Source organism: Chelon labrosus (genome assembly GCF_963514085.1).
Source record: "Chelon labrosus genome assembly, chromosome: 2".
Taxonomy (NCBI): Eukaryota; Metazoa; Chordata; class Actinopteri; order Mugiliformes; family Mugilidae; genus Chelon; species Chelon labrosus.
The window spans coordinates 5,193,077-5,265,165 of NC_140338.1; the positions used below are offsets into that span (position 1 = coordinate 5,193,077).

Sequence of the window (72,089 nt, forward strand, 5' to 3'; positions counted from 1 at the left end):
ATCTGCTTCCTCTCTTTCACTGCTGCCACGTCTTTCACTTTACATTCGCTTCCTCAATATGATACCCCGTCAAAGCAAGTGAAAATATTTGTTTGGCTGAACACTGAAAAGGTGAGGGATGCGATGTGTTTGAGTTATTGACTGCATTCCTGCACAAAATCCCTTTCAAGCTACTTTTGTGGAGGCATGAACTTTTAACCATAAGAAAGAGCTTTAGTTATCTAGAACTTACCGTTATGTAAACCTTGGTTTCCCCCTCACTCTATAGTGTTTTTATTTATTTATTTATTCAGGAAGATCCCATTGAGATTAAGAGCCTCTTTTTTAAGGGAGTCCTGGCCAAGATAGGCAGCAGCAAATTCGAAACACAGTCACAAAATGACACAGTTAAAACGCAGACAAAAGACAAATATAGGGAAAAAAGACAAGTATTCACAAGCAGGGGGAAGTTTGGTGATGTGAAGGACATCACGGAGGAAGATGTGGGTCATTGTGGTTCTCAGTCTGCTTTTCCCTAATGTAAACTAAGTCTTCGTCAACTTCCTGATAGATCGTTAACAGCTGTGTGGTGTCTGTGGAATCTCTCATCACATCCAGTCGACAAGTCCTCAGTTCACTGCGCACCTGTGTTTCTAGACATGCTAATGTTGTTGAATGCCTTTTTTTTCTTTTTCCCCAGTGTCAGGCAATGACTTGAGGACCATAGAAGTGGCAATTGTGGTATTTTCCTGTGTTTTGTCAGCATGGAAAAAAAATTGACTGTTGTAGAGCAGCAGACTGCTCTCGTTGGGCTCCAGTGTAGGTCTGATGTTAGGTTTCATATTGTCATCGTGTATTGCACTCAACTACACACAAACTTCCCTTCATTTTCTGTGAACAAATATTAATTTTTCCACCATGTCTGAAATTTTCTACACTTACCTGCTATCTTGCGTTTCTTAGGTTCTCCAATTTTTGGTCTTCTGATACATCTTGTTTTGTGGAGAAGCTGCTGCGGTAAAGATGCTAGCGCCACCTACTGTTAAAATGGTACACTACAGTCAAGTGCAAGCTCCATGCGTGGGCGTAAAAATGGGCTGTGGGCCGTAGTTTGGACACCACCGCTTTGGGCATCCTGGCTAAGGACAACTCCATTAAAACTATTTCAAGAAAAGTGTTGGTCCTTTGGTGCCAGGGTCAGGAGTTGGGTTGGTAGCCATCTCAGAGCCAACGTTTTATGTATTATTTATTTTTTGGCTGCACTGAGTGCATTGAGCAACAGTGGATTGAGTTGGACCCAAACTCCACTTATGTGCCTTACATTGAGCCACGTCTGTGCATTTCGTGCACATGTGCATAAATGACCCCAGGACACACAATGAACACGCTGAAATGATTTCCATAGCAGTCGGACTACTGCATCATTTTGATAAGTATTTTTCTTTTTTTTTTATTATTATTTTAAGTGTTGAACCACAGTCAGTGGCTGCTTACATTAGTGTCTATGGCAGAGGTTGCGCTAGACTTTTTCGCTGTCGGTCATTTTGACTGACAGGGACATAAAAATCCCGTCATAATCTATTTTTACCCGTCATTTTAATTTTTTAAAATGATAATAAAGACATATTCAATAGCATTTAATTTTCATTAAAGTTTCATTAACTTTAAGTACTTTTTTCAGAACATATTGACTTTAAATGGTAACAAAAAACAACAAAAAGGTTTCGGCTGCTGACACGTCTTGTCCGTACTCGGAACGGGACTGCTAGCGTAAACAGCTCTTAGACGGTGGTATGCAAATTCCATTTTGGTAGCCGTTAGCCAATATAGATGTATATATGTCTATGGTTAGCTGAGCTCTGACGTGTGCATCAGTGTAATCGGTGTACCAGGAAATCGTGACCGACAAAAGTTCCGCGATGTTTGGAACGCAAACTTCAATGAGAGACAAGAGCCAATTAATAAGGTCACTCGCCACCAAGTGGTCAGGGGTGTGAATTGCAATCTGTCAAAATGACGGATGGCCTTCAGATTTTTCCGTCACATTTTTAAAAAAACGGTCAATGACGGAAAATATTCGGTTAACGCGACCCCTGGTCTATGGTTTAAACCACAGGGCAATATACACTTTAAATTCACTACACCAGTAGGTCCCGATCATTTGTTCTAAATTGTGCAGATGTTTGCTCGTCTTGTTCCCCTTCCACCTGGAACCCAAATTTCAAAGTGAGTTTTAGTTATTTGCACAATAGCTCTGGGTTACGTAAACTCATCGCGCCCAAGTTATTCAATGGCCCTTAGTTGAAGATGCATTTATTAAGGGTTTAACTGGTAGCTCAAGGTGTGCAGCAAGGAGAATGGCTTTCCTGAAGCGTTTAACTTGTTTCTTTTCTTTCTTTCCTTCCTATATAATAATAATCCATCTGCATTTACAAGCCATCAGCGTCAAGAGGCAGTGGTAGAGTGTCCCTACACTCACACACAGATACATGATACATGATCTGTCTCTAATGTTCTTAATGCGAGTTTTGGAGATTAGATGACGGAAAATGCCAGAAACACACACACACACACACGTGACCCCTACCCCCCTCATAGCAACATCTGTGTGTGTGTGTGTGTGTGTGTGTGTGTGTGTGTGTGTGTGTGTGTGTGTGTGTGTGGGTGTGTGTGTGTGTGTGTGTGTGAGTGAGCGTGTGTGTGTGTGTGTGTGCACGCTCTTGACGTTGATGGTTTACAAATGCAGACGAATGATCGGCGAATGACAATTCCCGTAATCGTTAGCCCTCAACCCCCCACCCCCACCTTCTGGCAATACATCAGTGAGAGTTTGTGTGTGTGCGCGAGTCTGCGTGTTATCCATCAAGGGAGAGTGGAAAGAGGGAGGGGGCGGGGGGGGGGAGTCCCGAGTGTCACATTTGTCTAGGACGGGGGGAGAGAGAGAGAGATTGAGCTCGCTCACGCTGAATCTTCCTCTCCTCTTCCTCCTCGTGCAGCAGATATCTTTGTGCGTCAGCTTTGTGGTTTCTCTATCGGCTTTGGCATCATGATACGCGTTCCAGTTGCATTTGTTGTTGAGACAAACCCGGCACAATGAAGCCTGCATCGCTACGCCAGATCCACGAAGGATACACAAACCTCCCGCAGTGTTCAGAGAGCAGAAATGGACTGGGGTTTATGGCGTTGCTTGGATTTGTTTTAAATAAAGTGTTTTCCGTCTCTTTCATCCGTCACGTTGTTTTACAACCTTTTTCTACCAGTGATGGAAGAAGTGTCCAGATATTGTGCACAAGTGGAGCAGCAGTGGTCTGCAGTGTGAAAATACTTCCTTTTTTATTTTTTTTTATGGTTCCGATGTTCCCCAATTATTTCCTGGAAAACTGGTGAATTTGAGGAAAAAATATAGTGCAGTGTGGTACCAAAGTTTGGTATATCTAGCCTTGAATGTGGAAAAAAAAAAAAGACGACAACAAAAAAAAACTTGCAGGAAAGCATTTGATTTACACGTGAATATTTATTTGATTTCAAATGGACCACTGGCAGTTCTTCAACTCTTTCTTTTCCCTCTGCAGCTCAACTATTTACCTCCACTTAAATTTTCCGATTGTTGCGTATGATCTCAGAGGAATGAGATGAGACTTGTTTTGTGTAGTTCATTCAAGGAAACGTCAGGAAAAAATAAACTGTTGCGTCAGAAACTAATTAGCCCATACATAAGTCAGTAGTGCGTAATTGGAGTTGAATGTCTTATTTCATTGTCAAGTTAAATATTAATCCGTGAAGTTATTCCCTTGTGTTGCTGTTAAATATATTCAGAGGAGTGTAAACAAAGCCAAAATATAAAAGTTCCCAATTAACTACTTGAACCTCAGATTTAACATTTCAGCTAATACATTGTTCACTTCTTTTCAGCATTCATGGGCTGTAAACTACAGTTACAGAAAATGATGTGATAAAGTAACAACGGAAGAAGAGTCAAATGTGGCCCAAGGAAGGTTTAGTGCAGAACTGAATTGGTATATGTGGTACAACACATGACGTGAGCCTTATTCTATGATATGAGGACATTGGTTTGAGAGAGAACTACAATTTCTTTTTCTCCTCTATGCACCTTGGCAGGAGAAGTCTTACCAGAAATACAACTTTTTCTACAGGTCTTCCAACCAAACATCATCATCAAGTCTTCCTCGCGCTGACTCTTTTAACGAGGTCCAGGATTCCAAATGATCTACTTCTAGCAATGAGTAAGTTATTCCAATAGACCCAACAATTGCCACATCCGGCCCATGGGACAGTTGTATCTGGCCCGCAAGATAATATTTTATATCCATCAGAATTGGCCTGCAGGTATTTTGTGGGTGCAGCCATTGATACTACAAGTCATAGACCGCGTTGCAATACCTGAACTTTTGGCATCAGGCAGGTACGTCAATCAGCTCTCCCTCCCAACTTTATCGACAAACTTATCGGTCTCATGGTTGCCTCGGCAACCGTTCAGCGTATCGGTAGAGTATGGCAGCACGGCGCTCAGAAGCTACATCAGTCCATTCAATTGACCCAGAAAAGCTCAAGCCACAAGCATTAAATACTACATGCACTAAATGCTAAAATATGTTAATGGGATTCTTACACAAAGACGTAACGCTGTACCGGCTAGCAGACAACGGGCTAAATCGGTTAGCCTACTGTTCCATGCTAGCACACGCGGCGAACGGAAAACTTACTAAAATTAAAAAATGACAACACCACTGCAACTAAACACCAGTTGGTTAACATGCATACTAACATACAGACGCACAGAAAGTGTCCATTAGCCAACAGGAGCATGTTCAACACGATATTAGCACGGCCGCTAGTCTTGTTTCATTGTGCCATCAATTCAAAGTGTCAGTAACAGCAAATTCATACAACATGCAGACAAGCTTAGGAAACCACACCGTGGACTATTAATCTCACAATATCTTAAAAGGGGTAAAAAAAAAAAATAGCGCTGTGTTGGTCCCAGTTGGTGAAACAATCGGGGGAAAGTGTTCTAAATTCTTTAGTATGGCTTGAAAAAAGTTAAATTCGTGTATCTGTATGAAGGATTTCTGATAATACATCTGAAAAGACAAATTAGATGTCATTTTATATAAATATCATGCCTCCCTCTCTGAGTTTGACACCACTGCAGCAGACCTTTTGGAGCGCGGATTAAGTTTAAAAGGAATCAAAGGAGTTGTGAAGGAAATTAAGTGGTGTAGGCTGATGCATATATATTTTATCTCATCATATTCATCCCTATAAAACAGTTTCATCTTTTGTTTTAATGAATTTTTTAAGTAATTAGTCGTATATTTTTCTTCAATTTTGAGCATTTAACACATTTATTCGATTTATTGATATTTTCCACTTGTGTTGACTTCATTGACTTCCCGTCCAGTTTGGGCCCGTTTGTGAAAATGCCGGCGGGCAATTATTTGGAGTTGCGCGGCCATCTGACATGCAGCACCGTAGTACAGCGTGTTGCTGAGCATGGATTGTACGTCTCTCTTTGTCTTTCCGCTCTTTATGTTCACATTTTTCCTTATCGCTCTGTCTCTCTCTCTCTCTCTCTCTTTCTCTCTTTCTCTCACGGACCCAGAGGAAGCAATAACAATCAAATTCCTCCCTCCCCAGTTGTCCCTGACCCCTCCCCGCCCCCTTCCCTTCTCTGCCCTCCCTGCACCACCACCACCTTTTACCCATCCCTCCTCTCTCATCTCTGTCCATCTAATTTTATGAGTGTCTGGGGAGTTTGTCTGTGTTTGTGTGTGTGTGTGTGTTTTGGTGTGTATCGCTGTGTGCGTCTGAGTGAGGATGCTGTGTGTGTGTGCGCGTGTGTGCGTGTGTGTGACTCTAACGGAAAATGGCTGCCTGTCACATTAGTGGTCGGATGGGCTAAAAAATCGCTTGTGTAATCACATTTAGACGCCAGGCCCGGTCATGTTAACCTCTTTATTTAGAGGTATGGATGGATTTTAGGATGGCTGCAGAGATGGAAGGATGGAAAGAGGCGGAGCGGCAGACACCAGCTCCTCTTCCTGTTACATGCATGACTCTCTTCACCTTCTTAACTATTTGTTTCTTTCTCTACAAGTGTGGGCCGCTGTCCGAACTGTAACTCAAAAGAGCATTACTGTCATGGATCTTTGAATGGAGTCTATTTAAGTGTGTAGGACCTGCTGTCTCCACCCCTTGAGAAAATGAACCCTGAATAACGTTAGATGAAAGATTAGGGACAATAGTACAATATGCTACAGTCATAACATGTACAACAGCCATAGCTTGGTCCCGATTATTGGATTAATTTTGCACTTTTTGCCATTTGCACACCTGGTGAGGTGCCAAAATTTATCTGCATTTTGTATGTACCCATACCATATGACTTAGACCGACTTTATTTATCCACAAGGGAAATTGCTTGGTCACAGTAGTTGAGAAAAATTTTAAAAAATAAATAAAAATTAAGTAAAAAGCTAGTAAAATAAAATGGTATTCTTTCATACCCTGCTCTATCCAGCTGTACAGCAACTCACCTTTCTGCAACACTACATGTTATTAATGTTAATGCACATTATTACACCTTATTAATACTTCCTATGTAAATAATATATATTTACTGCTGTCTCTATTTCTTATACATTTATTCATATGCAAATTTTGAAAATTTTTTGCTTATACTATTTTATTTTACTAGATTTGTACTTTTTTATTTTATCTATCTTTTTACTTGTGGTTCTCAAAGGTGGTTTATGTGCAACTAAGCTACTGTCACCAATAAAGTCTAAGTCAAAATTTGCATATGAACAAATGTTCAAGAAATAGACATAAGTAAATCTATAGTGTATATACGTAGGAAGGATTGAAAAGCTGAAAATGTGCATTAACCTTAATAACCCTCAGTTATTCCTGTTCTATTACAGAAAGGTGAGTTGTTGTACAGCTGCACTGAGAATGGTGTGAACCAGACTTTATTTTACATTAACCAAGAACTGTCTGTGTACACCGTTACCAAACCGGCTCAAGTTGGAAAAGGCAACCGCACACAAAGAATGTAATTCTTGGAGATTTATTTATTTCTAATCAGTCAGGAAAGATGGTGAGGAACGGTGGAGCAGCGTGTTGGTGGTGTTATTTTGTTTTTTTGTTTGTTCTTTAAACCCCGCCCACCTATCGGGTACAGCCACACCTGATGGCCCGCCCTCTTTTCAATTAGTTTCAAAGGACCTGAATAAACGGCAGTGCCGCAACGACGTCCATATCCTCAAAAGGTTTAATAACGCAGATATTTCACTTCCTCTTCCATAAACTTGTTCATTCGTAGCGGTTTCTGTATTCAAGGGTAACTCTCACAGTCACTATATCCCATTGGTAAACAAAAAACAACAATGAATTGATTTACTACTAAGTTTGAATCCAAAGATTTCTCTTAAAATGGAGCTTGTTGTCCAAAAAGTGGGGGGGGGTTTTGCATCCAAAAGGAAAAACAACGAGAACCCAATCAAACTAATGAAACAGAAACATACTTGTGCATTTACTGGAACAAGTAATCATTTGTACATGTCGGCGAGTTGCAAAAGTACCTGAACCCTTGCAAATTACCTACCCTATTTCTCGTAACACAGAGGTCCTGTGATAAACACTGTGAATCGGCGTTTCTGAATCACATGTAGAGCTAATCCCGTGCAAATAGGGCTAAAGATGGACTTCGTTTGTATCCAGGGACTTTGCCAAGGATACACGGAGCAAACGAAGTTCCAGACTGATGACTTCATCGGAATATGTTCTAGTATATTTGCTCACAGTTGATAATTGGCTAATGCTTTTCGATACATGCCAGCATTTGAATTTAGGGAATACCAGCTACAAATGTTTTCCATTTCAAAAAATATGCTGACATCTTCCAAAAACCACAGATCAGAAACTTTAAGAAACTTTTTTTTTTTTTTAATGATTTACTGAAATGTCCATGATACATGCAGAGATGATGAATGTTGTTTCTGTTTTTACTTTGTGGGATCACCGCTGTGAAAGTTGACCAGTGTTCCGTTCCATAATTCTATAGCTGGCGTTTTGAATGGAGACTTGAGGAGATTGTCAGGAGCTCTTGGTTGAGCGCGGAGGCAACATCTTGAAAGAGATTTCTGCTATTGTGTTGAGTCAGGTTGCTCCCCACTGTAATAAATCTTACCCGGAGGCCAAAGAGCACATGAAAAGTGTGCGTTGACTGTTTCAGCAAAGCACTTATGGGCACCTGTGTCTCCTCCTGGAGCCTTTGCAACAGGATGCTTATCTGATGGTTGGGGGGGGGGGGGGGGGCAGTTTCCTGTCCATGCTTGGACATGAGACATGATGTGGGGTCTGAGCCACTTCCCCTGCACAGCTTACCTACGTTCCAGACTGTAGTTTAGGGGCCACCTCCTGGATACTGCGAACTGCTTCTAAATATTTCCAGACAAAAACCATAGCATATGCTGCCCTGGCATTTAAAATATACTATTGCCTGCCTGTTGTCTGTTCTTGCTACACTACATCTTTGTCAGCAGTGAAGAGAGGTTTCAACACCAAGTCTTGACGTCCACGTGTTCATGTTGAACCGAGCTCTGAAAGCGACTGTGGAGCATCTGCTGACATAGTTGCCAAACAGTGCATTGGTGTCTGTACAGCCTGAGAAAATAAAGTTGTGCAGTGTCACCTAATGATAGATATCCCGACCTAAGAGTCTCCTCAGGAGTTTTCTGCTGGCGTCGCGATGCCTTTTAGATCTGCCAGCATTTTGATGATGTCTGGCAGGTCCCGCAGCAGCACCTTAGTGATGCACATAGTTAGCAGATAGCTCTTTATAGTGGTGGAGAGCCTTGGGTTGCTGGGCTGCTAGCCACGGATGCAGACCTCCCTTGTCATTAAGTGCTAGTGGTCCCAATGGAGAGGAGAGAGACGGAGGCTCATGTCTGACATTGGTGCCCTCCTCTTAGATGTCGCGCACAGAACAGGCAAGCCTTGCAGCAGGGATGAACAAATGACGGGAGGATGTAGTCGGTCCTGGAGCCGATGCACAGACAGTGCATCTTTTATTATTATTCTTCAATTGTAGACTGTTTGGTTGTTGAAGAAATGCACAAAGTGACCAGGTATTGGTTGAACTTGAATGCATCATGGTCCGTGGGCGTATCGAACATTAATTGGATACCAGTGCTGGCATTTAGAAGAATGACAGACAAGCACAGATTATTCAGTCTTGCATAACAAAAATGCAATAGTTGAATCTCAGTTTGATAATGTGATATTTAATTTAGATTTTAGCTACTTATAACTCATCTGAAAACCACTAATGCTAGCAGAGAAACGGTCCAAATCCTCTCTACAGCTGTTGGTTAACAACTTCACCAAATGTCCTGTGCTAACAGAGAGAAGGCGGCTGCACATCAACAATTTGATAAAGTTATTAGACCTTTAGCTGCAGTACACGGAGAAGGCTTCAGAGAAATACCTGCTACACTACGTCTTTGTGCCGCATAAGTGATGATGATTGGCTAAGGTAGGGTATGATTTCATGGTAATAATAATAATAATAATACATTTTATTTATAGGCGCCAATCAGTGGCAGGGCAGTGTTCAGTTGGGCGGGCATAGTAGTATCACACAAGCGATCACACATAGCCTGCAGCAATGGCGAGTTCGGAACATTCAGAGGTAAAGCTGTCGTTTTCAAGGTGGAAGTATAGGCACTACTTTAACCTCATTGAGGTAAAAGGCAAGAACGTACACGTGAAGTGTACATTACGCTCAGAAAAAAAAATTCTAATTCTTAGATGTATTTAAACCAGGGGTCATTGACCGTTTTTGTTTAAATGTGACGGAAAAATCTGAAGGCCATCCGTCATTTTGATAGATTGCAATTCACACCCCTGACCACTTGGTGGCGAGTGACCTTATTAATTGGCTCTTGTCTCTCATCGCAGTTTGCGTTCCAAACATCGCGGAAATTTTGTCAGTCAAAATGACAGACAACAAAAAAGTCTAGAGCAACCTCTGATTTAAACATATATTTTTTTTAAGAAAGTAACGCAGTAGTTACTTTCCCTGGTAACTAGTTACTTTTATAGTGGAGTAATTCAGTTACTAACTCAGTTACTTTTTGGGAGAAGTAACTAATAACTATAACGAATTGCCCAACACTGCTATTAAATGCTACTGATAATGCTGAGGTGCTGCATGTTTTTATACAGGCTATACATATCTGCAGCTCACAGTATTTAGAACATGAGCTGTCTGTTCTCAGCATATGTACCCGCCGGGTCTAGAATATAGATTCCATTACTTTCTACTGGGTTTTTATTAGTCAACAGACTAGTCGGTGTCCACTTGACTTTCATCATTAAAAAATCTGAAGCCCCTAGTACATTCATATGTGCAGAATGAGTGGCATTGGCAGGTGTGACTGTGTTGATGTGACTTGGAGGCCTCTCAATCACAATCGCGTCACGAAAAACCAAGAAAGTCTAATTGAGGAGCGGTAAAGCTGAGTTCATAAATAAAGAAAACCACTCTGTGTTCGTTTAGTACCGATGATATTATAATTCGCCCAGCTTCCTTCAGCAGTGAGGCGGACATTTCAAAGGAGTGACGCGTGTCCTTCTGTCTTTCTGTCTGTAACTGTCCAGTAAATCCATTTATTTTTTTTTATTTTTTTTATTTTTTCTCAGCCTTCAGCATCTGTCAGGACTGAATATGTAACCAGACAAGAAACCACAAGACGCTGGGGACGCTGCTACTTCCTTGTCCCTGTCACTCTGTCACACACTAACTCCCTCCACGCCTCCCCCCTCTCCTCCCCCGCCCGTCTCTCTCTCTCACTCACTTATTTCACCCTCTGTCTCTATCTCTCTCTATCTATTTATCTTATTTTTTTTGTCCTGATACACTCAGACAGCATGTCAGCCTCTCCCGGGTCAGGGCAGTGATACGTTTTTTTTCTGTGCTCCCCTACGGAATTCACAGTGGCACAGAGGTTGAGTGACGACTGTCCTTTTTTTTATTTTTTTTGTCATCTGGCTTTTGTACATTTTGCCCCCTTTTTTCCAGATTTTAACCCGTTTTTCAGTAAATGCATCTGCACATAACACACGCCCACCGTTGAAAGAGTTATTAATTTAATTCTGAAAAGATCATAATTTGTTGTCTTCGCTTCATGTTGTCCGTCTCCAGCATTGATTTGTTCCTAGAGTGTTAGAGCAAGATATTCTCCATTCCCCGTGTGGCTAGTTGATAGCTAATGTTTACACAGGCGTGATGCAGTTTTAGCCTTTTTGGCCTCGTTCTTAGCCCTGGGCCAACAGCAGTCCAGGACTCTTGCCTTTGCTTACACCGAGGTTTCACATCATATGAAAGGATTTGACATTGATCTTAGCCCAGGGCATGTCTGGTGCTGCTCGGCGGACGCAACGCGCTCCTTAAAAGTCTCCTTTCAGGAGTGCACTCCCGAAAGTCTAACTGTAAAGATTTGTCAAAGTTGCTGCACTGTGCAAAGGAGGCAAAATAAGCCTCCAGCCAAGACTCCACTTTCTCTGTAGTTTAAATAAAGAAGCAAATAGGCGGTTGCCATCATAGGATTTGAGCCGAGCACAGCGGTAGGCGGTCTTGTTGCTAGGAGAGTTCTGTTTAATGCTGCAATCGACAATTTGTGCTTGATTTCTGCTCGTATGTAGTCTTTCATGGCTGGATGTGCAGGAATGAAAAAATGTGTGTTTGCCAAGAAGTTAACCTGATCAGGATGACTAAGTAGCATCATTAAATAAGCTTACCTTCATGCTGCCACAGTAACGTGAGTCCTCTAGCCATGGTCGTAGCGTTCCTGATTGTTTCTCAGCTGTTTTCACTTTGCATTTGTACCGTTGAAAGGAAGAAGTGATGTACAATTTAAGAGAAGCATAATTGCTGTAGCTGTGCACACATGAGCAGAGAAATAGACTAAATAGAAGTTTAAGTTTAAACACAAAATTGTGATCATCTTTACGGGTGTATAACATGTAAAACCCACTGTTAAAAACCTTGACAGTGATTTTAAGTCTTTATTTTTGAAGATTTTAAAAGGGTTATAAGTTTCATTTCGACCTATATGCTCTCGTTAGACAGGCCTCTCTTCCTGCAGCTCGTTTCTGCAGCATGGACAACAAATAAAAACCCATTCTCCCCTCTGGACCGGCCTCCCTTCACCGGCGCGAAGTACATGTTCAGGATTGATTTGTAAGATTTTCATGTTTGCCTTTAAATCACCGAACAGACTGTCACTCCGGTCTCCTGTCCGCCTGCGTCTGGTCGTCCCGAGAGCAAGGCCGAAGCACAGGCGGGGGATCATGCTTTCGCAGCTGCAGCCTCCAATTCTGGAAACGGTTTGCCTCTGCACGTAAGGCCGGCCCCGTTTTTTGCCAAATTCAGCCTTAAAATAAAAATCTATATTCTTTGGCGTTTCGCTTCAATCCTCTGCATCTTCCTCGGCTCTTAGTCCAGCTCCTGGATACTTGTTCACTTGTTCACCGCTGGGACTTTTGCTCACTTCATTTACTTACTTTACAACCCGGGCCTCGCGCTCGGCTTCAGGTGAGCCGCCGTCACAAACTCCGTTCGGTTTGCCCCAGTTTCACGACGGCCAAAAGGTGCCACCTCCGGATACACAACGTTCCATTAGCAGCTTTTGGCAATAACAACCTTTAGACCTTCTTCACTCCATTACACAGGTACAGTTTTTTTTCTCTCTCCGTGCCTCGTCGTTTCGAAGCCGAGGCACTTTAGAACAACTGCTGTGCCCTTACTTTGTGGAGGAGGCATGCAGAGTTCACAAGTTCAAGTTGGGTTAGAGAGAGAGAGAGAGCGAGAGAGATTGAGTATGAAAGGTGTGAATTATGAATAAGCACAGCGCCCACAAGATTTTTATCCTCACTCAGTCATTTCTAAAAAAAAAAAGAAAAAAAAAATGCTGCTGACATGTGTTTGCAACACACATGCAAATATGGACATCCATGCATGTTGGCGTGTGAAGAGTGTCGCACCGCTTATCTGCAGACCTGCAAATACACTGTTATCACTGAACTGTAGTAGTGATGTCGACGCTGGCTTGTTGAGGAGTCATGCATATGCAAGTCATATTTATCATCACATCATTAGCCTCATAGCATAATTGCTTAAGTCATATTTTAACGTTTTCAGAACAAGAACAAGAAAAAGCACAATTTTTAGCAAGCACATTGGTATTTTTTTTTATTGATATTGTGACAGTGGCCAAAAAATGACTTAAACTGCCAGAATATTTTTTGTTAATCCGGTTTTGTAAAGCAAGTTTCATTCATTCATCTTATGTAACCGCTTGTCCTCTGGAGGGTCACGTGGGGCTGAAGCCTATCCCATCTGTCACTGGGCGAGAGGCGGGGTACACCCTGGACAGGACGCCAATCCACAGTCTACAGAGACACAGACGACCATTCACACCTACGGCCAATTTAGAATCGCCAATGAACCTAACCAGCATGTCTCTGGACAGTGGGAGGAAGCTGGCGTACCCAGAGAGAACCAAGCAGACACAGGGAGAACATGCAAACTCCACATAGAAAGGCTGATGGATTAGAACCCAGAACCTTCTTGCTGTGAGGCATTAGTACACCTAAAGCAAGTTGAACCAGACGCTATTATTCCTGCACATACCTAGGACTTTGCATTGCCTAAAATGAAAAACTTTCATAGTAATACCTTTATTTCTGTTTTACAATTATATTATATATATTTTTTATTTTTTTCTCTTCATGCCACCATTACCACAGATTTCTCGCTGTTAAACTGTCAAGAAAAGTCCATGCTTCCCGTCAAGCGTTGACGTGTTTGAGTCTCGTCGCGTCACCTGACCCCACACGGGGCAAACGCGCACAAAGAATATAAACTCATCAGGCGGTTGTATGGTAACTGAGCATTAATATCATCTTACTGGAGGCGTTATCAAATGTTTACACCACCTCCTCCCTTGAAAAGTCCTTCTGCTGGGTCCAGCCGGTTCCATTTGACGTTTGGGAGAAACTACTACTACCATGTTAGCGTAGCCCTTATTTATGATCTGATATATTTCACCCGATATAATATACCCAAATAAAAAATACTTCTCATCAAAATATATTGAAGTACAGCAATACATGGTAAACTGAAGTACTTTTCTTTTATTTTCAGCTATAAAATGTCTCATAAAACAAAAAAAGGTATCACAGGGAGGCTAAAAAAGGCTCTAAAGTTTGCAAAAAAATAGGGAGTCTTTAACAAATAGCTCCTTAAAAAAATAATAATAATGGAGCTAGAAACTTGAACTTTGGTCCACTGATTCCTGGGACATGTGAGACTTGTCCAGTGAAGGCACAGTCTCCCTGCATCACTAACAACCATGGGAGAGATGCTCAAAAGACAATAACAATATTTTTTGACCAAATGCATCCCATTAGATATTACCACCAAATGCAAATCTGTTATCCAAAAAATAAATATGCGTAGCCAGCAATTGTTAAAGTAAACTACCTTTAGTTATGTTTTATTCACCTGTTGCCGTGCCAGATTATCCAAGCCTGTGACAGGATGATCGCTGTGCACGGCATGTTGCCATAAAAATCTGGTTGCAAGTTATTGCGATTGTCTGATTTGCATACACAAACACTAACGTCGGGTGAAAAATCACCCGATAATATTTTATCCTCAGTATTTGTCCCTCTTCCCAATCATCATCTCTCTTGTAATTTGATCGTACGCTTCGGCTGTTTATTTATTTATTTATTTTTTAACAGGGTGTCTCTGTCTCTGCTTTCAGATCTTCAGAGAAAATACCTGAATCCGAACCGTCGACCTTCACTGCTATTTCTGGTAAGTGCTTCTTGAAAACCGCCGACTCTTCTGTCTCATTTGTATGAATTTAATTCGGGCTCAGTGTCGCTGCTGACTCTGAATACCGATTGAATGCAAACTCATTCAGAGATATTTCAGTTTCGGGGAAATTTGACTTATTTATGAAAGGTGTCGTCACTGGTTCCAGAGGTTTGTGACGTCTCCTCCATCTTCTCCCTCTAGTTTCTCATCTTTCACGTGTCTTTGCTTTTGTCCAACTCTTCTCTGTCGTCATGCTTTTTGAATCCGGTCGTCTTTCAGGCCTGATGGAGCTCTCTTGTTGCGAGATTTGTTGCGCTAAACCGGGCTCACGGGACTGCAGTGGGCTTTCTATTGAGGGTTCAGGAAATCATATTTTTAAAAAATTAAATAAATAAATAATAAAATATCTGAGGATCTGAGGATTTTCTGAATTATATCTGCTCTTTCAAAACGAGATAGTTTTGAATTGGCAAATCAATGGATGAAGAAAAACAAACTTCAAAATGACAGATCAAGCAGCAGGAGAAAAAGACTGGATAACATTTGATGTGGACATGTTTTTGATGATGATTAACTTTTGTGAGTCTGTGTCACTTGAAGCTTAATTCAAACCAATTTACACCACAGAGAAGGGAAAACATTTACAGTAACTTTCAAGCAAACACTGACTCTGAATGGTTGCACACGGTGCCTTTTTATATTTGTTCCCTTTTTCTTTTCACTGCTTTGTTTGAACTAATTTAAATTCAAAACACAAAGAACAAAAACTAGCGGAGAGCTAAAAAGATGATTAATGTAGCCCAAGTGTGCTGTCTTTGTAATTTACATACAGGCTGATTGGAATAATGCCGTCACCAATAGCAACTTCACAACTTTCAAATGGAAGGGGAACATTCCTGTTCATCAACGTTTAATATCCAGGTTCGCATTTTTACTACCATGATTAAAATAGTGGGCATGAAATCTGGAGGATGTTAAAATACATTTTGCGTTTTAAAATGTTTCATTCCAGTAGTTTGTTTGGGCCCTCAGACAACAGCACAGGGAATGATGACACAGTTGCATATTTGGGTGTGGGGCTCCCGCACTTTTGATCATATTTTCATTAAAGTATGATCAAGAAAACGAGGCACAAACGTGTAGCCTTAAACCAAAAAGGAGTAATGGCACATAGTTTGTAAATAGCAAAAGTAATTTAATTCTTTAAAGCAATCTCTTCAGCACTAAAACTTGTCTAGAGAATCTAGACATTTAAAGTATTTGCAAGTTTCTGCAAAAAAAGTAACTTCAAACTTGAAGTTCATGTGGGGAAACCCACCAACATCTCAGAACTGAAGTGGTTCTGTTCTGAGGAATGGGCTAAAATTCCTCCAAGCTGCTGTAGACCACTGATCAGCAGTTACCAGAAACATTTAGTTACAAGGAGGTCACAGCAGATACTGGAAACAACTCACAGATATAAACACATGTATACAAATTTTCCTGAATAAACAAAAAAACAAGGATAATATTTCTGTTAATTTGTTAAAAGCTGCTGCCTAGTTTACCTATTAGGTATTAGCAGAGGGTTGAGTTTTAATTAACAGATTTTTTGAGCCTATTAGACTGTTGTGTTTTAATATAATTGTCAAATTCGAATTGCACTTTGAAAAATTTGCCAAAAACGAAAGAAAAAATAATAAAAAAAATAAATCAGACAAACCTCCAAGCTGCTGTAGACGACAGATCAGCAGTTACCGTAAACGTTTAGTTGATGTTAATGCTGCACTAGGAGGTCACAGCAGATACTGAAAACAAAGATTCACTTATGTTTGCAATTCAGATTTGTAATATTGGCTGATTTACATGAACAAAGACACCAAGGCATAATGTTTCTTTTTTTTTTTTTTTTGTTGTTGTTGTTTTAGTACTTTTAGAATCTGTTCATGTTTTGAGTCATTTTTATGCAGAAATGTAGAAAATTCTGAGGGGTGCAAACACTATTATGCAGCACTGTATGCGGCATTCTCAAAGCATTTAGCATTTGTGCAGAGATATTTCAGACTGAATTATGTTTCACTGTGGCTCAGGTTTTGTTCCATTTTCGCTTCTTTGCTTTCAGTAATTCTCTTAAAATGCCAGCGGACTTTGACTTTCGCTTTGCATCCAACGAAGCCTTGCTGGAATGGTTTTAAGCCTTTTTGATCGCAAAAAGTTATAATGTATTCCACGAGTCTGGGTCCCGATGAAAGTCTGGCTTCTTTTATTTGGTCTCCCAGAGGTGAAGGAACTAAAAAGAGCCACATAAAGTAGGAAAGTTTAAGTAAAATAAAAAAAAATAAAAAATGAAAAAGAAGACACCAGTGTTGCCTCAGATATGGTCTGCTGCCTTCTCAACACTCCTGTCTTCACACATAGAGAACACTGTTGCTTTCCAGCCTGTGTGTACATACTGTGTGTCTCCTCGGTGTATGTGTCTGCATGTGTTTGCACAGAGAGTAGTGGGTCTTCAGGGGCAGCCCTGTACCCAAGGCTCATTTTAATATATGTAAAAGCTATGGCTCACTGGAGAGCCTGTACAATGGACTGATCGGCCTGAGGGATGTGTCAGAGAGCAGTGTGTGTGTGTGTGTGTGTGTGTGTGTCTGAGAAGTGGCCGAGGTTTGGACATGCGTCAATGGTCTGCTTGCACGCTGCAATCTCAGCCCCTGACATTTTCAACACGAACACACACACACACCCTCATACACTCCATCAGGCCCTGAGGTCTGACACATTTGCATACGACCGTCCGCTGTGGCAGAACCCTGCACTTACACTCCATGCAGTCGTTCTCCAGTTCCACTTGCTGACATGTGTTGCTCAATGGCCTCCGAGCGGGACACGTAGCTTCTTCGGGTCCCTCTGTTCTGACCAATTACAGGACGTACGCTCAGAGCTGTGCAGACAGAAGGTTCAGAGCTGTGAAGTCTTAACAAGGACCCACCGACTATTACATCGTTTTTGTGCCAAAATAAGTTTGAAGCAAGTTTTGCAGGCAGGTGAAACTTTGCAACCATAAAAAAGTGTACTAGCATGTACAGTGTAATGATGGATTTTTAGATTTATTTTACTAACTCGTGCAAAAGTTTTTTTTTGCAGTTTGCGGTTGCTCTGATCGGATCTCCGGCTCCTTAAAGGGGAACTGCTGTTTTTTACAACCTGGACCTTATTTCTGGCATAAAATACAATCGTTTACTCACCCATATAACTTTTGTGTAATTTGTAGTCCTTCGGGAGATATTCAGATCTCCGTATATCCATATAGTGGGAGTGACTGGGGCACCCAAACGCAGTCTCTAAATAACGCATTATCTGCCACGAAATTCGTTCATTTCACCAATATTTTGTTATGATACGCTAGTGCTATTCCCCGTTGAGTCCGAAGATACCTGTTATCATCATCTGGATTGACCTACAGACCCCAGATGATGTCTAGTTTTTTGCAACGTGGCTGAGTATTTTTCCGATTCTGAGGTTGTGGACGAACCACAGCAGTAGCTAATTACAGGTAAACAAGCCAACCGTTGCGGGTGCATGCGGCGCTCAGAGATGACATCATCCAGGTCAGAAGACATCATCCGGGGTCTGTAGGTCAATCTACAGATGCTGGGTGATGATAACAGGTAACTCTGGACTCAACGGGGAATAGCACTAGCGTATCATAACAAAATATTGTTGAAATGAACGAATTTCGTGGCAGATAATGCGTTATTTAGAGACTGCGTTTGGGTGCCCCAGTCACTCCCATTATATGGATAAATGCAGATCTAAATATCTCCCGAAGGACTACAAATTACACAAAAGTTAAATGGGTGAGTAAACGATCATATTTTATGCCAGAAATAAGGACCAGGTTGTAAAAAAAACTGTAGTTCCCCTTTAATGGACTGTCCATCATTTGGGAGTTGGGATCTTTCAGTTATGTTTCATCATTCGTAGCCGATTGGCCACGTTGCATTTTACATATGTACGAGTGGCAGCTGAGTTATGGTTTAAAATATAAAAAGACTGATAAATTGTTGCATCACACTGTCAATGATTTTCTTGTATATTTATGAGAAAATGTGCAAGAAAATCAAATTGGTTGCCATGAACGTACTGTGTTTAGATTCATAGTTATAAACTGTAATTGTAGTCTTTTGCCAGTTATGGTATATCAAACAATACTGTGGAACCACTACAGTTTTATCATGTGGTATTTTTCTGTAATGAAGATACTGATCCACACAACGTTCTTCACACACAAAAAAAGAAAAGCACAACTGACCACAATTTAGCACAGTTGCGTCCAAATCATTTCTCAGTCTGAGGACTTCCTTTCAGTCCGCCTCAAGGACTGAATCAAGCTGTTGACCTTTCTCTTCACCACCTCCCCGGTCTTCTAACCGCTCTCTCTAACCTCCACGCCATCCTGAACAATATAAAACCAGTCAATAAATAAAGGTTAGCAGCACAACAGAAGGAATGTTGAGCCAGTGCTGATATTAACTGGAGCTTACAGCAACATTATGAACCCCATCAGTGCAGAGGTGTTCTCCTCGGGATGCAACCGGACCACACTGTAGAACTAGAAGACATCAGATTGAATGCGATTCTGTGTTACTTTTTTTTTTTTTTTTTTTAAACAAGCATTTATAGGCTATAACTTTTATGCATACACTGTAAAAACTAGCTTAGTTAACGCTAATAATACAGAGAGCGAGTAGAAACAGAATACAGTCATATCTGAGTGATTTAAGGGTTTTCTCATAAAATTCCACATTTTGCATTTTGGCTACTGAACAATTTTGAGAGGCTAGCCACTCGTTATTGGTGCTAAGTCACAATATTACCCCGGAAATCACTGGTTTAGAGTGTGAAATCCTAAAATGGCTTCTTAACCCTCTGATGTCTATAGTATAAGCCGATATAGTATAGCCGATTTTGACTGCTTTTGGTTTTCCTTTATATTTAATCTTAAAAACTGTTTACCTTGCCTTGTTTGGGGTCATTCTTTTCAGCACAACCTCACGTGTGTGACTTTATTTTTTCATTCTGACATTGGACCTAAAACCACACTAAAAACATAAAATGCGAGTAGCACAAACATGTTAAACGAACCATTTTTATAGCGTAAAATGGAAAAAATTTCCCACAAATTTTCCCTCTTCCTTAGCAACCATTTCCCTATTATTTTCTGATTGGCTGATGTGATGCATTTTTCCACCAATAGGAATAGGAAAGAGGTTTTTTTTTTTTTTTGCTTTCGATCATCTGAAGTAGGAAAAACATGAAATAAACTAAACTCTCCAGACTTGCAGAAATCCACAGCGTATCATTGAGCCCCCTATAGCAATGTTATCTAGCGACTGTCAGTTGGGTGACCTGTGATGTGACGTCGAGTGTCACATCTCGATATTTACAACAATGATTACCTGGAGCCTGGAATGGAGTCTAAAATGTCCCTGCTCAGTGAAAATGACCCAGAATGCAATATAGACTGCAGCATTTTAGGTTTTTACGTTGCTGTACTCGACAGTGACATTTAACAGCGTAGGTTAAATCAGGAGTCCTTTAAGGAAAAAAATATAAACTGGCAAATTAAACTAATATTTTTAAAATAAAGTCTTGGAAAGAAAATAAAAGTGATACAGCCACAAACCTTCAGCTGAACTCTTATCCAGTTTTCTTGTTCCATGCATTCCAGGGTTAAAGAGTAAAGATAATTCGGTTGGAACAAGACATAGAATGGACAGACCAGGAGAGCACAAAGAAAGAGGTGGGCGTACGCTGAAGTGGAATACACACTTTGGTTTATTTTCCTTAAACAATGTGACAGAGGACGTAATTAATGCGTTAGGGAACCTTCCTCACCCCCAGCTATTACTCAATCATGTAAGTAACAGATAAACAGCTGCTGGGGTGTAAAATTATCACCTGTCAATAACACCAGTAACATCAGTGGGCGAGACATGAGAGATACTGACAAGGAAATGAAAAACTGGGTGGGGAGAAAAAAACCAAAAAAAACAAGCGTCGCTTAGTGGTGGTGACAGCCCCGGCTGAAATAACCCAGAACGCGGAGGCAGAGGATCGTCGTCCCACATGCTTCCTTCATACGTACACGTTGCCGCGGTCATCTTATTTTCATGCTCCGTGCCTGCGCTGCGGCTTTCAATCAAACTCCTTCCAGCGTGTTTTGATATATCCATCCAGTGTCATTCAAGAAAAAAAAGAAAAAAAAAGAAAATGAACGTGTCATACATTTTAATCCAGCTGGGGTGCCGCTATCGCTACCGTATATAAGTCAATGTCTCCTCACCTCCCTGGGAACTTTCTAAGAAGCTCCTTGTAATACTGCACTGGGGTCAGGCAGAGGTTAAAACACTCATAAATATTTTACCTGCCCATCCAGGGGGAGGAGGAGGAGGATGGGGAGGAGGAGGAAGGGGGAAGAAAAAGGAAAAAAAAAAAGGCACTATACTTGTCTAGTTTGCTGTGTTCACGAGAAGCATTCGGGGAGAAAGAAAGAAGGAAGGAAGGAAGCGCGTCACACTGCATGTTAACATGTGCAGAAAGGACCGAAGAGCACTAAGACGGAAAGATTAAAGGGCTATAGCAGTAATTTAGGGATGCTTCTGTAAACCTGGGGTACTCCTGACATTCAGACTCAGCCAGAAGTGAACAGTAGTGTCATATTTATGTTATAGATTAATTCATGCGTTTGGATTGGTGTTACTTTAAAGATTTCAAGGGGAAAAAAAGAAAAAATCAGCTCTTCAGACCAAACTATTAAATATTTACTATTCTCCAACACCAAATAAATGAAATAAATGTATAACCTGCTATACTGTATGAAATCTACACCCTTGAGGACTTCTTATATTTTTTTTTTGTTTTCAAGAAGCTCAGTAAATTCCCAGTGTTATATTTGTGTCCATTTTTCAGAATCAGAAATACTTTATCAATCCCTGAGTGGAAGCTGGGTTCATCACTGCTCCTCCATTTTTAAAAAGTGTAACGTCGGGGGGTCTGGAGCCTATCCCAGCTGTCACTGAGCGAGAGGCGGGGTACACCCTGGACAGGTCTCCAGACTATCTCAGGGCTAACACAGAGAGACAGACAACCATTCACACTACGGCCAATTTAGAATCACCAATGAACCTAACCAGCATGTCTTTGGACATATAATAATAATAATAATAATAATAATAATAATACCTTAATTTGTATTTTACCTTGTTTAGTGAGCAGTTTCAACATGAAAAAAATAAAATAGCATATTACTCATTTAGGTAAACTCATTTTATTTTAGTATTAGTCTTATTACTGCATGTGAGATAACGTGGCTGATATCTCGTGTGTGTTTTGACTATCTTTCTACTATTAAACTCTCGTCATACCAAAAAGCCTTTGTCTTGAGGTCAGCGGGGTCACGCCAATGGTCTGAGGCAGGAGCAGAGTAGTGAGGCATGTTTTGACATCCAGCCTGAGTTGGGGCTCGCTACCAGTTCCTTGAATCCATCTGATTCGGTTCAATACCAGATTATTTAGAGATATTTCAGTTTTGCTTAGAACTGATGTCTTTAGTTCCAGAGGTTTGTGATATTTCCCTCCAGTGTCACATCTGTCACATGTTTTTATGTTTGCCTCTGTCGTCAATCCGGTCTGCTTTCAGTCCTGAAACAGTCGAGGCTGTTGGGGAATTGAACTCGCACTAAGCACCTGTCCTCTGCTTTCTTTAATTTCTTCTCTCTTGCTATCCATGCATTCATGTGCTAATACTGTACAGCATGTTATTAGCTGTGTCCCGCCATCTCCTTTTCCCTCCCGGCCCTCCCTTCCTCCCCCATCGCCTTGTGAGTGTCTCCGGCCCCTGAGCTGTGTGTTTCTTACCTGTGTACCTGCGTACGACTCATCTGTGGTCCTGGCCTCACCGACCCCTACCGAGCGTCTTAAACATAAATAAAAGTTCAGGCTATGCCCAAGGTGATTTTCATCCTGCGATCTACGACTGAGCTGGAAGTAAACCAGAGCCACCAGCCTCCTGTTACTGCGTACTTGGCAGATGATGTATAGCAGTGGAAAGAATACGGGATTTGTGGCTTTGCAAAAATTATTGATAGTCTACACTTGCTACATATGTTCAGTTTGGAAGTGATTTGTGTAAAAGGCTCAAAGCTACCCGTGCTTCACACAGAGCTTTATTTAGGAGCAAACAAATTAACCTCAAACATTTATCACGCGGAGGCTGCCTTTGTTGAGCACCGTACCCTCGCTCCCTCCCCCTCTCTCTTGCTCTCTTTCTTTCTCCTCTCTCTGTCTTCACCCAGCTGATATGAAGACTGGTTGTAGCTGCTTGTAGCAGGTGTCACTGCACTAGATGACTGTTTCCACCAGTGGAGTTTAACCGTCACACGATATAGAACATGTGTCGAAAGATTAATACGGATACTGCGTAATGCTGACGATCGTCCTGAATGTGCGTGGAAACCTTTAAGTAGTCGACATTTAAGACGCACAAAAGAAAATACATTACAATATACAAGAAAACCGACCAGCCACAACATTATGACCAGGGAAGTAAATGACATTTGACTGTCTCGTGACAATGGGACTGGGAATCTTTTGGACCTGGCATTAGTGCATTAGTGTGGATGTTGACATGTAGCACCCACTTAGACCAGACCAGGCACCCCCACCTTATAACAATGACATTCCTTGATGGCAGCAGCCATGGAACAATTGAAAAAAAACATCAGCTTGATGTTTGCGAAGTGTGCAGAGTGCACATTCACTGTCCGTGGATCACCATTTGGAAAGGAGTCTCATATTAGGAACCTTGTGGGCAAGAAAAGGTCTCTGACCCACTGGTTGGTCCTAATTACTTCTCTGGCAAGTACCCGATGAGTTCTATACAGGACAAGGTGTTGACCTGGCCTCCAAATTCAATGGATCCCAAACTGATCAAGTATCAGAGGCCCCTCCCCTCCAAGCCCCCCCACTAACAACATTCTGTTCCCAGATACCACAGGACACCCTCAGAAGGCCCATGTCCATTCTCTGATGAGTCACAACTGTTTTGGAGGGAGACCCAGACAATATTAAGAATATGTTATATGGGCTTAATGTTATGGATGGTCGGTGTATATAACCACCTCATTAAAAAGACTGCTTTCATTACATAGGGGACATTTTAACAAGCGGCACACATTCATGACAGTGGCATGTACGTTACAGGAGGCTACATCTGGCTGTGGTTGTTAATTAGGGGGAAGGGGCTCCGTGATTGGACGGAAAACCGCGAGGAAAAGTGACACGATGGGGGTGGAAAAAAGAAACGTGGAATAAAATGAGAGGGCGCGCACACACACACGCACACCTTTACAACGTGCGTTACAATGTGTAAAAGTGTCACGAGTCTCACAAGCCCGTCATCATTTCATCGTTAAAGCGGGACGATTAACGTTCAAGATCGGAGCACGGCTTCTTTAAAAGGGGCGAGAGAATGAATAGAAGATGTTCAGTCGGTGTGTGTGTGTGTGTGTGTGTGTGTGTGTGTGTGTGTGTGTGTGTGTGTGTGTGTGTGTGTGTGTGTGTGTGTGTGTGTGTGTGTGTGTGTGTGTGTTTGTCTTTATCATATTGTGGGGCCACGAACCAGTTAGCACAGTCACAGTGTGGGGTCCAAAATTTTTGTGGGGTCCCAAAACCCGGACCCCACAAAAATAACCTCAGATTCAGTGAAAAAATGGTCAAAACAATGCTCTGTCAAAGTTTCAGGCTTAACCCCATTTTGAACATGTGCCAACTTTTTGTGCTTAGGTGTGTTTAGAAGGTGTAACTCACTACCGGCCACTAGTGGCAAAGCGAGGTACTGCCTCAACACACACTTGGACACACACTGAGGTAAACTGAGCATGTGCGAGCAACTGACTTCCGGGAAGGCTAAGTCTTTGATTAGCTGCTAATGTTACGTTATGTTTAAGGTGACTGAATGGACGAACTCCAAAAGACAGCCTAAACAGTGCCATCACACAATAAATGTAGGTTTACTGACAAGGTAGGAACCATATACTTAATAAATAAAATAAGTAAAAAAAAAAAGTTAATTTGAAATTACCCAGAATCCTCCCATGAGCACCTGCTCATGGGAGGATTCTGGGTAATTCTTCAGTGACCACACGGTAATGAAGATAAATAAATAAATAAATAAAACTAATAAAACTTAATAAACAAATAATTAAAAAACAAAAAATAATAATTTTAAGAGCTGCACTTTTAAATGTTTTACAGTTCTAATAAAAAAAATCCAGTTTTCTGTCTTTTTGTGTATGGCAGAGATGCTAAAGCTAAGCTAAAAACGTAGCCATGCCAGAATATATAAGTTGTTTAATCAAGAAAAGCTACTAATTAATAATCAAAATAATATAATAACATACTATGATATAATACTGTAAATCAACCAAGGGGGATCTTTTTAACCTCTATTATTAAAAAAGAATTAATTAAAAAAAGTTAATTTGATATGACTACATTACCCAGAATCCTCCCATGAGCAGGTGCTCATGGGAGGATTCTTCAACGAGCACACGGTGATGAAGATAACGAGGAGAGACGCAGAGACAAGTTGGAGAAAAGTCTGCAAATGGTGTCGTGTTCAGCATAAGGTAAGTAACCCATACGTTAAATTAATTTGTTTTTGTAGCGAAGTTAGCTTATTTGGTGTGATTTACATGCACCATTTGGTCAAAATAAAAAGTAAAAAGAAGCGTTTTTATCTTGTGCAAAACACGTTATACCGTTCTGAACATGAGCCACGTCGGTTAAATTTACATTAAAATAAACATCACAGAGTTTTTGTGCGTTCTTAATTTACAAAGCAACATGTTTTGTGCGTGGTTTATTTTAATCCGTAACGTGAGTGAAGTGATGCTACGTAGGCTAACTGCGGTCGGCCATGTGAAAAAACGTGAACAGTCTAGAACTTTAAACCACGTGATAAACGGGATTTTTATTTTTATTTTAAAGAAACTCGGTTTCAAGTGTAACCTGCCATCTCTCCAAAAGAAATGTTAAATGTCCTACGTGAAGTTCGTGTTAAAAGTTGGATCATGTTAAATATAGTTTGACATAAATTTTGATGACATCTCAAATATGATTATAGGATTACCAATGGCTGCAATGAGACGCAGGAAACCTCCACAACAAGATGCAATAGAACATGCAGCCAAGGCCATCGACAAAATTGCAGAGTTGGAAGTGAAATACATCAACTCTTTCAAAGGTATGGTGTGTGTGTTTTCAGTATTCATTTATTTTGTTGTTTGGTAGCTCTGTCTCTGCTTTTCTTTTACTTGGACATGCTTTTCCTTTTTGTAAAAAAAAAAAGACAGCACATTTTGTTTTTCAGGCCTAAGATAGTAAATTGTTGTTTACATGTGGTCCTATCTCAATAATGGAATCCAGTTTGTGCATTCATTACTAAGGTATGCAACTGTTAGGAATTATATGCTGTCTTGAGGTTATTAGATAGATAGAGAGAGAGAGAGAGAGAGAGAGAGAGAAAGAGAGAGAGAGATAGATAGACAACTTTACTGATCCCTTTGGGAGGTTCCCGCAGGGAAATTGACATCAGCATGTAACATCAATTTCATATAACATATGAAAGGAATAAGTTCTACTTCTCCAGCTTTCTGTCACATTAAACAGTCTAATGGTATGTTTCTGTGCTCATCAGGTCGTGGAGTGTTTGCCAAGGCCCATTTTCAAAAAGGAGACTTTGTGGTGGAGTACAGAGGGGAATTAATAAATTCTGAAGAATCCCAGAGAAGGAGGAGGACATATCATGCTAGATGTGCTGTCTTCATGTTTGACTTCTACTGGCAAGAAAGAGCATGGTGGTAAGGCTAAACTGTTTTGTTTTAATGTGTTTCGTTTTTCAACTGTAACAATCAGAAGGGTTCCTGTGTGGCATAGATTACCTTGATGAAAGGCCTGAAGTTAGGTTATTTATCTTAAAATCTATCTAATAACAGTAACTTCACAATTGTCATTAAAAAATAAGATCAATCTTACTTGAAGTTTACTTTTTGAGGGCCGATAGTAAGTTTGTGAAGGATACAATTTATGATTTAATATTATGAAAACTAATCAGTGATACGATATTTTTTTGAAGTATTGATGCAGCTCTAGAAGATGGCAGTCTAGGAAGACTAGTCAATGATGACCACAACCATCCAAATTGCAAGATAAAGAAGGTCATCTCCGAAGGCAAGCCACACCTGTTTCTTTTTGCTCTGAGGGACATTAAACCTGGAGAAGAAATAACATATGACTATGGAGGAAGTGACTGGCCTTGGAGGAAAAAGGTATGAAACTTAATGGACGAAGGTCAATGTAAAAGTGTTGTTCAAGAATGATATTCTGTTTGTACTGGTTTAAAGGTGCTTTTAATAGCCTAATAATGTTTTGTTTTGCAGGAGTTTTGAATATCTGCTCAACATTTATTGCTTATCAAATACTCAATAGTACTAACTTGAACCTATAAACTTTGAGTCATATACAGGAAACTTTTCAATATCTGCTTTACACTCATGACTGTTGTCTTGTGTGACTGCTTATGGTTACTGTTAATGGACCGAAATATTGTTACTGCTGATCAACTACTCAATAGTAATGTGAAACACATTTTTCAGGCTGCAGAACAATCAACCCTCACTGAGTGTACTGAAGCTGACATCTCCACAACCATAAGACAGGATGCTCAGAAGTCTGCAGTGTCCCAGAAAGAGGTACTACTTTACATTAATTGTTTTCATTTGTTTATTTGTACTTCTAAAGTATTTCCTGTTTGATTAGATACTGAGGTGAGGTTATTTGAGGTGTATCTCTTAAGTCATAAGAATGCTGTCAATTACAATCTGGGTTTTGTGATTTCATGGGGTCCAGGGGTTGTGTGATTACACCTGGACCCCATGAAATCGCAGTCTGGGTTTTGTGACTTTATGGGGTCCAGGTGGATTGAGAAGAGCAGTGTTCAGTTGTAACCACTCCCACTCTTACACACTCCTGTCAGGTCTATCCTTGTTGTGGGGACGCCGCTAACTGACTGATATTGTCTCAGTTTAAGTACACTTATTGTGTCTTGTCTACCTTTAAACATGAACACACATCATGTATGACAGGTGACACTGAAGTCAAGCACAGTTTGATCTCTACTAGACATACCAGATATTGGCCATAGGTTAAATTCCCTCTGCCAGGCACCACCCTTGCTTGTTCCCAAGTCTAATGGTTCCTGCAGTGCTACAGCAGGCAACATACACTATGACAGAAGTCAGAACTGACTTGAACCTATAAACTTTGAGTCATATACAGGAAACTTTTCAATATCTGCTCTACACTCATGACTGTTGTCTTGTGTGACTGCTTATGGTTACTGTTGTTGGATTGAAATATTGTTACTGCTGATCAACTACTCAATAGTAATGTGAAACACATTTTTCAGGCTGCAGAACAATCAACCCTCACTGAGTGTACTGAAGCTGACATCTCCACAACCATAAGACAGGATGCTCAGAAGTCTGCAGTGTCCCAGAAAGAGGTACTACTTTACATTAATTGTTTTCATTTGTTTATTTGTACTTCTAAAGTATTTCCTGTTTGATTAGATACTGAGGTGAGGTTATTTGAGGTGTATCTCTGAAGTCATAAGAATGCTGTCAATTACCAATTACAATCTGGTTTTTGTGATTTCATGGGGTCCAGGGGTTGTGTGATTTCACCTGGACCCCATGAAATCGCAGTCTGGGTTTTGTGACTTTATGGGGTCCAGGTGGATTGAGAAGAGCAGTGTTCAGTTGTAACCACTCCCACTCTTATACACTCCTGTCAGGTCTATCCTTGTTGTGGGGACGCCGCTAACTGACTGATATTGTCTCAGTTTAAGTACACTTATTGTGTCTTGTCTAACTTTAAACATGAACACACATCATGTATGACAGGTGACACTGAAGTCAAGCACAGTTTGATCTCTACTAGACATACCAGATATTGGCCATAGGTTAAATTCCCTCTGCCAGGCACCACCCTTGCTTGTTCCCAAGTCTAATGGTTCCTGCAGTCCTACAGCAGGCAACATACACTATGACAGAAGTCAGAACTGACTTGAACCTGTGAACTTTGAGTCATATACAGGAAACTTTTCAATATCTGCTCTACACTCATGACTGTTGTCTTGTGTGACTGAAATATTGTTACTGCTGATCAACTACTCAATAGTAATGTGAAACACATTTTTCAGGCTGCAGAACAATCAACCCTCACTGAGTGTACTGAAGCTGACATCTCCACAACCATAAGACAGGATGCTCAGAAGTCTGCAGTGTCCCAGGAAGAGGTACTACTTTACATTGATTGTTTTCATTGGTGTACTTCTACTTCTAAAGTATTTCCTGTTTGATTAGATACTGAGGTGAGGTTATTTGAGGTTTAACTCTTAGGTCATAAGAATGCCGTCAATTACAATCTGGGTTTTGTGATTTCATGGGGTCCAGGGGTTGTGTGATTTCACCTGGACCCCATGAAATCACAGTCTGGGTTTTGTGACTTTATGGGGTCCAGGTGGATTGAGAAGAGCAGTGTTCAGTTGTAACCACTCCCACTCTTACACACTCCTGTCAGGTCTATCCTTGTTGTGGGGACGCCGCTAACTGACTGATATTGTCTCAGTTTAAGTACACTTATTGTGTCTCGTCTACCTTTAAACATGAACACACATCATGTATGACAGGTGCCACTGAAGTCAAGCACAGTTTGATCTCTACTAGACATGCCAGATATTGGTCATAGGTTAAATTCCCTCTGCCAGGCACCACCCTTGCTTGTTCCCAAGTCTAATGGTTCCTGCAGTCCTACAGCAGGCAACATACACTATGACAGAAGTCAGAACCGACTTGAACCTATAAACTTTGAGTCATATACAGGAAACCTTTCAATATCTGCTCTAAAGTCATTAATGTTGTCTTGTGTGACTGCTTATGGTTACTGTTGTTGGATTGAAATATTGTTACTGCTGATCAACTACTCAATAGTAATGTGAAACACATTTTTCAGGCTGCAGAACAATCAACCCTCACTGAGTGTACTGAAGCTGACATCTCCACAACCATAAGACAGGATGCTCAGAAGTCTGCAGTGTCCCAGGAAGAGGTACTACTTTACATTGATTGTTTTCATTTGTTTATTTGTACTTCTAAAGTATTTCCTGTTTGATTAGATACTGAGGTGAGGTTATTTGAGGTGTATCTCTGAAGTCATAAGAATGCTGTCAATTACAATCTGGGTTTTGTGATTTCATGGGGTCCAGGGGTTGTGTGATTTCACCTGGACCCCATGAAATCACAGTCTGGGTTTTGTGACTTCATGGGGTCCAGGTGGATTGAGAAGAGCAGTGTTCAGTTGTAACCACTCCCACTCTTACACACTCCTGTCAGGTCTATCCTTGTTGTGGGGACGCCGCTAACTGACTGATATTGTCTCAGTTTAAGTACACTTATTGTGTCTTGTCTACCTTTAAACATGAACACACATCATGTATGACAGGTGCCACTGAAGTCAAGCACAGTTTCATCTCTACGAGACATACCAGATATTGGTCATAGGTTAAAATCCCTCTGCCAGGCACCACCCTTGCTTGTTCCCAAGTCTAATGGTTCCTGCAGTCCTACAGCAGGCAACATACACTATGACAGAAGTCAGAACTGACTTGAACCTATGAACTTTGAGTCATATACAGGAAACTTTTCAATATCTGCTCTACACTCATGACTGTTGTCTTGTGTGACTGCTTATGGTTACTGTTGTTGGACTGAAATATTGTTACTGCTGATCAACTACTCAATAGTAATGTGAAACACATTTTTCAGGCTGCAGAACAATCAACCCTCACTGAGTGTACTGAAGCTGACATCTCCACAACCATAAGACAGGATGCTCAGAAGTCTGCAGTGTCCCAGGAAGAGGTACTACTTTACATTGATTGTTTTCATTGGTGTACTTCTACTTCTAAAGTATTTCCTGTTTGATTAGATACTGAGGTGAGGTTATTTGAGGTTTAACTCTTAAGTCATAAGAATGCTGTCAATTACAATCTGGGTTTTGTGATTTCATGGGGTCCAGGGGTTGTGTGATTTCACCTGGACCCCATGAAATCACAGTCTGGGTTTTGTGACTTTATGGAGTCCAGGTGGATTGAGAAGAGCAGTGTTCAGTTGTAACCACTCCCACTCTTACACACTCCTGTCAGGTCTATCCTTGTTGTGGGGACGCCGCTAACTGACTGATATTGTCTCAGTTTAAGTACACTTATTGTGTCTTGTCTACCTTTAAACATGAACACACATCATGTATGACAGGTGCCACTGAAGTCAAGCACAGTTTGATCTCTACTAGACATACCAGATATTGGTCATAGGTTAAATTCCCTCTGCCAGGCACCACCCTTGCTTGTTCCCAAGTCTAATGGTTCCTGCAGTCCTACAGCAGGCAACATACACTATGACAGAAGTCAGAACCGACTTGAACCTATGAACTTTGAGTCATATACAGGAAACTTTTCAATATCTGCTCTAAAGTCATTAATGTTGTCTTGTGTGACTGCTTATGGTTACTGTTGTTGGATTGAAATATTGTTACTGCTGATCAACTACTCAATAGTAATGTGAAACACATTTTTCAGGCTGCAGAACAATCAACCCTCACTGAGTGTACTGAAGCTGACATCTCCACAACCATAAGACAGGATGCTCAGAAGTCTGCAGTGTCCCAGAAAGAGGTACTACTTTACATTAATTGTTTTCATTTGTTTATTTGTACTTCTAAAGTATTTCCTGTTTGATTAGATACTGAGGTGAGGTTATTTGAGGTGTATCTCTGAAGTCATAAGAATGCTGTCAATTACAATCTGGGTTTTGTGATTTCATGGGGTCCAGGGGTTGTGTGATTTCACCTGGACCCCATGAAATCGCAGTCTGGGTTTTGTGACTTTATGGGGTCCAGGTGGATTGAGAAGAGCAGTGTTCAGTTGTAACCACTCCCACTCTTACTTACTCCTTTCAGGTCTATCCTTGTTGTGGGGACGCCGCTAACTGACTGATATTGTCTCAGTTTAAGTACATTTATTGTGTCTTGTCTACCTTTAAACATGAACACACATCATGTATGACAGGTGCCACTGAAGTCAAGCACAGTTTGATCTCTACTAGACATACCAGATATTGGTCATAGGTTAAATTCCCTCTGCCAGGCACCACCCTTGCTTGTTCCCAAGTCTAATGGTTCCTGCAGTCCTACAGCAGGCAACATACACTATGACAGAAGTCAGAACTGACTTGAACCTATGAACTTTGAGTCATATACAGGAAACTTTTCAATATCTGCTCTACACTCATGACTGTTGTCTTGTGTGACTGAAATATTGTTACTGCTGATCAACTACTCAATAGTAATGTGAAACACATTTTTCAGGCTGCAGAACAATCAACCCTCACTGAGTGTACTGAAGCTGACATCTCCACAACCATAAGACAGGATGCTCAGAAGTTTGCAGTGTCCCAGGAAGAGGTACTACTTTACATGAATTGTTTTCATTGGTGTACTTCTACTTCTAAAGTATTTCCTGTTTGATTAGATACTGAGGTGAGGTTATTTGAGGTTTAACTCTTAAGTCATAAGAATGCTGTCAATTACAATCTGGGTTTTGTGATTTCATGGGGTCCAGGGGTTGTGTGATTTCACCTGGACCCCATGAAATCACAATCTGGGTTTTGTGACTTCATGGGGTCCAGGTGGATTGAGAAGAGCAGTGTTCAGTTGTAACCACTCCCACTCTTACACACTCCTGTCAGGTCTATCCTTGTTGTGGGGATGCCGCTAACTGACTGATATTGTCTCAGTTTAAGTACATTTATTGTGTCTTGTCTACCTTTAAACATGAACACACATCATGTTTGACAGGTGCCACAGAAGTCAAGCTTTTTTTTACTAGTGTTTTCGTAGTGCATGTAATATCCTACATTGTTTACATTTTTCTTTATTAAATTTCATCCCGAAATCATGTGAATATTAGCCGTCATTTAAAGTACCATTATGTCATTTTTGGGGATTTTCAGGTTTACTCGACTTTATTTTTGTCACCTTTGTATGTTATAAATGTTTTTAATTCTAAGTGCCCACATTTGTTTTGGACTCTCCAGGCTACGTATGCAAATTCTGACTCTGATTCTAGCCTCTCCAAAGAAGACCAAGATTTGATTCCAAGGCTGAGGAGGACCAAAAGCATACAGGTAAACAACACACATAATGTTGAGATAACACTGATGCATATGGGAAACATTTATTTTCTGGTAGTGTGAGAAATTGTGCAAAGTAAATATTCAATTAATTTGCTCATTTTCATTTACGTTTTCTTTTGTTAAGATACACAACCAGATGGATTTTGATTCAGATGAGCTTTTTGATCCAAGCTCAGATGACAGTGAAGAGGAATATGTTCCTGACACTTGTGGTGATGACTCTGATGGTACAGACACTAGTGATGTAATTGAGCCAGTTCATCAGAATCAGCGCATGCTAGGATGCCTAGAAAGAACAATGGATGACTTCAGAGATAGTTGTCTCTCAACAACAGAACTCAATGATGATTCATCAAAACAGAGGCTTAACAGAGGACGCTCTCCCTTAAGAAAAGGTAGCTCAAGTGTGAGACATAAAAGGCAGTCATCCAACAGTGTATCCTGGCATACAGACACAGTGGCTCCTGGAACACCTGAAGCCCCAAAACTTTTGGAAAACTCAGAAGCGGTTCTTGTCCAGAATCTTCCTGATAGTACTTCTTCCTCATGTGATGGTTCACTTTCCATAGTTGCTGTATGTAAAAAGGAGGATGGGTCAAGAATGTACAACAAAAAGCAATACTGCTTGTACTGTAAGTTGGGAGTTGGAAAAATGGCAAGGCATCTAGAGCGTGCTCATCACAACAAGCCTGAGGTTGTACAAGCTCTGTCCTTCCCAAAAGGCTCCAAGGAAAGACGAATGCACCTGGAACATTTGAGAAATAGGGGAAACTTTGCTCACAATGTCGAAGTACTAAATGCTGGCATGGGAGATCTTGTTCCCCGCAAGCAGCCCAAAAAGGATTCCCAAGCGCAGAATTTCCTGCATTGTATATACTGTCAAGGCTTTTTTGCGAAGAAACTACTTTGGCGGCACATGATGATCTGCAAGTTTAAGCCTGGTGCTCCAAAAAAACCTGGCAAGACCCGTGTCCAGGCTCTCTGTGCATTTGCGACGCCACCACCACCTGGTGTCAAAGCAGAATTTTGGAAACTGCTAAATAACATGGTTCAAGATGATGTTTATTCGGCAGTCAAATCTGATGTATGTATCTTGGAATATGGTGAGCATCTATATAACAGACTGGGATATGATGTTGGCAAACATGAATACATTCGTCAGAAACTACGAGAGCTGGGAAGACTTTTGATATGCTCAAGGAAGACCACTCCTTTGAAGACCATTCAAGACCACATCCAACCTGCAAATTTCATGCATGTTGTGGAAGCAGTGAAACAAGTGGCAGGCCATAACAGTGAAACCAATACATACACACGTCCAAGTCTTGCTCTCAAACTTGGACATAGTTTGACAAAGATTTCAATGCTTGTGGAGAGCCGTGCAAATGTGCTGAACAACTACAGTGCAGCGAAAGATGCTCGTACATTCCGCAAAGTATATGAAACCAGATGGAATGAAATGGTATCAGCTGCATCACTGAGAACACTTCAGGAATCAAAGTGGAATGCCCCTCTTTTGCTCCCATTCACGAAAGATGTCCAGACTCTTCATTCTTATTTAGATGAGCAGCAACAACATATTCACAGCAAGTTGTCCACAGAGACATCCCCCCAGACATGGGGACAGTTGGCAAAGATCACTTTGACTCAAGTCATTTTGTTTAACCGACGAAGAGCAGGGGAGGTGTCAAAAATGCCCCTTTCTGCATATCTGTCAAAAAATCCATCTGACCCTCTGGAAGATGTGAATTTAGCCCTCTCTGACCTAGAAAAGAAACTCTGTCAACACTTCAGGAGGGTAGAGATAAGAGGAAAAAGGGGAAGAAAAGTTCCTGTGCTTTTGACTCCAGCAATGCAGCAAGCACTGGATCTGCTTGTCAGCAAACGGCAGGAATGTGAGGTTCCTCTGGAGAACATATACTTATTTGCAAGACCATCTGCTCTTACCTGCTACCGTGGGTCTGACTGCCTTCGACACTTTGCCAAGGCCTGTGGTGCAAAAAGTCCAGAAAGTCTCACCTCTACAAAACTGCGCAAACAAACAGGAACTTTGTCTCAAGTACTCAACCTCAGTAATACAGAACTGGATCAGTTAGCGGATTTTCTTGGTCATGATATAAGAGTGCATCGCCAGTTCTACAGACTTCCTGAGGGCACCCTCCAGCTTGCCAAAATTAGCAAAGTCCTCATGTCGCTTGAAAAGGGACGTCTGGCAGAATTCAAGGGAAAGACTCTGGATGACATCAACATTGATCCTGAAGGTATTAATTATTCATCTTCATCACATTTCTGCTTAAAAGAAACAACAAGCAAACTGTGTGTTTCTAAGGCTCTTATATTGTTGATGTATGTAAAAAATGAATGCAATGCATTTAGCCTTCACTAACAGTCATTCTCATTCCTTCTCTCATCAAACATACAGAGAATGTGCACCTGGACAGTGATACTGAGGATGTTTTAGAGTCAGGTTCACAAGGTAAGAGTTTTATATGGTCTTTATTATCACCATGATGGACTGAAGGATATTAATTTCTCTAGGGATGTCCCTATCAAGTATGTTCTGATCTTGATCAGAGTTCTTACTCATTCCTGCTCACAAGAATAGGTTAAATGTTATTAAGATTATTGCAAATAACTATTTTGTTGAGAACAAGCAGCCGATTTACTCTTATATCTGGTTATCTATCAGAAATAGCCGTTATTTATGTTAAATAACAAAATTTACTGCGTATTAAGTTCATCGCCCTTACAAATGGACAAAAAAATAAGTTGATTTATTTTGTCTTGATCAGAACGTTCTTGCATACAGCGGACATAGTATTCAATATACACGAACTCATGAAACCAATTTCTTATTAATGATTAGACTACTATGGATTAGACACATCCATAACTAAAAGCTGAATAAACACAGCTGTGAATAAATACATTTTTGATAGCGATGAAAATCAATAAATAAGTGATGTAATAAAAACCACAATACGAAATAATTCCATCACAATTAATAACTTTGTAATTATTTTTCTTCTTGTTTAAAGAGAGCCAAGCCATATCCAGTCAGAGAGAGCAGAACAAGACCATAAGACCAGATGTGAGCCATAATGAAGCAGCACCACACAAAGACACCATGACACCTCCACCACCCTGTCACCACAAGTCATCAAAAAGTGAAAGAGGTAGTTTTAAGTTCAAGATTTGTTACTGTTTGCCCCTAAATTGTTGATGCAATGTTTTATTGCTGATTTATATACAGCTGCATAGTATCAAATATATACTCACAGCACTGTTAAGCACCTGTGAGGTTACTGGGAAGCACTTCAAATATTTTAAGATGTATTAAGAAGTACTTTTTATTATATCTCAACTGATAACTTTGTAATTACGTTTCTTCTTGTTTAAAGAGAGACAGGCTACATCCAGTCAGAGAGAAGAGAACTACACCACAATACCAGATGTGAGCCATAATGAAGCACCAGAGAAAGACACCATGATACCTCCACCACCCTGTCACCGCAAGTCAACAAAAAGTGAAAGAGGTAAAGTTTTAAGATCAAATTTGTGACAGTTGTCTCTGCCAGTGTTGACACAATGTTTTATTGCCAGTATGTCTAAACAATATGTTCACTCATTTCTCACAGAGAATTATTCTGTTGAAAACAAGACAAATGATTGGTTTGTGAAGGTTCAGTCAGTCATGTTATGGTATATCTAAAAAGGTTAAAGAATGGTAACTGGACTTGTAGTGTCTTCAGTTTTGAAGGACTGGTGGGAAGTTGGGGTTTAAATAGGAACATCTGTGGATGTTACCCATCAGAAACACGCCTGATGTATGTTAATGGCTAGATTCTTACCTGTCATGAGATTGTATTGTGAATTGATGGCAGATTATATCTCAGTCCACCTCCTTTGTTCAGTGTAGGATTTTCCAGTTTGACATAGATGGCTTCCTTTACGCCTCTTTCAAACCATCTCTCTTCTCTGGCTAAAATTTGGACATTGTTGTCTTCAAAAGTCCTTGAGGTATAGGTGGACTGCTGAATTGTTTCCTCACGAGCAAGTTTCTACCTCTGTGTGTTACTGGATTTGAAATTAACAGGAATGCAGTGCTTCCTAAAACAATATCCTCCTGAGTTTCTCCGATACGCCAGCTACATAGGGGATGACAATGTTCCTCCTCTTGTTGTTCTCCTCCTCTCCATTTTCAGATATCTTTTCACGCAGAGTGAGGTTGGTTCTATCGGCCGAGATGTCATCCTTTAGTAGTCTTTCCCTTGCTACTTTTGTGACTTCTGTGGTGGGAATACATGGGAATAGTTAAGTAACATCATAGGATACGATGGTTTCATCTGGATCCAATTTGTCCCAGTAGTTTTCAGTGTGGGGAGTTTTCAATATCAGTATTTCCCCAGCTCCCCACCTGTCTTGTAGAACTGAATAAGCTACTTGTTTGAGTGGTGAAATGTCTTCAAGAAACTCTACAAGTCCAGTTGCCGTTCTTTAATGTTTTTGGACAAGACTAAGGTTTTGATATAGTGAAGATCTATCTGCACAGCATGGCCCTCTTAAAACTGACAAGTCTTTTAATTTGTGTAGTGTATTGTTACACCTTCTTAATATTTTAATATATAAATATATAATATATAAAAATGTATCCAACTATTTGATGTTGTGCTAAATACACTAATTATGAGAGAGTTTGCTTTATGCAAATATGTTATTATCCCAAGTCCAAAACAATTAATTATTCTCCAGAATTACTTCAAAGGTACTGCATGCTCAGAGGATATGCTGCATCTGTCCAGTGTTTGCTTTGGTAAGGGGGAGTAGAGCTCTCTGCAACTGCTGCATGCAATGGGTGATATTTGGGACTCAATGTACTCTTGTAGCAACTTGATTCTACATTGCAAGCAGGTGGCTTTGGTGTACCTGTGATTATGAGCTTGCCACTCAGAGACCTTTTTATTCCTGTTTGTCCTTACCATGCACAGCACTGCTTCCACATCACTTCTTGATTTTCCTAAACTACAGTTCTAGCAATCACACACACTTTTGTCTTTCCAGTAACATTTTCATTGGACAATACAGAAATATTTGATATTATTTGAGTTTATCTTTTCACAGGTCGCCAACCTTTCAAGCGAAGGATGTGGGAAAAAGAGGAGATTCGTGCTGTTGAGAAGCACATGATGTCCTTCATTACTTCATGTCGTGTTCCAGGAAAAAGCGACTGTGATAAGTGCCTTCAACTCGAAAAAGAAGCACTTCAAAACAGAAATTGGCTGGCCATAAAATTCTACATAAAGAATAGAATCACAGCGCTAAAACATAAAGTTTAAAGAGGACATTTAACATTGTTATGTTAAGCTGTTATACCAGATACATTTCTGTTATGTTAGATTCGTGCTGTTGAGAAGTACATGATGTCCTTCATTACTTCATGTCGTGTTCCAGGAAAAAGCGACAGTTCCTTTAACTCAAAAAGAAGCACTTAAAAACAGAAATTTGTTATATATATATATATATACTGTTATGAGCAAGAACAAACTAAGAACCAACACACAAACTTTAGTTTTTGATTAGTCAATCAATTATTTTGGTATACGAGTTATCCTGGCCATAGAAAATGTGGAGCCAGTGACTTTTCTTTGTTGTAATTTTTATTTTTATTAATTCATTTTATAAATTAATAAACAAAAACAGGTTGGTTTACTGGAAAGTGAAAATAAAGACAAAGAATTTAAACCAAAAGCCTGAGTCTGTTGATGTTGCCTGACATTTTTCATTAATTGTTACCAAACCAAAATTTATGGCTGCACAGCACTCATCTTGGCAGTCAAAGGTGTTAAGTGATTCCCAGTAGTAAGTTTAACCTGAAACTGTTAAATGGTACTCATGATGGAAGAAAAACCAGAAAGTGTGCATATATTGGTCTCACATGTAGCTAAAACCTGACAAGTCCTCAGAAAGCGGTTCCTGGTCTTGTCTGGGAACTCAACTTTGTCTGATTGATCATTTGAGGTGACATGTGTGTTTACGCCCCCTTCAGGATGCTACATGATTTTTTTCAGTGCTATACAACCCTCAGAAAAGGTGGTTCCCACAATGCATCGTCTGGTCAGGTGTCCCTACAATACAACAAAGACAAGGATGTGTGTGTGTGTGTGTGTGTGTGTGTGTGTGTGTGTGTGTGTGTGTGTGTGTGTGTGTGTGTGAGAGAGAGAGAGTAAAAAAAAAAAAAAAAACACTTGCCCTCACAAGTGCTGGGGCAGCTCCAGTGAGTCACGGTGCCATGTATACTTCTCTCATCCAACATTTACAAGCCTTCTGCTCGCTCCCTCCCTCTCCCCGCTGCCAACACATTACCCATGCTCCACTGCTCCTCCTCCATCTCCTGTTTGTCTTTGCTCATCACCAGTTCTCGGTCACAGTGTGCGCTACCTCTTCATCTTGTTTTTGTTTTTTCCTTTTTTTTCTTCACCTCACCGTTTTCTTGTTGTTTTGGGCGTCTCCTCTTCGCTTTGCGTCTCCGACCGCGTTCTGCTTCCCTCAGCCCCACCTCCCTGTTCCTTGTCGCCTCACTTTTTTTATTTTAATCTTTCATCTTTTATTTATCCTCTTTTTTTTCCATTTACTCTTTCCCATTTACTTATCCAGCCTCTTTTTTTTTTTATTTTGCCTCTCCTCACTGTCTCTCCTCCGGTTTGGCGTCCGTGCCTCTTCTCATGATTCTCATCACCTCTTCTTGAACTCCTTCACATTTATTAATTATTTCCGCCCCCTCTCTTTGCATCTGCCACTCACACGAACGTCCACGTTAAAGCAGAGCTCCGTGCACTGTTGCGAAGGTAATGCAGGGCGCTCGCGTCGCAGCGCACAGGTTTTTCTGTTGCTTTATAAAGTCACCTCTGTTTGCCCGGGCCGGTTTTCCCGCGAAAACCAAACGCGACTGAAAAGTGTGCCGCAGACCTGCTGTTGTTTGTGTTTGAGAAACGGCGTCGCCGCGGAAAAGAAAATAAAGAAATGCTTGATTATTACTTATGCTTGTTTAAAGGGGCCGTCGTCAAATACGGCGAGCAAACAGAAGCTGAGTCACCAGTGTTGACACGACTCGAACGCCACAGTTCTCGCTGCCAGACGTCCAAATCCGAGAGAGCGCGCCAACAGAGGAACACCGATTTTTATTGCGTTGCCGTTATTACTCCTCTGGTGTAAAGAGAATACCATCAGTGTAGGAATTAAAGAAGTAGAGCAAATGATGAGGTGTCGCCGAGGAAGACCCTGAACCATGAGTAGCTCCTAGTATTAGTGTGAGTGTGATTGTATTGAATGAATGGGTAGATGTGTCATTGTGACTGTAAAGCTCTTTGAACATCACTAGGTGGAAAAGACCAGACTATTTACTTTAAAAAAATGAGTAATTTTATTTCTAAATAGTACTTTATTTGCACAGGGTTAGTTTTACCTGGAGACGTCATGGTATTTAGAAATTCCCCTACGTCTGTGTTTCGTGTTTTCTGCTTCCCCTCCTCTACATGTCAGAGACATTTATGTTACTGTTACACTTTCCGACAGCTTTAGTTACTTTGCAAATTAGGATTTATTTTGAAAAATAAAACATGACGTCATGAGACTGTATTGAAACCTGTCTGTATTTAAATCATCTCCACCTCTACTTATTTGATGAATCCATTAATGCATCAATAAGTAAAAGCCAACTCATCTAAACCTGCTGCCACACACGTCATCCATCTCATCACTCTCCGTGATTTCGTTCTTCTGATGGTTTTGAGTTTCCACCCCAACATCTGTCCAAACTTTGATAACGCAGCCTTCACAATTCTTGAATGAAAAGTGGCCGATTCGTTCTTATCAGTTTTAGTCACAGGATCTCTGTCTTACGTGGAATATGCTCGGTAATTTGTTTACGCACATGGCTAGTTCGCACTGGATTAAGATCTCAGACGACCGTCGCTATTACAACAAATTACAAGAGGCCCCCAGGTAAAACTAGTCCCGTGCGCAAAGGGCTTAAATTTGGCTTTTCTCAAAGGAGGTCATGCAGGTCAAACATTTAGTAAATACCCAATGAGACATACTATTTTTTTTTGGTTTGTTAGTTCTTTTGTCTGTTGTCTGCTAATGCCCTGGCCTTTTACTTTAAATAATCTCAAGTGTTTCATCTACCTTCTGCAGTCCTAGGCCTCTGACATCTCCTGACCCCTCCGAGCCAAGTTAAGTAATTTCAGCTTGATGTTTGCCAGTGTGCAAAGTAGCCACAGATTGTATTTTTTAAGATTTTATGGTTGCATGAACCTGCTCCTCCTCTGATGAACCAGGCCACTATCCCCGAATCACCATTTGGAAAGGAGTCTGATATTAGGAACCTTGTGGGCAAGAAAAGGTCTCTGTGACCCACTGGTTGGCCCTAATTACATTTCTGGGAAGTACCTGATGAGTTCTGTGCAGTGACCTTCATACCATGCAAACTATTTGATCTGAGATGAGGTCAGTAAACCCAGAGCTTTGTGATTAAGTAGATGGCATGATGTTTCATCAATGCTGCACTCCCATATGCATTCTCTGTTTACAGATGTGGCACTGTGCGTAGTGTGCTGTGGCTTACTTTGTATAGAAGATACTAGATGAATGAAAGAATAATAATTAACAGATTTAAAGGATCCTGTTCTGTAACCGCTTGTTCTCTGAAGGGTCGCAGATAGGGCTGGAGCTTAACCCAGAGCCGACATTGGGCGAGAGGCGGAGTACACCCTGGATAGGTCTTCAGTCTACCTCAGGGCTAACACAGAGAGACAGACAACCATTCACACTCACACCTACGGCCGATTTAGAATCACCAATGAAGCTTTGGACGGTGGGAGGAAGCCGGAGTACCTGGAGAGAACCCACGCAGATACAGGGAGAACATGTAGATCCCAAGCATAAAATGTCAAAATATCTGTGAAGGTTCTCATCCAGGTCATGGTGTATCCAACTAGTGTCCATAGCCTCCATAGCATTCATAGGGAAAAGGGACAGGGACCAAGTCGTCTTCCCCCCCACCCCAACTTCCCAACGTCCTTTAGACTCTTCAAAAAAACTCTACAAGTAAAGTTGCCTTTCTTAAACGCTTGTTTGGATATAAAATGTCAAATATCCGATGGTTGGAGATTTGCTGGCAAGTGCTTGTAAAGTGCACGTTAAGTAACACACATAAATCCTTAATACGGTGACCCGCTGTGCGTACCATTATGCAGAGCCCCTCTATAATCAGAGACTAGATGAAACACAGATATTATTCCTGCAGCTGTGTGATGACTACAGCTGTTTAATCAACGTGGAAAACATCTGACGTTCTAAACGCCGGGCAAAGCCTGCACGTTATGAACCCTTGTACATGCACTCGCGAGAAAAAAGGTCCACGTCTTTAACACGTGGAACATTGCATCTTGTGGTGCACAGTTTCGATTTGTTCAAACGTGTTGGTGCTCCGGATAATCTGCCATGTATCAGGGGTTGCACGACTTACCTTTTTTTTTTTTTTCTTTTTTTTTTTTAAGTTAACTGATATGCGGCGAAACTCAAAAATTGAGCCTGAAAGGAGAGTAAAATCCAGACAGCCAAATGTCAAACTAGTCATAGTACTAGGCTGCTATAGTATGTCTAAGTTGAACTAAAGCAGTTTGACAGGACTGTGCTCTGACTTTATTATGTTTGATTGTGCCTTAGCTAAGTGCAGTAGCTTGCTAACATTAGCTTGTAGACACGGGCCGCTGAACTAATCCATAGTGAAGTCAAATTCACTTCTTCACCGACTGGACAGGGCGTGGCAGTGGATAGTGGATTTCCTTTATTCTCCTTCCTCCTTTCAGGCTCAGTTTTTGAGTTTGGCAGTTTTCAAACAATTAGTTCTGGTTTTGTTACTGTCTTGGTAGTGCATCCCAAAGTCAATGAATCAATTCCTTTCCAGTGTGGGCAGGGGTTTGTTGTTGCTGTCTCGGTTCACTTGGATTTTCCCATTTCCGAAGTTTCGAAGTCGTTCTTTTCTAAATTTGGTGCAATGTGGAAATAATATGGACCAAGCAAACATGAGATGATGTTTGTTTTTTGGTTTTTCTGTCTGTCCCTGAAGTTTCCCAGTCACCCAGGTCGTGGCATATCCAAAACAACAAGCTGAAACCAGGCCAATTTCACTCTGATACCTCCTCCTAAATAGCCTGGTTTAGATTTAGCTTCAGTGGTCGCTTTAGATTCAGCCCATGTTGTTGGATGTGGAGGTTGGACCCTGCGGCGAAGGTGTTATTTTCAGTGTTCTGTGTCCTGTGGCACTATTAACCCGGGTGTTTTGGAGAAACCGTCGCGATCGAAAAGGGATTTTTGAGGCAGCCCATTTAGAAAAACACTCCATCCAACCTTTCGCCACGGCCCCTCTGTCTTCAGCCCGAAGATGAGATATGAGGTTTCCAAAGGGATGAGGCCACATTCAAGGGCAGCCCAAGTGCAGTTTGAAGGTGGAACGAGGCAATGGAGGAGGAGAAAAGAAGACTTGCACACTCCTTCGTTCTCACCTTTCCTCCTCTTTTTCTTTTCATAAACTACAAGAAAAAAAAAAGCCAGACAGAAAAATATATAGTGAGAAAAAGCAGACAGACACTTTAACAGAGCATCAGTCTCGGTGTTTGTAGTAACTTCATGAGGATTTTCTTATTTCTTCTGACACTTGTGAAAATGAGAGCTCACTGTATTTTATTTAAAGGCTTACAAATAAAAATGGATGCATTAGCTGAAATGCTGCTTTTTCCTCCTAAAACTGATCTTGTGGGGTCGGTTTTCCGGAACCTCAAAACCTTTAAAAGAAGCTCCATAATGATTAAGATAATGATGATACCTCTAATGAACATGTACTCCTGAAGCTGAGCAAAAGCATCCTTTTCGAATCTATAGCCCTGTTCACAGGATTACTTTTACCTGGCGACGTCATGTGGAATCAGTCACACGGGATAAGCATACTTTATCCCTTGTTATGATGCCTCTGATACTTTCAGCTACCTGCTACACGTGTTAATATTATACCTCGCAAGACAAAATTCAACGTCCGAAGCCAAACCAAAGCTGTGGTAGTTGGTAGGAGTCTTTATTTCCTTTTGGCTCAGAGATATTCATAAGAAAAAGTTTAAAAGTCCACTAACGCCTCAGAGAAGGGACATGTTTATCGATTTAGTCAGAGCTAGCCAGACGAATCTATTCCAGAAATAGAAAAATGCATACATATAATATAAAATATAACAATCACTACTGCAGATTCAATTTAAAATGAATCAGCGGTCTGCAGTTCGTTCAGATGCACACTGAGATGTTAAGAAAGCGCCCAAGTCATATTCACCATTTCAGCTCCCGTTTGCATCACTGAGTTCAATGCAAAGAGTTTAAGTGGGTTAAGAATGAGGAAACGGGAACATTCAAGGTAATAGTTTGAGAACAAGAGTCTAGACGCTGGAGGTGGTGGAGAAAAAGATAAAGTCTGCAGGTGGATGAAGACTTCTGGGATGACCATAGAGACGGGGAGGAGGAGGGCTGGACAACAGACAGCCTGCTGGCAGAGTGTCTGAATGACCATCACCCTGGGAATGACTGGCTGAGAGGAAGCAGGAAGATAGTTAATTGGACGGAAGTAGTGACGTAGCAAATGGACGTGATGAGGAAATAGAGCGACAGCCCACATTCTCTAGAACTGTTTTCCCTTTTCGAACTTGATAATAAGCTTCATAACGATGAGAACTGTGGGTTCAAGCGCTGAACAACAAGCATGAAAAATGATTCACATGAAGGCTAAAAGCTTTCGGGCTATGATCTCAATACATAACATGGAAAGATTGGTGGAAGTTTACTCAATTCTTAAGTTTTAAAAACTGTAAGATTACTGCTCTTGTTCATCATCACAGTTTAACGTCAGGTACAGCTCTAGGTGAAACATTTTTCTTTGTTTGTTTTTTGGCTGCAACATTTTCTTGAATCCTCCGGCTATAGAGAGAGTGTTCAACGTGCCCCCGTGCACAAAAACAACTGAGTCAATAAGGATTAGATACCAAGGCTACTTGGTTAGGTTTAGGAAACGCGTCATCATTTGGGTTAAAACGGATCCCGTCACAACATGTAATGAATAGTCCTCTAAAAGTCTTTTACATGCACTCCATGCGCACTGCCACAGAAAGTGATATACGGTATTCTTCCAGTTCTGAGCTGGTTTTGCTGCTAGATAATCATCTGTGCCTCTGGTCTGTTCCAATATGTTCCTTTTGCCCGGCCACAGTGTTTTCAGGTACAACATTTCTGCCCGAGAGAGTCTTCACTGATACAGAACAACTGTCTTTGTCGTAGTGTAATTTTTATTTTTTTTTCTAGATAAAACTGTCACTCATGCTTCATCCATTCTCCCTACACTGTTTCAACTCGTGATTCACAAGAACAGTTAGTTTTGTATAACTGATTAATCACACGTCCCTAATTCCCAAATTCCTTTTGTTTCTCCCAGGTAAGTGTTTTCACAGCACATGTCTCTCTGGATTATAACATTTGATGTTGGGGAATCTATTTCACATTGACAGACTAATGCGGAAGCTGTTAAGTCACCATCAAAGACTAATGTTTTGGAGGAAAAAAAGCTGCATAGTGCTGTATATATGCACACCAATCGGGCATAACATTATGACCACCTTCCTAATATTGTGTAGGTCTCCCTTGTGCCTCCAAAACAGTTGTGCCTCCTCAGAGAATGGACATGGGCCTTCTGAGGGTGTCCTGTGGTGTCTGGCAACAGACTGTTGTTAGTGGGGGGACTTTGAGGGGAGGGGCCTCTGCGGATCATCCCACAGATACTTGATCAGTTTGGGATCTAGTGAATTTGGAGGCCAGGTCAACACCTTGTGCTGTTCTTCATGTTTTTTTGAGTTGCTCCTAAACCGTTTTAGGGCTGCATCCTGCTGGGGATGGCTGCTGCCATCAAGGAGTGTCATTGGTATGAGGTGGGGGTGCCTGGTCTGGTCTAGGTGGGTGCTACATGTCTATGTAACAGCCACACCAATGAATGCCAGGTCCAAAAGTTTCCCGGCAGAACATTGAATCCAAAACAACAAGCTGAAACACTGTCATAATGTTGTGGCTGATCAGTGATTATACATCTTTTAATGGTAAATTGAAGCGTCCTGTGCGTCCAGAGGACCTTCTTCTGTTCTTTTGAAACTGGTTTTAATATCAAGCTTTCCCTGTAATGCTCGGTTTATTTTATATTTTTTCAGTGCTTTGTTGAAACATCGTGGAGTAGAAATCCGCTGTGACCGTCTCTCGGCTAAAAGGGAAGTCAGAGCAGGACTTAAACAGAGAGAGAACGGGAGAGTGCGCGAGTTATTAGAAGCGTGTTTGTCTAAAGATATGTCGACACACATTGTGATGAGCTGAGTAAAGGCCACAGTGTGAGGCGGCCAATAACCGAAGACAAACCAAATATTTAGCGGAGGACGTCATTTGGAACAGCTGACTGGACGGGATTTAACGGTGCCGTCATTGATTTATTTGAAGTAATCTGAAGGTTATTGCAGTAGCTCATATGGGATCAACGATCTAAGATATGAGTATGTGATACGTACAGACTGCGGTGTAGAGTAGACAGAGATTTATAATTAGACAGCACTGGAGTCTGTTTTTATGTCTGACAACATTCTAAAAATGAAGCAGAAAAACATAAACAGAATAGTGGATGGATCAGTACAAAAAGATATTTGTAATGAGAGCTTTTATTTTGGTAACCTGGAAGAGCCTGACTCGCATTTGGAATTCATTGTGAGGCTCGTCTTAACCGATGTGGATGGAAAAAAATACTTGGGGCTGGTCTTCAGTTCAACAATAATAAATAGAAATGTAGGTCTACTTTAAATCTCATTAAAAGGGAACTACCGTTTTTTACAACCTGGACCTTATGTCTGGCATTTAATATGATCGTCTAGTCACCCATATAACTTTGGTGTCATTTTTAGTCCTTGGGAAGATATTTAGATCCAGTGGAGCGCCGCGTATATCCATATAGTGGGAGTGACTGGGGCACCGAAACGCAACTTCTAAATAACGCATCATCTGCTGCGAAACTTGTTGATTTCACCAATATTTTGTTATGATACGCTAGTGCTATTCCCCGTTAAGTCCAGAGTTACCTGTTATCTATCGGACAAACCGGAAAAATATTCAGCCATGTTGCAAAAAACTAGCGGTAGCAAATTACAGGTAAACAAGCCAACTGTCGCGAGTGCACGCGGCGCTCAGAGATGACATCATCCAGGTCAGAGTTTAGTAGGTCAATCTACAGAACCCAGATAATGATAACCGGTAACTCCAGACTCGGGGGATAGCACTAGCGTATCATAACAAAATATTGGTGAAATGAACGAGTTTTGCGTTATTTAGAGGCTGCGTTTCGGTGCCCCACTCACTCCCACTATATGGATATATGCAGTGCTCCACTGGATCTAAATATCTTCATAACAGCTCCAAATGACACCAAAGCTATATGGGTGATTAAACGATCATATTTTATGCCAGAAATAAGGTCCAGGTTGTAAAAAAACGGGAGTTCTCCTTTAAATTTGTTCATGTACAGTACAGAGGTACCTATGCCCTCAAAGAATCGGTCAGCCTCAATATATAACATAGCCTACTGACTGTGATTTATGGTTTTACAGTTTGAAAGCCAGATCTTTTAGAGACATTATCAAAAATGTGCGTATTTGTTGTACATTACTTACAATAAAAGACTTATTACTTGCATTATTTGGTTAATTAACGTCGCCGAACCCAGTTCCAGGTTCATTGGGTAGCAGGGGTTATCGTGATCTTGGGTTACCTTGGGTTTACTGGTGAATTTAAAGGAGCATCTCTGTTGACATGACAAACAAAAAATGATTTATTCATGCGTTTCCTAGTTTGCACACTAAATACAATCGTGCATTGACCCCCCCGGTTACAAATAAAGTTTTCCGAGTCTGAATTAGATTCAGAAAGTAGGCAGACATCACTCTGCGTGGCCGTGGGTTACACTGCAGGCTCGGAGCTGACTCGGCGTATGATAATCCGTTCATGTAAATGTCCACCCATTCCCCGCTTTATCGCTATACTGCCCCGATGCACTAGCATTTTTCCAGTGAGGTACACGCTGATTCCTTTCGTCGGAACAAAGGAGAGAAATAAAGACGGATGCTTCAGAGTCCACACGAGAAATTAGATACGTTTTAGACAAATCGAGAATGATGGAGAGCGGAGAGGTTGCAGATGATACGATATGAGAACTGAATCCACTGACTAGTTAGATGATGATGATAGATGAATTTTAGATTTTGTGTGTGTCAACTCAGCAACTTGTAGCCACAGCGCAGGCCCGGCCTCAGTAATATTTCATTTTGTCCTCTTTTGGAAATCTATAATCCATACTTCTCACTCACTCCTCCTGTGCTCCCCTCTCCCTGCTCATATCCTATTCCTTTTGCCATCTCTGTCTTTCCCCCTCTGACACCATCATTTCTAAGCCCCGTGTATCCCATAGTTTTCACCGCTGATGTAACGTACTTTTTGCTGACTCCCTGCTTTAGTTTGAGCAAATGTGTATTCCTAGAAAATGTATTTAACCATAGAAAGATGCCACTATGAGGGAAATAGGACAATTTGACATTCACAATGATTAGTTTAAGATTTTAATTTTACACAACAAAAACGTTAGGAAATGTTTTCACCGTCTTATCACAGCCATCACATTAATCTTTTGGGTTGTCAACTAAAATGTTCTTTAGTTTGCCAAGTGATTGGATCACCTTTAAATTGACAGCTTCTATTCTTTGGTCAAACATCAGTGCGAGTTCATTCTACACCTACCCAGGCTTACATCTCCCCACAGCATTGTTCTGCACTGTGCAACTCAAAAAAAACATCTGGAGACTTTGTTGAGTCGCATTTATACTTTACTCGGGGGAAGTAAGCGCCATGTGGTTGCATACAATCATGCTTTATTTTAGTTCTGCAGCTCTTTTGTTCATTATCATCGTGATTATCCATCTCCGATTTCCTCGTTTAGTCTCCTCCATTGTCTGCGAGTCAACTTCTTCGTGGTCTGAGTCATCTAATAACTGGAGAACTTCGCTGTCTTTTGTTCTCTCTATTGAGCCTAATCGCCAACGTCTGGACCCACACATTCACCTTTTTCCACATCGCCACTCAGAAGCCAGGTGATGACGAGAGAAATCATTTCCAGTCCGTGCATTCATGCTGCCAAGATGGCAGCATTAATGTTTTCTTCTGCAGAAAAAGAGACCAGACTAGGACATGCTCTCTCCTTCTTCACTTTATACAAGTAAAAGAAGAGAAGAGAACCTTATCTTGACTCCAGTGTTTCTCCATCTACCATGGAAAGCTCTCCGTCCACAACACGTATTTGTCATCATGTAAACGTCTGCCAGTAATTTGCCGTCCTTTTCCATAAGCTCCTCAGAATCTATGATGATACCATATGTAAGAATCATTGAGCATTGTAAAATGTCTCTTTTCCAGTGTTTTCTCTTACACTTTACTACTTAAGCACCGATTCTTCAGCGAAACATTGTCAAGTGGCTGCTAATGGCCAAAGAAAAACTGACCCAGTGAAGGGTCTTTTTGTCCTTACGAGCCAAAGTGGACGTAGATGCACCAAATGGAAGTCGATGTAGATGCACTGAATCCATTTGGAGGGTAAATAATACCCTCAGAATGGATGTAGAAACTGCCGTCAAGCCTTGTGACTCATTATTGCTCCAATCAAGCAAATTGTAGCGGCTGCTGGAAGGCTCATCACTCTGGATTAGACTTAAAAAGCTCACCCAGGTTTTGACACAGCAGCAGAAGAACGGTCCTAAGGGCCGGTGAACGAGTGCTGATTGGCCTCATGCGGTTACGACATTTGACTAAAATACAAAAAAGAAAATCTTGATTTCTATCCAGATCCAATTTCCTGCCGCATGAAAAGAGCTACACGTGAGTACATCTTAACATGTGTGTTAGTTCTTTGAAAACATTTCAATTATGCAATTTGATAGAAAATTGTGACAACAAAATAAAGACTGCAGTCAGTGGCCTTTGGCACTATGTAATCATCAGGTCCTTGAACGCTGTTGTGTTTTGACCCTTCCGTTGTGTGTTGTGTCCTCCCGTCCTTTGCCCGTGTTTTGTTTTGAATGACGCAAACGGAGAGAGGCCGAAAACAAGTGGGGAGGAGGGTAAAGGTGGCAATTTGGCAATAACGGCAGAGCACTGAAGTGCGATCGAAAGCCTCGTCCTCCCTGCAGCACTTTGGGTATGCTCATGGTGACACCTAGGAAGAGGCTCCATTAGTCAGAAGCACTGTTAGGTCAGCAAACAAGGAACCTTTGAACACAACAGAAGAGGAATAAAATCTCAGTTCATGGGCAAGGGATGAGAATAGGGAACTGCTGGGAGCACTGAAACGGCTATTAACACATGCAAACGACAACAAGTAGTTCTATGATGATTGAATATAAGAGGTATCGTAGGCAAGTTGGAGAATGATGCGTCCAGTTGGGAGTGGATAATTGCAGGAGGCCATGAAGACTGGGCAGGATGATGGGACCAGGACAACAGAGTAGTTGATTAGTAGTATGAAGCTCCAACATGCTGTAGAGTAGTAGCACATAAATGGATGGGTAGTAATGGAGAAGAATTTGTCTTCTTCTGTAACTGCTTGTCCTGTGAAGGGTTGCGGAGGGGCTAGAGCCTATCGGACGAGAGGGAGGGTACACTCTGGACAGGTCACCAGTCTATCACAGGGCTAACAGAGAGACAGACTCACATTCACATCAATTTAGAATCGCCAGTGAACCTAAAGAGCATGTCTTTGGACGGTGGAAGGAAGCCGGAGTACCTGGAGAGAACCCACGCACAGGGAGAACATGCAAACTCCACACAGAAAGGCCCCAGTCGACAAATGGATTCGAACCCGGAACCTTCTTGCTGCGAGGAACCAGTGTTATAGAGAAGAATTGAGCTAAGAAATTCTTCCACACCACCAGGATCTGCAGTAACATCAACATCTTCATCTTCATCTTCATCTTCTATACCCGCTTATTCCTGTTAAGGGTCGCAGGGGTCTGCTGGAACCTATCCCAGCTGTCATTGGGCGAGAGGCAGGGGTACACCCTGGACAGGTCGCCAGTCCATCGCATGGCCAACATAGACACAGAGAACCATTCACACTCACACTCACACCTACGGCCAATTTAGAATCACCAATTAACCTAATGAGCATGTCTTTGGACGGTGGGAGCAAGCTGGACTACCCGGAGAGGCAACATCAACATTTTTCTTGAAACATTTCTTTTTTGTCACCTTGTCAAATTGCCATATCTAAGCATGTTGACTTTGGGTGTACAGTGTAAACCAATTAAAATATCTAATGCGGCCTTGAAAAAAGCAACGACTCCTTGTACATGCGCATAAAAAAAACGGTTTGTGTGGCACACGCACACTAAGCAGCATGTCCTGACAATCTCATCCTGTGGTTGCCATGAATAAACATCTGCTCTGACTGCAGACTTAACAGCTTGTAATATGTAATACACCCCTGCACTCTATCACTAGTTGTGTGTGTTGGTGTGTGTGTGTTAATGCTCCGTATCAGAGCTGTCTGTCAGGTAACCGTGCCTCTGCATAAAAGGCGCCTGTTCAACAAGCCCTCTGCGCTGTCACTCCCCGTCTCCCTTCACACACTGATTTCTCATTCCGCCTTAAAACGCCTCACCCTTCCTGCTCACGTGTGCTTCTTTGTTCTCTCTTGCTCTTTTCTTTTCATTTCGTTCCTCTTTATATATTTTTTTCTTCCTAAACACCCCACAGCCACTCTTCTGTGTTTACCGAGCGAAGGCAGGATGGCGGCTCTCGCTCTTGATTATCCCCCCCCCCCCCGATTCTATAATCTATCCCTCTCTGTGTCCCTATCTCACCTGTTTGCTGAGCAAAGATGAGGATATCCTCACTCCACTCGCTATACTCTCCCTCTCCTCTTTAGTAGATGCAGCTCTGGTGTTTGTATTTTTACCATGCCTCCTTTCCCAATGGCCTTAACAAGGATTTCTCTGTAAACACCTCCCGAAGTCATTCTCCCTGAAGCTCAAACCTGTTATTAAATTCAATAATAAAGATGTTGTCAACATCATTTGACAACCCAGTTAACAGTTTGGGGGATTATAAAAAATACTTTGGAATAATTAGATGTGGCTGGGCAGTTGATTTTTTTTCTACTTTGCACCTGTTCCCGTCAGTCACATGCCATAGTTTGGCAGAGAGAAATCTTTTCCATATGTGTTTTTACAAACAAGAACACCCACTCCATTATTACCTCTCACTTAAGTCTAGACTGAGGCTACTAGAGAAGTAATGGCAGCCAGTAGGATGATTAATATAGCATGTTTCTTTCAGTCTACTGGTGTAATCCAAGACTGGTTGGGCTAAATAAATACTGGATACTCTGGGTCCTATATGTTCTTTTTATCATACACATTGGGCAACATAATTGGGCAACATTATACAAATCTACATGTGCAGATATGCAGATGATTCACAATTATACACTGATCAGGGAGGTGCAACATGGCAGTTGAACAAACTTAGACTTTTTTTGTAGGTGTTCTGGCGCAGTGACACGTCAGCCAATCATATGCGTTTGCTTCACCGTTCCCATGTTATATAAACTGATCAGCCACAACATTATGACCACTGACTGACAGGAGAAGTAAATAACATTGACCATCTTGTGTCAGTTCACTGTTCTGCTGGGAAACATTTGGAGCTGGCATCTGTTCGCGTGGATGTTACTTAGACATGTAGCACCCACCTAGACCAGACCAGACACCCCCACACCATAGCAATGACACTCCTTGATGGCAGCAGCCATCCCCAGCAGGATGCAGCCTGACACAGACACACACACCAAAACCGTTTAGGAACAACTCCAAAAAACATGAAGAACAGCACAATTTGTTGACCTGGCCTCCAAATTCACTAGATCCCAAACTGATCAAGTATCTGTGGGATGATCCACAGAGGTCCTTCCCCTCAAAGCCCCCCCCCACTGGTGAGGACACCCTCAGAAGGCCCATGTCCATTCTCTGATGAGACGCAACTGTTTTGGAGGCACAAGGGAGATCTTCACAATATTAGGTCATAATGTTATGCCTGATCAGTGTAATTGGGCAACATTATATGAATCTACATGTGTCACTGCTATGCAGATGATTCACAATTATATGTCTGTGTTTGACGAGATCTTTGAAAGTTCTTTTCACTTGATATAAAAGTAGGAATGTTTAGATCATTTTAAAGTTTGATTATTAAAAGAAGATTTATTTATTTATTTATGTATTTTATAACGCTGCTGATAAAGCTGTTTTAGAGGCATACATTACCGCGACTCTTTCTTGAACTCGCCCTCCTCAGGAGTATTTACTGCTGTTTAAACACATCAATGCACAGAGGGCCGTATAGAGATCACATTACCCCGGTGTTTGCGCCTTAATATCATAACAACTGTCTGCTGGCCAAGTGGGTGTTCATCTACTGGACCATGTGTGTGACTTCATACTCTGAAACTGTGTAATTCATGTTGCTAATGCCACTGCAAGAACTAATGAATGAAATCAGTTTAATGCGGTCGCTTCAGTCCTCCCCATGTAACTCAATTGTTGTGATTTTTTTCAGTTCAAAGATAAGGAGGACCCAGATGCAGGAGACGGGAGATGGGTTCAAAGAACAAAAGAAAAAGCTTTGATAAAAAGATGATAACTGCAAAAGGCTGCAAAAATAATGAACCGATAAAGAAAGCGAACAAAAACTCCCTCTTCGCCAATCGATTCCTGATAGTTACTGATGCATGCATGCAAGTCAGTCAGCATAGCTCTACTACACAGCTCTGTAATTACTGAGTGAGTGTGGGTGTGTGTGTGTGTGTGTGTGTGTGTGAGAGAGAGCAGTAGATGAAACTCTAATGTGGCAGATGATGTTGAGGTCAAGAACCAGAGCACCAGGACGCACCAAGAGTGTGTGCATGTGAGCAAGAGGTGTACGACCACTCTGCAGGATACTACTATGCTCCACTGCATGCATGTGTGAAGAGTCACTAACCTCTCCACGGGGCTGCAACAGAGGGCTCGTGTATTTTGCCTGTGTGTGTGTGTGTGTGTGTGTGTGAATGCGCCCGTTGTATTATTATCGGTAAAGCATGAGGCAATGGGACCTCAGAAGCGTTTCAGGCTCATTTCAGCAGGCCTGTTAACCTCTAATGATAATGTATTTGGTGCAAAAATGTACTGCACTGTTCTTGGCTTCTTTTTTTTTTTTTTTTTTTTTTGAAGTGGTTGTATTGTTTTTTTTTTAGACAAAAATGAAATTGTTGGTAAGCTGAGTTGTTTCAAGTCTCTCAATCTCGGCATGTCAGTGCTGTACGGAAACATTTTTGATGCATTTTAAATCTAAATATATTGCATATGTAATATTTTATTTACTTCTAGTCAGTGGTCTTTGTTTCCTTCCTTCGAACTTGGGTCATCTCCCAGAGTCCTGGGAGGTTCTTGAGGGTCCTATTCAGTGTCTTAGCTGTTCCTAGTACTACACTCTTCCTGACAGAGATCTCAGATGTTGTTCCTTGGACCTGCTGGAGCCGCTCTCGCTTCCCCAACTGTTTCAGTCACCAGTGGGACCATTGTTTCCTTCACCTTCCCCATCTTTTCTCGTTCCTCTTTCAGCCCTTGGTGTTTCTCAATCTTCTCATCTTCCTTTTTCATGATGTTGCCATCTCTCAGGATTTCCACATCAAACACTACTCTTCTGCTGCTTGTCCACCACTACAAAGTCCGGTTGGTTGGCCAATCCCCAGCTTGCCCCGTAGGATGTTTTGTCGACCATTCTCCACTACCTTTAGGTTTGGCTCTGATGCACTAGTCCTTGACCTCCTTCCTTCTGCTTAGAGCACAACTTCAGGGTGCTGGATTTGGGGTGAAAACCTCTACAAATGGTGAGGACCTTCAGTGGCATCTCTCCTCCTTTGGCCAGCTCATAGCAGAGTATCTGATGACCAGCAGGACGTAGGTCGGTGTTGATATCTTTGATCATGTTCTTCCTACTCGGTTGACTTCTCAGGACTCGCCTCATCGTCTGTATCGGTATTTAGCTGTGGCTGCATTCCTTGTTCCATCTTCATGGTTTCTATTTGCTTGCGGGAATCGGAGGCACTTGTAGTTGTCAACATCTGCTGTGTTGCCCTGCGGTCGTTCAATCTCCTCTTCTGACAACCTTCCCTCCTCTTGTTACCATCCGACCACACTCAAGGATCACTGATGCTGTGGCATGTATCAGATTGTTGGTCTCAGCGGAGGTCATACGCTGTCATGCATTAAAACAATATCACCAAGCATCCTGGTTTGTCTCCAATGGGGGAAAAATGAAATGAAAACACAAGATCCAAACCCTAATGGCTGTTGCAAACTGTTAAAAAAATGAGTCTCAGTGAACCCACAAGGCTGAAAAATGACTGGCACATACAGTAAACTGAATGCGTTTGATTTGTGTGCAGACCAAAGCGAGTCATTCTTTTTCTTTGTCTTTTCGCCTCATAATTGGTCCCTGTATTGTGAAGAAAGTTGTTTAGGAGCACTGGGCGGATCATGAGCATTTGAATCAAGTGGATTTTTGTCTTTGGTTGTTAGAGGGGGAAAAAAAGTCATTCCCTGTTCTGTAGGAGTATTTTCTTTCCCACCATCTGTGCGCTTGAGCCAGCGTTGAGTTTAGGCAACTAAAGCAATTAAGATGATTTAGTTCTCATTGAACAAAATGAGAAAATGAGACGCTGTTTGTGAAACCATTTGAAAATTTTAACCCAAAGCACGTTTACAGGATTGTTTCAGGTTTCATAGTTCTTCTTGAAACTAAAGGAAGTTTTCTGGCTGTGTACTTGAGCTAATTATTATTCTGCAGAATGAATCTGGAACTTATCAGATGCCTCCCCGATGGCACTGCATGGTGGATAAGAATATAAACATCTAAAGGGCCTCAAACCTTTACGCAGAACTGTCCCTGCTCACCAGGGACCTGGTGATAAATGAAATGGCGCTGCCCAGTACAAGCCCAGACTCTCATTGTCAATCACTGGGGTTGTTGTACGTTGTTGGAGCGGTGAAGAAAGTCAGGAGGAGCAGACAGCCCGTGGAGACAGGAAATGAGTTTCCAGTGTGTTAGGGCTGAGTTCATGATCTGTGAATGAACAAGGACAGAAGAGAATAGGTCAGCCGGAGAGAAGAAAGCAGGCCTAAAATCATCCTGACTCACTGATGTGTAATGCAGCATATTAAGGGGTTTCTCTGCATTTCTCACAGCAGTCAGGTATTCTATATCTGTCTTTAACATTGGACTCCATTTATCATGCACAAAATTCAATCTTGTCATGATATATAACCAATAAACTTATTCATTTTTGACACTTATTAAATACTGAAAGCCATACCAACATTCCTGTTCACTAAACTCTTGTGGGGAAAAGTTGGTCTCTGGAGTCGCCCCGTTGGGATCTGACTATGCTCCAGCAAAGATCTGCCAGGGCAATCAACTGGTTTAGCCCGAGTGATGGTGCGTTCGCACTAGCAGTGAGAGAGGAACGGGCTACAACAGATTTTTGATGGAAGCAATGTGAAGCAACAAGCTGACATCTTTTGCTGCGTGTCAGGCGAGAGGTGCAACATGACAGCTGAACAAGCTTCAACTTTTTTTTTGTAGGTGTTCTGATGCAATCATGTGCGTTTGCTTCACCGTTCCCATGTTATATAAACTGATCAGCCACAACATTATGACCACTGACAAGAGAAGTAAATATCATCGACCATGTTGTGACAATTCAGTGTTCTGCTGGGAAAAGTTTGGACCTGGCATCCGTGTGGATGTTACTTAGACATGTAGCACCCACCTAGACCAGACCAGGCACCCCCACCCCATAGCAATGACACTCCTTGATGTCAGCAGCCATCCCCAGCAGGATGCAGCCTGACACAGGAACACTCAGTGTATTCAATATGAATACAATATGTATTCAGGTCACGTATAAAGATTTCATTGTTGCAAAGCATTACTTTTTACTGTGTGTATCAATGCGTGACGTCAACGACTAGTTGGTGTCAACTCGACTTTCACCACCACTTATTATTTGCCTTGTCATGCAACCCCTAGCGTGTACTCTACCTGCCGTGTGCTTCAAGAGGACACAAGCATGCATGAACAGAGCATACACACTGTCGTCCATTTTCAGATTTAACTTTAATTTTCTGCACATACAACACACTGAAGATGTACCATGCAATTCATATATTTTCAAAACTTGTGAGTTTATTTTTTCTTCTTTTTTATCTTTACTGCTCTAAGGTGTCATTTATTATTTATCACTTTCTTTACTTCAAAACAACACCGATTTAATGTCTGCAGCCCTAATATGGGTTTTACTGAGGCATCCCCTGATTTGAACTGAAAACTGCCTGGAACACGCATCCAATTTAAGATCAGCCCTTATTCATCAACATACTCAGGTGAGTGCGTATAAATGCGGCTGGTGTTTTGCAGCTGATTGACTCTAATATAATGCGATGGGAACAAGTTGGTTGTTATTGAATTCTAGTGGAATCCATCCTTGACGCCGCACGAGGGATGCTGCCTTCAAATGCAGTTGTGTTTGCAGTTGTGCACTGTTAGCCGCGATGGCTTCTAGACAAAAACAGTCGACTAGCAGCGGTATTCTCGCGGTGTCGCCACTTAAACGCCAAGCATTGTGCGTCCACGACTTCTCATATCATGACTACACAGATTCATGTGGCAGGTTTGGAGGTTTAGCAGGTCGATCCCTGGTTGGCCCACGTGCTGAATTATCTGGAGGTATGTTGCCTCAATGGTGTCAGTTCACATGACCTGGACACAAATCTTGAATCCAAGTTGGCTCAGCAAATGTTCTGTCGTAGCATAAGACCTTCCCCGGTCACATACATAGGTACGACTGTACCAACAATAACGTGTATTTTGTACAGCGACCACATCTGAAGCCACACCAGATGCATCAAACTTAAAACTACATGGAAAAGATGTTTTGTCAAACTTGTCAGGACAACAACTTAGCATGCAAATATTAACAATGTGGTTCAAGCACAGTTTATGAGAGGTACTAATACTTTAGTATTAGTTATTAACAATAACAAAACAGAGTAATATTTGCCAGAAAAGTGCAGGATGCTGTTCAGGATAACTGTTAAAACAATGGCAACAAACGATAATACAAATGATAATGATAACATTGGCGATCAGTCACACGACCTTATTCAAACGGATAAAAGTATGCATCCTTGTGCACGTGTGTGTTTTGCGTTTTGTGTTCTTTGAATGTGGATTTATCGAGACAAAACATGTGGATCGTACAGTCTTTGTTTGTAGGAGCGGCATTCTTTTGATGGAAAGAAATGTGGCCTTGAGCACAAAATAACATTTCATAATCAGAGAGCAGACTGCACACAATTAGTCCAGCACATAGCCTTGAAATCAGGCGTTTTGGCAGCGTGTTTGTGTGTGTCGTGGGTTTGAGAGAAAGCGGGAGTGTGTACGTGTCAATGTAAGCTCCTGGCGAAGGGTCTGAGTACGTCTATTAGCATGTGCTCGGTTAATCCAATAGCCAATACAATAACATAGCTTCAGGCTTTGGACCGCTTCAGTGATATGGCACACACTACACACACACACACACACACACACACCACACAAAACGTACTTACTCTAGCCTTGAACGCTAAAATAGGAACCTTTAACAGCATGACAATGACTTATTCTTTAATTTGGTGAGAAGAGAATGCATGATGATATTTGTGAGTATGTGTGTGTGAATTGGAGTCATGGATTTTAAGCGAATCTGATTGGTTACTATAGTAACAGCCTTCACAGTGAAAGTGTGACTAAACAATTATAGAAGGGACGCATGTGTCCAGCGAAAGCAAATGCTGGGGACGGTGGAGTTTACAATTATGCGTAATAATGTAGAGTATTTAGGGGCAGAGCTGTTTGCCTGGAGCTAAAAAGCAATCCAAATGCCAAAGAGGGAAAAAAAAAGAACAATGTGAACACCTATGAGTCAAAGTTTTCTGATAGCTAAACGTTCCACGAGAAACTGCAGGCGCGTCTGCTTTGAGAAGATTTCATTTTCCAGCATGTGCATGAGGGGATCTTTTATGCTCTTCTTTATTTTCTGTCATAATATCACAATGATGGATGGTCATATTAAACAGTGCAAATAATGGGGCAAACTTATGGAAAAGTAAGTTCAGGTTTCACACCGCTCTGAAGTTCTTGTTCTGCTTTATGTTGAATCCGTTTCAGGGACATCATACCCACAAAGTCAAACTCCAGTATTGTGTTTTCAAACGTTTTGCAAAGCATTCTTCTTGAATACCATTGTCGGCGTGTGCTTCACCAGTCACACAACCACAATACAATAATGCAACGAGCAGAATAGCAGGTAATGAGTTTTCTCACATGTTTGGGTTTGGCTACATTAGATGGAGAAGCTGCTGTTTCCAGAAACGAAAACGGATAAGTTTATGATTTGCTGCAGCAACAGGATGAGGTGGTTATCCTCCTGTGGAACGCTGTGCTTCAGCAGAAAAAATCAGCCAGAGGAAAGTTGAATTTCAAAGAATGTTTTCAGGTTGAACTGAGGCTTAACTATGAATCATGTAAAGTTTCTATAGTAGCATGAAAAATATGTTTAAACGTGTACTGATGCTATGCCAGGCCTGTTTAAAATAAAAAAACAACTTTTTTTTCATTCAGTTATGGCTATAAAATGTTAAGGTGTATCATAACCTTCTAAAAAGGAGGATCGAAAGGCAGTACACCAAACAAAATGAGTATTTATCTTGCCAAGCTTCAAGTCTATGACTCAACCATCGTCGCCCAACCAATTGCCCTGACAGCAATCATGACAACAATTATTATTAAAGCAGTTGTGCAATAAGTACAAGAGGCTGGATATCAACAAATCCACATGAGTGAACAGCTTTTTCAAGAGATCTGAGGCCTTGTGCGAATGGGGAAGTTCAGGAGCTTGGACGCAAAGCAGATCGCTGTGGACGTTGTGATGACGTCGTGATGACTATCAGCAAAGACAGAACCTGTCTCGGGATTGTGGAAGAGGCCAGGGCAGTCCGACACATGTTGGATACCACAGGCTGATATTTAATACTGATGGCTACCTTTGGATGCGGAACTCAATTACCAGAGTGACAACTGCTGCTTCAGACTTAGAAACAGAAGATGCACTGACTGAATGGGGAACATTCTCGGGAACAGACTTGGCTTTGGACGGCTACGGGATGGGATTTGGCTCGACTCTAGGCCCATATGGGACAGGTGAAACATCGGTCAAGGGGCAGGGCAGACAGCCCTCCATGGCACTCTGCAGTGTTGCTTGGCACCTGTGAGGATGAGAAGCTTAGGCAACTACGACAACGAGGACAAAAAATGAAGCCTGAGGATATCAGGCTTTGCAGCCGGGTTTGGCCGGTTGCTAGCAGGCTTGAGGGTGTCTGGCTGTTTACCAGCAGTATGGGAGGCAGTCTGATGGCTACCAGATGGAAGACTAGTAGGTTGGGGACTACCTGACAGATTGTCGTGGTAGAAGGCTGGTGATTAGCAGGCTGATAGTTAAGTCAAGAACAATTAAACTCAGACTGGTGACAGGAAACTAATCGAATCTCGAGCTGGAACTGAAAACGGGCCGACAGGCTGAAGACTAGCCAACTCAAGAACAGGAGCAGCCACAGAGCTAGCTGGTTCGCTAACTCAGGAGATGGAGCTTTCTGGCTGGCTATTAAAGGTTTGTGAAGTTGACTTGGAGCAGGCAAGTTGAAAGCTAGCAGGGCGTAGAATAAACTGTGATTTTCTGTGAAGGACTTCCCGGAACTTGTCGTTAAAGTCAAGAAGTCCATTGGGTCTATTGTTGGTTTATAATGTTTATAATGTTCAAAATACAATCACACAAATGCAGGACACCAGGTGAATGAATGAGTAGGAGGAACGGGTTTCCATAACCGACAACCTGACAATCAACTAATTGTATGCACAAAGGAAACTAATGGCGCAACAAAGTACAGTTGAAGCTAATGAGCGTAAAACAGACAATCACAAGCAGGAAAAGCAACACCAACAGGAAGTAAAATGTTTTCAAGTAAAACATGTTGTGTATGTAGGACAGAAACCACTCGACAAGCTTAAAGAACACCTCCAACCCTATCGTGCTTAGTAAAAGTTCATTTAGAACACACAGAGATAATGTTTAACCGGCATCTTAACAGCTCTTTAATCCGTTTAAATGTTGTTGTAAATATTGTTCTGCTTCGTCCAACGGTCGGAAGTTTCCACGGATCCTTGAATAGGCGAATTTTGATGTAAACCAAACTTTTACCTTGTGCTGCGGCGGAATTTAATGGGGCGTTTTTAGCCTAAAAATACTGGACTGCAACCAGTTCGGCATGTGTTGGCATTGCAGGGAAGATGGACTCCAGTGGTGAGAAGGAATGGAGTAGCAGTCTTTCTAATGTTTGGGATCCTGAGCCAAGCCATTTGACAGTCAGTGTTGGGAAAAAATTGCATCGGGGTGGGCGTCTGAAATGCCCCCCACAGCGGGATCCCATTGAAACAATTACTATAAATGTACGGCGGGAACACTTTCCTCTCCATACGAGATTTTATAACTTCGCCAATGAATTTCGAATCGTGCCAACTAATTTGTCTGGCAAATTAGCTTTAGCATGTCTCGCAGCGTGATTCAACGCTTACAACGATTGGAGTCAAATTGTTTTTTTGTATTTGTGCGTCTGGCATCGTAATGAATGGCTCGTCTGAAAATGGGGAAGCGCTGTTTTAGCTATCAAATTAAATGGTTTTTAATCAGTCGGTGTTTTTAATGGTGGCTCAATGCCGCTTCAGTTGTGCTCAACGCTGACAATAGGAGGAAACAAAAGCGGCAGCTTTGTAATTGAAAGTGGTGTGATACCTCAGTTAAATAGTGAGATTATGATGATGTTATTTTGGTTTGTTCACTTGCTCAGTTTGATAATCATGTTTTTTTTATTTATTTTTTTTATTTTTTTTGGTTCTGGGGGGACTTTTCAGTTGGTTTGTGATTGTCTTAATGGACATTAATTTGTGAGAGCATATTGGTGTTTGAATCCGTACTTTTCCTTTGTTCACACACAAAGTGGTGGTTGGTTTTGTGGCGTTTGTTCTGACTTTAAGTTGGAAATTAATAGCAAATAATCAAGAATGATTTTATAAATGAACATTACGTTTTCAAGTGTATGAGTTCACACACATTCTAATAAGCATTGGCCACTTTCTCTTTGAACGCGAACATTTTTTTGTGGTGTCTTGTTAATTGCCTATAGTTGCTCTAACCTCGGCTATATTCCTCTGATTAATGAGTCAGTCATAGGTTAAAACAATTGCCGAGTAACTCATATCGACCAAAGAATCAAAGAACACATGAAAGCACACCCGTGCAGGTATGTAAATGTGAAGTCACTCATGATATTGTCATATTCAGTCCATAAACTTTTCCCCTGGAAGAGTCCGTTCATCTGCAGCTCATTGCGCATGAATGAAGTGAGATATTCTAATATTATCAGGTGCCTCTGCCGCTTCTTTCCTCCTCTAACTACACCCAGGCTAAGCAATGAATAGTAGAAGTGACAAATTCATTCTTTCTGGGTCAGAGACGAGAGAAAAAGTTGATTGTGTAAATAATGGATCATGTCCTTGTCTCTCGGCTGCCTAAATGGATTTAGATTTACTCCCAACTGATGGTGATGTGATGAAAGGAGGAACTAGGCAGCTGACTGACAGACCTGCATATTAATGGTGCGAAGGCACATGTGAATGAACACACACTGACCCACAAACCCACAGTAAAAGGTCATTTTCATCAGAGTGTTATGACCGCCGGCTAGTGTAATTAGGGACGTTTCCAACACCTCTATTTTACATTCAGTAATATTTAGGATATTTACAAAGCCTGCATTCAGAAATGTTTTTAAGGGATATTCGTGATGGGAAATTATCCCAGAATTCTATCAGTAACAGCTCCACAACTGTAAATGGGGATAAAAAATGTAATTTAGGCTGTTTTCACACATACATATTTAATTCTTATTCAAGGAGTAATTGGTCCAATATAGTACCAGTGTTGCATTTAACCTTGGTTCAGTTTGTGTTCACAGGGCAAACAAGACAAAGGTCTGAACTCTTTTGTGATTGGTCATAATTTTGTGGGAGACTTTGGATTTCAGGAAGTCAGGAAATAACCAAATTGAAAGTGGACAACACCTGCTGAATATGTGTAATGGTGTCAGGTGCTCGCGCTTCCAAAGATGCAGCCGCCTTGCAACAATGAGCGAGTGTACCCCAACAATACGGAGCTGCAATAAAAAACAGAAGTGTTTTAATGATTGCCGTACTAGGCGGCATCTTCGCCGAATGTGCTACACTCTGCATCAACGTGGTCCCAGAGCTGAAAGAGCTAAGAGCATGTCCAACTGGAGTTCATAAAAGTCAGAGGAAGTTGCGATTTCTTGTAAATGACCATAAATTCCTAAAACGACGTGGGCGACTTCAGACTCGGCTGCGTGCTCTTCAGTTGCTGACATACAGGAGATGACTACATTGAGAGATACGAGTTTTCTCCGCTCCCCTCCCTCGTTTGAGCCTGGTTGGAGGTAGCGCGTCTGCAGAGAGCCGTTTCACGAACACACCAGGGCCTCAATCGATACCTCCTCCCGGACGGCGGCTGGGGGCAGAGCTCGTGAATACAACAGAGGTGGCAAACGCTGCGTCCTGTTTGGATGGGTTCAGAGCATACAGCGCTTATATGAGGTCGGCTCTATTGACAAGGCGGACTAAAATCAATATCCCATCATAACTCGGACGCTGTCCAGATCCAACACCATTCAGAACTCGGTAACGTGTGAGCATGATATTTGTGTTTTAGCTGTAGTAACAGGGGCTGCAAAAGAGAGAAACTATCCGTACATATTGTTACTATATTTTTATTTTAAGAGGACTGACTGCTTTGAAATGCTATGACTCGTTTTTAAATTTCTCATGAGTTGTTAGTGTAGCTTTTCCTGACGTTTCGATGCACAGTCTGCTCCAAGCGGCAGTCATTTTGGTAATCTCACAAAGTGCCGTGTGTTTTTTTTTTGTTTTGCACATTACGCTACAGACGTGCAACTGACAACAACTTCTGACTACACAGGCTCCGCCACATATTTTTACGACTCCTAGTCCATTGACGCAAGCACATTATAAAGTCCTGCCGAGTCAGTGGAGAGGGAGAGAGAGAGAGAGGACGAGGTGAGGACGGGAAATCCAATCCGGTCATGGGTTTGTGGTCCGTTCAGTTTTTCCAAGATTAAAATTGGAAATGTGTGTGGGGGAAAAAAAAACCACTTCTAGGTGTGAGTGTTTAAGAGCAGATGTGTCAGTGCTGTTAATGAGAGAGAGATTATGTTGAAAAGGAAATGTAAGGAGTGTCACCATGTTTCCCTAAAGTCCTAAAAATCTGACGTGATCTCAGATTATACAGTCAGCAAGTACTATGAAGAGTTGATGGAAGGAGATTCCCAGAAATATCGCAATTAAAAAAAAAAAAAAAAATGAAAAAAAAAAAAAAAATGAAGGTAGGACTACATAAAAATAAATTAATCAATTAAAAGCAATAATTTTGACATTTGCATCCATATGTAAAAGTGTTGATGTTTCTTTGAAGAACTTAATCTTCTGTTTGTTTTTATTTAATTAATACTTTAAGTTTAATGATTGAGATATTTGGCGCTTGTTTCAGAACTCTTCATCTCATTGAGTTTTATTGTTCAATGTCAATAAGTGTAAAAGTATCCCACAAGAACAGTTCATCTGAACACATTACCTTGTTGCTCCCTCTGGTTAGCAACATGCCGAATGAACTTTCCCAGCAGCCAGTGAACACGCCGCGGCATGTACAGGCATCAGTTTGGTCCCTGTAACCATACATTAAACCACAGTCTTTATGGATTATCTCTTTATTATCGTGAAGCAACGTCACATTCTTGGTGACGTAGACGTCAAAATTTAGCATCGTTAAATCCAGGTGGCGACTTTTTTTTTGTATACAGTATTTCATTTGCTCTTCCCTAAATCTAAAACTTATATGTATCCCTCCTTTACCTGGAATAGAAACTGTGATGCAGAAAGGACGTTAGGGGAAAGGTATCATCCTCAAACATTTATAATGTTTTGGCTGACCAGTCCAGTGTAAGCTCAGATGTGTTTGGAGAGAAGACAAAGTCTATCTCCTTAGAGGACGTGGGTAAAGCCTTATGTACTAACGCACAAACACAATCAGCTCTCTACTTAGACTGCTGCAACACTATTAGCTGACGAGGATGTACGCTGACACCAGTAAAGCGCAATAGATTCACCGCTTACATCTCAGACTGCTGGACTAATTGTAAAAGGAAAAAGGGGAACTTTATATCATAGTGTTTAGGACTGTAATAAAGTCAAAAGATTCTGGAAAGCAAGCCATGGAATATATATATATTAAAAAAACTACTGGGTATAAAGTTAACATTAGACCGCATGGATTATATCCTGATAGACACGGGTTGTGTTTTGCCTTCTACTTGCCAAGAGGGTTATTATCATGCATTATCATGGAAATGGAGGCGGGTAAACTTATATTTGTCAGTTGGATTAAAGAATGATCTACTACTTTACCTCTGGGAAAACACATTAAAAAGTAAACAGAAACTTTTAGAGAAAATACGTAGCCCCTTCATTCTGTTTTGAAGGAAATGTAAAGTAGGGAGAGGAAAAATATGATGGATGTAGATGTAGGAATTGTAAAATATAATGCAGCCCAATACAATTATCAGATATGGTCAAATACTAATGATGATATTAATAAAAATACTGTTGGGAAAAAAAAGTCATCTATGCTCAGTATGTTCATCTAATGTGTCATCTATGTCTGTGTTTATTACTAACTTTCTGTTCCTCATCGTTCCCTAAAACTTTTATCCATCCTTTAATCTCAAAAGTTATAGATTATTTAATGGATGTAGCCAGCAGCCTTTTTTCCGTTTCTCTCTTCTTCTGCACCCTGTTACCTTTCACTTTCTCTCTCTCCCTCTCTTTCCACTCAGTCAAGTTTCATTCGGCGAGACCCCACCGTTGCTCTCCACACGAGACTTTTACAGCATTTACGGCCACCTCGTTTGCTGCTCCCTAATGCCGGCCGTTCATCTCCCTTTCCGTGTTTCCGCCGCGCACTTTAACGAGCGCAATCATGCCGCAATTCAAACACAATCTGAAACTGGGTGCAACTAACTTTACAGGATTAAAAGATCGCCAGCCTCTCAGGTTCACGTTCCTCTCCAGAGTCGCTGCAGCTCCCCTTAAGACGAATAATCCGTTTTCATCAACATGCGTTTGACAACGTTCACCCACGTAACAGACAGACTCTTGAAACGCTCACCATTAATGCACGACTGACAAGCCACACCGGCGCCTCCCTGCTAATAACGTCGCTCTGAAAGAAAAGTGTCTTGTCGCATTTCTTCCTTTGTGCCTTCCTTCCATTGAGGGTCTAATTGCTTTGACAAATCACAGCAGAGCATGCAGGCCGGGGGCCTCCCGTGTTGCGTGCAGGTAAACATGGCTAATGGAAACGCCGCAGCAGGACTTCAAAAAGCTCACCTATTAAATATAATATGGCACATCTCCCCTTTGCACATCACAAAATGAATGGGCGAAGCGACCGGTTTAAGGACTGTGAAAACAAATAGTTTGGTGTTAAACTCGGCAGATTTAAGGGGGCTCGGGCTGATTCCTTCACTCAAGCCACCCGGCGACGAAATGTGTCACATTGGAGCAAGTGAAAAATCTTAAAATTGATTTTATTTCAATGCATTTATTGTGTTACTGTAGGTTCCCACATAATAGTAATAGTACTCCCCACATAGAGAGGCTATACAGGCTGTTGCTTATATCCCTAATGAGGAATACTTCACCGTTCAGGGCTCAGAGCCTTTACAGATAAACTGGGAGACGCCTCATATGCTGACCTCTGTGATATACTTTATTTTTGTACAACCCTATAAGGATGGGATTAAAGTTACAGGAGATTATTGGTGATAAAATCCTCCCCATTCCAGCGTCAAGGGCAAAATTATACACGGATGTGTCTTATAACAGACAATCCACTGAGCAGCGAAGTTAATTGCGGGATGACGGCATGAGCTCTGGATAGAATACTTCACCGTACGCCTTTTTTTTTTTTTTTTATTCACCCCCCCTCTCCCTCTTTTGAAAGAGGACAGCAATTTGTCCTGCGCATGGGGCTGATGACACTCGGTAACGGGAAGCAGCTATTGAGGACACGCGCGGCTGATGAAATTACATCCTTATGACTACACCGACACGGGGAAGACTAAGTTTGCTTTATGTGAGGCTCCGGTGGTGATCATGCATCAACTGCTGTCGGGACGCTTTTTCTCGTTCGCTCTCTGGGCTTATTCTGTAGATTCAAACTGAGCTCAAACACGACGACTTCTGGAAATCACTAGTAAATCAACACCGACTTAACGGTTTACTGTATGTGTTTTTTGACGACGTTCTGTAGGCATCTTCAATCCAGATGGCAGATGAAAATAGTCGCTGCTGGCAAGTTTGACAGTATCAAGTGTTGATATTGATACAGATCGTCTATATTTGGCTCAGAGCCTCCTCCCTTTTCAGTTTGACATGACCAAATACCTGCACTGATCACACCAGGGTAACTTTGACTGAGTCTTATTTGTGTTCACAGGCCATTACGGGGTAATAACAATAATCACGCAGACAAACTTTGAGGCCTCCCTCTGCCGTTTGAACATTCAGAGTTTTCTTCAGGAGGAAAACCTCACCTCCTAATTAGACTGATGCGAGACGACCCCAGAAAGTGAACGCACCGACGGAAGCGTCTCGTCACCATGGAAATGCATGCGCCACCTGTGGACGTGTTCATTGGATTCCGAGCGCAAACGCTCCCCGAGAACCTCCCACACCGAGACATGGAGGCAGGCCAACACCTACAGTGCACAGGCTCTTTAGAGCACAGCATCGATGCACCTGCAAATAACTAAAATGGCCGGGGCACAGTTCTGGACGCACGGCCGCTGCTTACCAGAGAGTTAAAAATAAAAATAAAATATAACACGGCTCACGGAAACCTGTCATTTGAGGTGTGTGTGGGGGGGAATAATGGTAATCCAGAAAGAGAGGAGAGCAGTAAACGGAAGGGAAATGAAAACGCACACTTGGCCATAGACGCAACATTTAGACAGTACAGAAAGTGGGATAAAGAAGACCTTCATCTTCTCAAGAGATTGCAGTTCAGAAAGATATGACACAAAAATGTAAAGATCCAAAATAATACAGACTAAAATCAGACATAAGACAAAACAGACATCCCTTTCACAGTCTGATGTACTGGCCAACACATGCTACAATCTGTGGATTACATTACAGTGAATCAAGTCTTAATTGAGCCTCATTAACATTTATCAGAAAGCTGGCTGAATGACAGAAATGCATCATTGGTAGCTGGATAGGCACACGAAGAGAAAAGTATGCAGCGGATGGCACGAGCTCTGGTGTCATTGCAGATGTTCGTTGAGCTCAGGTTTTATTCCTAACATCAGTGAAGTAATGTCAAAAATAAAAAAAAGGAAGAAGTTTAACGGACTGGATGTTATGAGGAGAAGTATTTTACCACAAAACGCTCTGCTCAGACTTTTAACCAGAAACTATTTGGTCTTGTTCCAAGTTTTGTTCACTTTATGAAGTTGAAATGGTGAATGTGTGGTGGGAAAAAAAAATACTTTTGATACAGATTATATTTTATTTTATTTTTTGGGGTCTGAGGAATATTTCTCTTCTAGCAGTTTAATGGCCCACTATGTTCTCTGTGATGTTTGGTTCTGGGCGGGTAGTGAACAGTGGGTTGTCAGGGCTTCTTCACCGCCCGCCGCAAACACATTTGACAAGTCCGGTGAGATTGAAACCGACGAGCGTTTTGGGCCGTGGCGAAAAATATAATGAGCTGAGAATCTCAGCGATGGGCTGCAGAGCTGAATGGAGCCGGCTCCACTCCTCGGTTCGTTATATGTTAATGTACACGTGCTGATGTCAACAGGAAGGCATCCTGATGTCACAACAAATCTGGAAAGTCTCAAATTGACCACAGAGGAAGTCAAATGAAAATAATTAAAACATAAAGTTACTTTTCAGTAGAAAAGATGTAGTTATTAGTACAATATTATTGTAATAATGGAATAATAATAATAAGAATGATAAGAATAATGATGATTATATTAGGGGTTGTGTTAACTAGTCGACTTTACTACTGTATCATGACATTTTAAGCAAGAAGTTGACGATCATGTGACAATAACAACATGGTCGCCTCCTAGAAGACAGGTGAGGAGCCCAGTGGGTCGTTGCAGCAAACTAGCAGCGGTTCATCGAGTGTGTGGAAATACTTCACTGTAGATGAAGCCCATTCGACCGTGACATGTCAGTCCTGAAGTACAACTAAAGTACTGCTGCGATGCATCTGAAAAGGCGTCCGCTAACGCTAGCAGAGGAATGGTCCAAATCCTCTGGACAGCAGTCAGTTAACAACTTCACCAAACGTCCTGTGGTAACAGAGAGAAGGAGGCTGCACATCAAATATTTGATGGTGAATTTGACCTTTCCATGTATACCTGCTATACATGGAAAAGGCTTCGGAGATATGTGGCTTTTTTTTTTTTTTTTTTTTAAATCTTGCAACACGCTGAGAAGTACTATTAAACACTATTGCCAGTGCCAATTTATATAGGTTAAACATATCTGCAGTGTACAGTATTGATAGGCTCCTGCGTTTGTGTTCAGTTCTGTTGTGTTCTATTGGTTGACATTGTCGCTGTGGTTGTAGAGCGTATTTTTCTTTCTTCTTTTTCCGAGTGAGAGCCGCATATTACAAGTGTCAGACCGGCGGTGTTTATGGTGTTGACGTGGTCTATGGCTGACAGTAGCTTGTGTTCAAGTTTCTATTACCTTGGAGAAAAACCTCCATAGCTTATTTTTGTATGAGACGCTACAATATGTATTCAGGTCAAGAATATAGGTTTCATTGTTGCAAACCATTACTTTCTACTGTGACTACGTCAACTCAACTTTCACCACATATTGGTTGACTTTAAGAAATCCAGAGTCGTTCAACTCCTAGATGATAGTAATAATAAAAATATGATAGTAATGTTATTATAGACCTAGCCAAATTGTAAGTTCATTCATTCATTGGGGGAGAGGCGGGGTACACCCTGGACAGGTCTCCAGTCCATCACAGGGCTAACACAGAGAGACATACAACCATTCACATTCACACCTACGGCCAATTTAGAATCACCAATGAACCTAACGAGCATGTCTTTGGACAGTGGGAGGAAGCCGGAGTACCCGGAGAGAACCCACACAAAGCCAGAACCTTCTTGCTGTGAGGCATCAGTGCTAACCACCACACCACCACCACCACCACCACAAATATACAATATTTCTACACCACTCATAGTGGTTTAGCGGTTAGGAAGGTTCTGGGTTTCTGTATGAGCCTTGAGATGGACTGGTGACCTGTTCAGGACCTCTCACCCTATGACAGTCGGGCTCCATCCTCAACCTTCTAGAGGACAAGTGATAATGGATAACGAATGGATGAATGAATTTACTGTACCAGGGTGGTTGGATTACTAACTGTCACTTAAACTTTTCATTTCACTTGTTTTTCCAGTTTCCTCCCTTGTTTTTTTTATTTTTTTATTATTATTTTCAGAAGTTACCTTCAAAAGTAGTCATCACCTTCACATTCTTGTCCAAGATTTAAAATGCCCTTCATCCTGTTACCACTGTCGCAAACACAGAGAGAGAGAGAAAGATCATAAACTGCTGAAATCATCAGAATCCTGCAACAACACAGTCTGTTGTGCCCTCACACGCACAAGTGGTATGACAACCACGTCTTCATTTCTTCAGTCAGTCAGTCCTTGGGAGTTTAATTCTTTCAGAGGTCGACTTTTTTTGTTTCCTCTGCTCGGCGGTATTGTGACTTTTTTAGGAAAAGAAAATGGATTTGAAATAAATACATTCCTGAGACGGAACTGCGATTGAAAAACATTAAAAAAATAAAATAAAATAATAATAAAAAAAAATGGACAAAACAACCATAAGAAGAAGCACTGTAGATGAAAATCCTATGTTTGTGATTGAATGTACAGTTGAGCTTTGGCTACTCCCACTGAAGAGACTTGTCCTGTCACTGATGGGTTCTGTCTGCTAAAATCAAATTATATTACTCTTTATAGGATGTTTTACATAGAACTGATTATTATTTGAATAGATATTTGGGTATTGGACATGAAATTGCAAAAAAAAAAGAAAAAAAAAAAAAGAATATATATCACAAATTAATCAATCGTCAACAAATGTCAGTCAAATCTAAGTTACACTGTTGAGATAATAAGTGGTAAAACTGTTCAGGGACATGGTTTAGATGAAAGCTTCAGTCGACATGTTTTGTATTTGATTAAGTGAACTTCTGATGAAAGTGTCCGCGATCAGTATTTTCAGTATAATCGCTC

The 72,089-nt window shown here is 41.3% G+C and overlaps 1 protein-coding gene and 1 long non-coding RNA gene across 2 annotated transcripts; both read left to right on the forward strand.

The window, feature by feature from the left end:
• The first annotated feature begins 24,492 nt into the window (after positions 1-24,492).
• Positions 24,493-28,589, forward strand: LOC311509047. The gene is made up of 3 exons (XR_014699789.1): positions 24,493-26,177; positions 26,631-26,793; positions 27,069-28,589. It is a non-coding gene; the product is annotated as an uncharacterized lncRNA (long non-coding RNA).
• Positions 28,590-33,688: 5,099 nt separating this feature from the next.
• On the forward strand, positions 33,689-39,420 carry LOC311497545 (uncharacterized protein). Its single transcript, XM_084557859.1, has 5 exons — positions 33,689-35,507; positions 35,669-35,722; positions 36,285-36,422; positions 36,648-36,782; positions 38,368-39,420. Exons 1-5 carry the CDS (start codon positions 33,848-33,850, stop codon positions 38,580-38,582), a joined length of 2,202 nt encoding a protein of 733 aa, XP_084413985.1. The 5' UTR covers positions 33,689-33,847; the 3' UTR covers positions 38,583-39,420.
• The last annotated feature ends 32,669 nt before the right edge of the window (positions 39,421-72,089 follow it).

Coding starts and splice junctions, on each gene's coding strand:
- LOC311497545 (XM_084557859.1), top strand. CDS start 33,848: ATGTACAACAAAAAGCAATACTGCTTGTACTGTAAGTTGGGAGTTGGA. Junction 35,508..35,668: donor CATCAACATTGATCCTGAAG/GTATTAATTATT, acceptor TCAAACATACAG/AGAATGTGCACCTGGACAGT. Junction 36,423..36,647: donor GTCATCAAAAAGTGAAAGAG/GTAGTTTTAAGT, acceptor TCTTGTTTAAAG/AGAGACAGGCTACATCCAGT.